The 62494-nt window shown below is 44.0% G+C and overlaps 2 protein-coding genes across 2 annotated transcripts in view; both read right to left on the reverse strand.

The window, feature by feature from the left end:
• The window catches only part of LOC115460749 (oocyte zinc finger protein XlCOF6-like), a 19686-nt gene extending 560 nt beyond the window's left edge, over positions 1 to 19126 (reverse strand). The window contains exons 1-3 of the mRNA XM_030190499.1: positions 19093 to 19126; positions 18625 to 18735; positions 4524 to 6800 (exon numbers count right to left, since the gene is read on the reverse strand). Of these exons, the coding sequence (XP_030046359.1) occupies positions 4524 to 6800; positions 18625 to 18735; positions 19093 to 19126 (2422 nt within the window). The remainder of the gene's footprint in view (positions 1 to 4523; positions 6801 to 18624; positions 18736 to 19092) is intronic.
• A 24885-nt stretch (positions 19127 to 44011) lies between these two features.
• LOC115460750 (gastrula zinc finger protein xLCGF3.1-like) lies at positions 44012 to 56902 on the reverse strand. Its single transcript, XM_030190501.1, has 4 exons — positions 56869 to 56902; positions 55346 to 55456; positions 45381 to 46193; positions 44012 to 44097 (listed from the first exon to the last, which is right to left on the reverse strand). The coding sequence occupies exons 1-4, from the start codon at positions 56900 to 56902 to the stop codon at positions 44012 to 44014; spliced, it is 1044 nt and encodes a 347-aa protein (XP_030046361.1).
• Between the last annotated feature and the right edge of the window lie 5592 nt (positions 56903 to 62494).

Consider the following 62494-nt stretch of genomic DNA (forward strand, 5'->3'; position numbering starts at 1 on the left):
ATTTAGGCTCTTAGGTAGAAAGCTCAAATCCAGATCCTCTAGGGTAGCATTTTCTGAAATGCTACCTGTTCCACGTGCAGGGCCCAAGAGACAGGCAGAGCTCCAGAGTCTCAATGCGTGGATGAGACGATGGTGCAGGGAGGAGGGTTTTAGATTTGTTAGGAACTGGGCAACATTCTGGGGAAGGGGGAGCCTATTCCGAAAGGATGGGCTCCACCTTAACCAGGGTGGGACCAGGCTGCTGGCGTCGGCATTTAAAAAGGAGATAGAGCAGCTTTTAAACTAGAAATGGGGGGAAGGCCGACAGTCGCTCAAAAGCGCATGGTTCGGGAAAAGGAATCTTGCAAAGATACCTCACAAACAGGGAAGATAGGGTTTCTGGATAGTGAGGTTGCACAACAGACCGTGGTAGGCCAGGTGCTCTTAAATACAACTAAAGATCAGACAAAAGATGTCAAATCAATAGTGTCAGGTACTAAGCATCATGCAAATAAGAACAACAAACATACTCTGAAATGTCTATATGCAAATGCTAGGAGTCTAAGAAATAAGATGGGAGAGTTGGAATATATTGCACTAAATGAAAAATTGGATATAATAGGCATTACTGAGACCTGGTGGAAGGAGGATAACCAGTGGGACACTGTCATACCAGGGTACAACGTATATCACAGTGATAGGGTGGACCGGACTGGTGGAGGAGTAGCATTGTATATTAACGAGAGCCTTGACTCAGATAGATTACAAATTCAGCAGGACACAAATCACACCTTTGAATCACTGTGGGTTGAAATTCCATGTATAAAAGGGAAAAAAATGGTGATAGGAGTGTACTACCGTCCGCCTCGCCAGGATGAGCAGGTAGACACAGAAATGATAAAAGAAATCAGAGACGCGAACAAAATGGGCAATGTGATAATAATGGGTGACTTCAATTATCCAAATATAGACTGGGTAAATGTAACATCGGGACACGCTACAGAGATACAATTCCTTGATGAAATCAAGGACAGCTTTATGGAGCAACTGGTGCAGGAGCCGACGAGAGAAGGAAAAATTCTAGACTTGGTCCTTAGTGGAGCGCATGATCTGGTGAGGGACGTTATGGTACTGGGGCCGCTTGATAACAGTGACCATAATATGATCAGTTTTGACATCGACCTTGAAGTAACTGTACACAGAAAGTCAAATACGTTAGCGTTTAACTTTAAAAAAGGAGACTATGATAAAATGAGAAGAACGGTAAAAAAAAAACTTAGGGGGGCAACTGAGAGAGTAAAAACTTTACAACAGGCGTGGACGCTGTTCAAAAATACCATCCTGGAGGCCCAGGCCATACATATTCCGCAAATTAGAAAAGAAAGACGGAAGTCCAAAAGACACCCGGCCTGGTTGAAAAGTGAGGTGAAGGAAGCTATTAGGGCTAAAAGAAACGCCTTCAGAAAATGGAAGAAGGAACCGTCTGAAAATAACAAGAAACAGCATAAGGAGTGTCAAAGCAAATGCAAGGCACAGATTAAGAAGGCCAAGAGGGAGTATGAAAAAAAGATAGCATTAGAGGCAAAAAAACATAGTAAAATTTTTTTTCGGTATATTAAAAGCAGGAAGCCGGCAAAAGAATCGGTTGGGCCACTGGATGACCGAGGGGTAAAAGGGGCGATCAAGGAAGACAAAGACGTAGCAGAGAGACTGAATGAATTCTTTGCTTCGGTCTTCACCGAGGAAGATTTGGGTGGGATACCGGTGTCGGAAATGGTATTTCAAGCGGACGAGTCGGAGAAACTTACTGACTTCACGGTAAACCTGGAGGACGTAATGGGGCAGTTCGGCAAACTGAAGAGTAGCAAATCTCCTGGACCGGATGGTATTCATCCTAGAGTACTGATAGAACTGAAAAACGAGCTTGCGGAGCAACTGCTAGTGATATGCAACTTATCCTTAAAATCGTGCTTGGTACCGGAAGATTGGAGGGTGGCCAATGTAACGCCCATTTTTTAAAAAGGCTCCAGGGGAGATCCGGGAAATTATAGACCGGTGAGTCTGACGTCGGTGCCTGGGAAAATGGTAGAGGCTATTATTAAAAACAAAATTACAGAGCATATCCGAGGACATGGATTACTGAGACCAAGTCAGCATGGCTTTTGTGTGGGGAAATCTTGCCTGACCAATTTACTTCAATTCTTTGAAGGAGTGAACAAACATGTGGACAAAGGGGAGTCGGTTGATATTGTGTATCTGGATTTTCAAAAGGCGTTTGACAAGGTACCTCATGAAAGGCTACAGAGGAAATTGGAGGGTCATGGGATAGGAGGAAATGTCCTATTGTGGATTAAAAACTGGTTGAAGGATAGGAAACAGAGAGTGGGGTTAAATGGGCAGTATTCACAATGGAGAAGGGTAGTTAGTGGGGTTCCTCAGGGGTCTGTGCTAGGACCGCTGCTTTTTAATATATTTATAAATGATTTAGAGATGGGAGTAACTAGCGAGGTAATTACATTTGCTGATGACACAAAGTTATTCAAAGTCGTTAAATCGCGACAGGATTGTGAAAAATTACAAGAGGACCTTACGAGACTGGGAGACTGGGCGGCTAAATGGCAGATGATGTTTAATGTGAGCAAGTGCAAGGTGATGCATGTGGGAAAAAAGAACCCGAATTATAGCTACGTCATGCAAGGTTCCACGTTAGGAGTTACGGACCAAGAAAGGGATCTGGGTGTCGTCGTCGATAACACACTGAAACCTTCTGCTCAGTGTGCTGCTGCGGCTAAGAAAGCAAATAGAATGTTGGGTATTATTAGGAAAGGTATGGAAAACAGGTGTGAGGATGTTATAATGCCGTTGTATCGCTCCATGGTGCGACTGCACCTTGAGTATTGTGTTCAATTCTGGTCGCCGCATCTCAAGAAAGATATAGTAGAATTGGAAAAGGTGCAGCGAAGGGCGACTAAAATGATAGCGGGGATGGGACGACTTCCCTATGAAGAAAGACTAAGGAGGCTAGGGCTATACAGCTTGGAGAAGAGACGGCTGAGGGGAGACATGATAGAGGTATATAAAATAATGAGTGGAGTGGAACAGGTGGATGTGAAGCGTCTGTTCACGCTTTCCAAAAATACTAGGACTAGGGGGCATGCGATGAAACTACAGTGTAGTAAATTTAAAACAAATCGGAGAAAATTTTTCTTCACCCAACGTGTAATTAAACTCTGGAATTCGTTGCCGGAGAAAGTGGTGAAGGCGGTTAGCTTAGCAGAGTTTAAAAAGGGGTTGGACGGTTTCCTAAAGGACAAGTCCATAAACCGCTACTAAACGGACTTGGAAAAATCCAAAATTCCAGGAATAACATGTATAGAATGTTTGTACGTTTGGGAAGCTTGCCAGGTGCCCTTGGCCTGGATTGGCCGCTGTCGTGGACAGGATGCTGGGCTCGATGGACCCTTGGTCTTTTCCCAGTATGGCATTACTTATGTACTTATAAAATTGAGCACTCTGCAGATAATCACTCGTGGCTTAACAGTGTTCATCTGGCGAACTCCCAGCCGGTGCGCGCGTTCAATTCTTAAGGGTCCAAGCTCTGCTGGAAATTCAATACTTTTGGTCAGCCATTGTTCTAGGACCCTCTCCAGTTGTCTTTCACCGAGCGCTTCAGGTAAGCCTACCAAGCGGATGTTATTCCGCCTGGAGCGGTTTTCCAGGTCTTCAATTTTAAGTTCCAGGTCCGATATTTTTTTCTGCAAAGTTTTTTGAGAGTCTTCCACTCCCGTCAATCTGTTTTCCACTTCGCTGACTGTAGTTTGGAACGCTATGCATTCCTTGGTCAAATCCTCTATTTTCGTGTTCAGCGTTTTTCCAATTTAGTATCCAACTTTTGGTCAAGTGGGTTCAGCCGATGGTCTAATAGATCTTCCATCACCCCCGTTAATTTGGAGGTGATCTCAGCCACCCACGCAGACGATACCGATGGGCTTGTTTCGGGGAAAGCCGCCGCCATTTTGTCTTCGGCCGCTTTTCCCCTCTGCCTTTCTTTTTGGGCTGATTTCGTCGCCATGGCCGATTTTTCGCTCGTTCTGCTTGACCAGATGTTTGCACTGAGTCCTGCTCTAGCGAGTATTGCAAGTTAGGGGGGTTCGACTCTCCTGCAGATATGGGGATTAACAGGCAGGCTTCGGAGAGAAGTTCACCTGCGACCTCTCTTCACCATAGCGTCACGTGACTCCTCTATGTGAAACTTTTATTGCACTCAGTGCAAGTAAAAGATTTCTTTCCACTGTGGGTCATTTGATGAATTTTTAAGCTTGATGAACGAGTAAAACTTTTATTACAGTCGGGGCATGCAAAAGGTTTTTTTCCACTGTGGATCATTTGATGAAATTTCAGGTAAGATGAACGAGAGAAACTTTTATTACATTCAGTGCATGTAAATGATTTCTTTCCACTGTGGATCATTTGATGAGTTTTCAGGTGTGATGAAGAAGTGAAACTTTTATTACACTCAGTGCATGTAAAAGGTTTCTTTCCACCGTGGATCATTTGATGACTTTTCAGGTGTGATGAACGAGTAAAACTTTTATTACAGTCGGGGCATGCAAAAGGTTTCTTTCCACTGTGGATCATTTGATGAGTTTTAAAGTATGATGAATAAGTGAAACTTTTATTGCACTCAGTGCAAGTAAAAGGTTTCTTTCCACTGTGGATCATTTGATGTTTTTTTAAGTTTGATGAATGTGTGAAACTTTTATTACACTCAGAGCACGTAAAAGGTTTCTTTCCACCGTGGATCATTTGATGACTTTTCAGGTGTGATGAATAAGTGAAACTTTTATTGCACTCAGTGCATGTAAAAGGTTTCTTTCCACCGTGGATCATTTGATGACTTTTCAGGTGTGATGAATAAGTGAAACTTTTATTGCACTCAGTGCATGTAAAAGGTTTCTTTCCACCGTGGATCATTTGATGACTTTTCAGGTAAGATGAACGAGAGAAACTTTTATTACACTCAGTGCATGTAAAAGATTTCTTTCCACTGTGGATCATTTGATGAGTTTTCAGGTGTGATGAATAAGTGAAACTTTTATTGCACTCAGTGCATGTAAAAGGTTTCTTTCCACCGTGGATCATTTGATGAATTTTCAGGTAAGATGAACGAGAGAAACTTTTATTACACTCAGTGCACGTAAAAGGTTTCTTTCCACTGTGGATCATTTGATGAATTTTTAAGCTTGATGAACGAGTAAAACTTTTTTTACAGTCGGGGCATGTAAAAGGTTTTTTTCCACTGTGGATCATTTGATGTTTTTTTAAGTTTGATGAATGCGTGAAACTTTTATTACACTCAGAGCACGTAAAAGGTTTCTTTCCACTGTGGATCATTTGATGTTTTTTTAAGTTTGATGAATGCGTGAAACTTTTATTACACTCAGAGCACGTAAAAGATTTCTTTCCACTGTGGATCATTTGATGAGTTTTCAGGTGTGATGAATAAGTGAAACTTTTATTGCACTCAGTGCATGTAAAAGGTTTCTTTCCACCGTGGATCATTTGATGAATTTTCAGGTAAGATGAACGAGAGAAACTTTTATTACACTCAGTGCATGTAAAAGATTTCTTTCCACTGTGGATCATTTGATGAGTTTTCAGGTGTGATGAATAAGTGAAACTTTTATTGCACTCAGTGCATGTAAAAGGTTTCTTTCCACCGTGGATCATTTGATGAATTTTCAGGTAAGATGAACGAGAGAAACTTTTATTACACTCAGTGCACGTAAAAGGTTTCTTTCCACTGTGCATCAATTGATGTTTTTTCAAGTATGATAAAAAAGTGAAACATTTATTACACTCAGTGCATGGAAAAGATTTCTTTCCACTGTGGATCATTTGATGAGTTTTCAGGTGTGATGAATAAGTGAAATGTTTATTACACTCAGTGCACGTAAAAGGTTTCTTTCCACTGTGCATCAATTGATGTTTTTTCAAGTATGATAAACAAGTGAAACATTTATTACACTCAGAGCATGTGAAAGGTTTCTTTCCACTGTGCATCAATTGATGTTTTTTCAAGTATGATAAACAAGTGAAACATTTATTACACTCAGAGCATGTGAAAGGTTTCTTTCCACTGCGGCTCATTTGATGAATTTTTAAGAGTGATGAATGAATTAAACTTTTATTATACTCAGTGTGTTTCTTTTTGCTGTGGATCTTCAGCTGTGAGAGCTCATTGAAACATTTACCACTCTCACTACATAGAAAAGGTTTCTGTCCACTGTGGATTACTTCGTTCCTTTTCAAATCTGAGGATAAACTAAACCTTTGGTCTAATTTCAACTTTATCTTCTGTCTGAAACTCTTTTCACAGTGCGAGCATGAGAAGGATTTCTCCCCACTGTTGGTTCTCTTATCCAGAAAGAAATGATCATTCATATTGAAGATTGTTCCACAGATGTCACACTGAAAGGATTCGTTCTCTGTCCTCTCTTCTTGGGGGAGTTTAGAAGGCTCTGGATCACTGCTACTATCTTGGAAGGGACTCTCTGTTCTCAAGTGTTTCTGGTGCTCAGGGATGTTAATGAGTTGCTTGTCACTTCTCTCACTCTCAGTAATTCCACAGGGTGTTTCTCCGGCAGGGTCTCTCTGCTCCTTCTCCAACTCCTGCTGATGATTCCTTGCGTGTCTCCTCTCCATCCCTTTGGAAATATTCTCACAGACATTTTTTGACTGTCCTGGTATTTGTTCCATTTCGACAGGAGTTTCTTTGCAATTTTGCTCTTGCTTGAGCTTCTGTAGAGCCTCATTAACTGCTGGATATGAAAAGAAGATATTAGTCGTGTATTACTTAAATGGAAAACAATTACTGATCAAGAAACAGAATTTTCTGGGCTCATAGGCAGGGCAATTCTATAACATGGTGACAAGAGCATCAGAGGATCCAAAATTGGCAAGAATGTTCAAAAGTTCACCAGGCACCATTCTGCTTAACTTCGAGACATTTCAGAGTACTTTATTTTTCAACAGGATGGAGGCGGGGATAGTGCTGGGCAGACTTATACGGTCTGTGCCCTGAAAAGGACAGGTACAAATCAAGGTAAGGTATACACAAAAAGTAGCACATATGAGTTTATCTTGTTGGGCAGACTGGATGGACCATGCAGGTCTTTTTCTGCCGTCATCTACTATGTTATATTAATAAATGAACAGCAAAGTCTCTGACCTGTTACAGCAGGGAAAAATTTGATGATAACTCTGCCATTGTACTCAAACTACAGCAGGTAACAGCTTGACTTACTGAAAAACGATTCAAGGAACAATTCTTTTAAATAGGGAAGTAAATATAGATTTGCACAACTTCACTGTGAAACAAACTGCAGTAAAGTCATCATGAAAGTGAAACGAGACTTAAGCAATCTATTTTCTTTGGTTCGGTAGAAATGCACCTATCAAAATGAATATTTTCCCAAGAGGGTTATGTTTGAATTGATGTGCACTTTTCTGAACCACTGACAGGTCGTTTATGACCTATGAACTGCATGGCTAAAAAGACTCAAAATGCCTCAGAGCTGAGAGCTGCAAGGTCGTGCTGACCCAGCAAGGAGCACTCTTCCTCCCTCCCCTGGCAGAAACTGGTGCCACTAATTCTACGTCACCAAGGACACAAGAATGAATGGAGTGGAGGAGTGGCCTAGTGGAATAGCAACATTCCATGTAGAATCTCAAATAGCAACAGTGGAGTGGCGGCCTAGTGGTTAGGGTGGTGGACTTTGGTCCTGGGGAACTGAGGAACTGAGTTGGATTCCCACTTCAGGCACAGGCAGCTCCTTGTGACTCTGGGCAAGTCACTTAACCCTCCATTGCCCCATGTAAGCCGCATTGAGCCTGCCATGAGTGGGAAAGTGTGGGGTACAAATGTAACAAAAAACAAAAAAAAATACAGTTTGACAAAGAAGAGTGTTACAAAACATTACATACATATACATCAACTTCTTTTTTTTTTTTTTAATATTTTTATTAGTAAGAGAAACGTACAAACATCCGAAAGTTCTCCATATAGCAATAACACAAAATATCGCTCAAGTAATTTACATTTGAAAATAATAGTAATATAATACATCGCAACCCAGTAATGGCACAAACAAACAGATGACATGTTCTATCTCACCGTTGTGTGCACATTCCTCTCTATTTTCAGCTTTTCTTCCCCCCCTCCCTCCCCTACAGAACCAAGACCTAAGTGCCTAAGGTACAGATCGTTCCTGTCTCCATGATTGCTTATGCCGATTGAGTTATACTGTTATACAGTTGTTTCGTTGAACCTTTATACCATTAAACATTAATCACTGGAGGCTTTCCCAGGGGGCAGCTTCTAAATAGGATTGCAGGGATCTAGCCCTTTAAGGGATGTGGGTCACCAGCTGTTTTTCATTTTGGATGTAGCATTTCAGGCGCGGGGTAGGTGGGCATGTTAAGAGTGTGAACATGACGTCAGACGCTTTCCTCTGGCGTGTGGAGAGTCCAGACACAAACCTACTCGGGGTTTAGGTGTCTGTCCGAAAACAGTTAAAAGTTTGGTATTGTAAGTAAGGTTGTTTTGAGAATGTTGATCTTCTTGAATTGGTTGCTTTGACACATTATAGCATGTGTGCGAGCTGTGTTGGATTATTGGTAAGTTTGTGTTTTAGTTTCCCTTTCTGAAGAAGATGCATGAAACTCGGCCAGAGTTAAAGGGAAGTGGAGCTGGCAAGAGTAATTTGTTGAATGGACCGATTTGGTTTTAACAGCACTTATGCGAGCACGATATATCCTCCAAGGGAAGTGGTAAAACAGATCTGTTTATTTGGGTATGATTTGTTTAGGGAGAATCTTAAGAACCGTATGTGGGTTATATATGCAATGTTATCAAGTGTACTGTACCTCTTTTTGAACACGCTAGGTAGTTATAGCATGTAGATTTGAAGGTTACATTTGTTTGAGCTCATTAGTCCAGTAGTGAGGAGACTTATGTATATTTTGAATTTAGGGCATTGTGAATATGTTCTTTTAATATATTGAATATATGCTATATACAGAAGGTTCTTTGGTTTAATCTATGCTATATGCGTAAGAGTTCAGAATCAGCCTAGATGTATGTACATACACGGTAAGGAGGTGGAACACCAAATGTGCAATGATGGTTCCATCTGTGACATCACCACATACTCCCTTTGGGGATAAAATGGTTGGAATGGGTATGGTCAGAGCACATTTAAACCCTTTATAATTGCATTATAAAAAATTAAAAAGTATATTGTTTATCCAAGGTATAGTAGGTAGCAAACTATTATCAAACCAAAACCTCAACCAATATATATATACACAGACGACGTAACGATCGACATCCCATTTAAACAAGACCTAAAGGAGATTTGCAACGACATCAACCAAAGTCTTCATATCCTGCATTCATGGGCGGATGCATTTCGGCTGAAACTTAATGCAGAAAAAACCCAATGCCTAATACTCACCTCTCAACATAATAAGAATAAATTTACCTCCATCAACACCAAATCTGAACCTTCCAATTTCGGATACCCTAAAAATTCTTGGAGTTACCATCGACCGACACCTAACACTCAAGAACCACGCGAAAAACACAACCAAGAAGATGTTCCACTCAATGTGGAAGTTAAAAAGAGTAAGACCTTTCTTCCCAAGGACTGTTTTCCGTAACCTGGTACAATCAATGGTGCTCAGTCATCTAGACTACTGCAACACACTCTACGCGGGCTGCAAAGAGCATATAATGAAGAAACTTCAAACAGCCCAGAACACTGCAGCCAGACTCATATTCGGTAAGACAAAATATGAAAGTGCTCAACCCCTACGAGAGAAACTACACTGGCTCCCACTTAAAGAACGCATCACGTTCAGAATATGCTCCCTAGTTCACAAAATCATACACGGAGATGCACCAGCCTACATGTCAGACCTGATAGACTCAGGAATGTCAAAAGATCATCCCGCACATTCCTGAACCTACACTTCCCTAACTGCAAAGGTCTAAAATACAAACTAATGCACGCGTCAACCTTTACCTACTTGAGCACACAGTTATGGAATGCATTGCCGCGCAACATAAAAACGATTCACGAACCAATGAACTTCCACAAATTACTGAAGACCCATCTCTTTAACAAGGCATACCACAAAGATCAACCAATGTGAATATACACAACTCCTCCACATATATTCAGAACTGTCTTATAATAGTTGCTTGTTATACTACTATCATGTTTTCTCACTATCATGTTACCCAAGATCCTTCTGTAACACTAAATGTCTATTTTCTAATATATTTCCACCACTCATGATGTATTGTAAGCCACATTGAGCCTGCAAAGAGGTGGGAAAATGTGGGATACAAATGCAATAAATAAATAAATAAATACTATCTCTTCTTCTCTCGATTCTATTATGTGTCTGTCACACATACATCTCATTCTCTACCACATCACCCTGTATTTGTTTCATCACCAGAGGCAGCTTACGCCTCATGGTGCTATGTAAGCCATTGAGCATCCAAATAGGTGGGAAAATGTGGGGTACAAATGCAACAAATATTGTCTAGGTTTTATGATCAGGTATGTGTGGTAATACTGAAGATGTTTTATATTCTGATTTATGTACCTACCATACATGTACCTCACTCTACCACAATATCACCTTGTATTGTTCATACCTTGTATTTGTTCAGACCGGAATCATCTAACGCCGTTAATGGTACTATGTAAGCCACATTGAGCGTGCAAAAAGGTGGGAAAATGTGGGATACAAATGTAACAAACAAAAAAAGCAATACTGGGCCAAGACTGAGACAACCAGGAGTATTTCCTCGATAATTGACCCGACACGGGCCGTGTTTCGGGTTTGGTTATAAATTGTGTAAAATGTATATGTGCCAATGCCTCTGAAAAATAGATGGAAAAAATCTTTAAAACCAAGCGTTTCTGTCGGAAAAGACAGCCGCAATGTAGGGAAGAAAACTCCTGCATTAGCCTTCTCTTTCGCAAAAGCAAATTATATCTTGGTTTTAAAGATTTTCTCCATCTATTTTTCAGAGGCATTGGACACACATACATTTTACACAATTTATAACCAAACCCTGACCCCTGAGGCAGGTGTTGCTTAACGCCGAAACACGGCCCGTGTCGAGTCATTTATCAATAAAATACTCCTGTTGTCTCTGGGCCAGATGCACTAAACTTAACAAGCCATTAACGAGCAAGTAGTAAACCCTGGCATGCATTAAAGACTTTTTTTCCGACGACGGTAGCAGCTAACGAAAACGGAATGCAGATGAGCAAATTGTGTAGAAACCCTATTGTAATGAGATGCACTAACCTTTTCCGATTGCCTTAACACTGGAAAATCTAACGAGAGGTCTGTACCTCTCGTTGAGGCTGCGCAGGATTGAAAAACTGCTACAAAAGTAAAGAAACAAAAAATCGGAGGAAAAAGGTCAAGTGCTCGTCAGTGTAATAATGAAAACGTCTATTTTGGCCATCATTCCCTCCCCCCTGCAATAATAAAAACGTCTTTTTTGGCAGTGCTTCACTCAGCTGAGAGACCTGGAAGTCTCTGAGCCAATCACAGCACGTTTAGCTCGGCTAAACACGTTGTAATTGGCTCAGGGACTTCCAGGTCTCTCAGCTGAGTGAAGCACTGCCCAAAAAGACGTTTTTATTATTGCCGGGGGGGGGGGGGGGGGGGGGGAATGACGGCCAAAGTGGACGTTTTTTTGATTGGAGGGCGGCGGGGAGGCCGGGGCTGCGGGAAGCTGTCATTTCAATGCAGGGGGGAGGGGGAAGCGGCGGCGATCTCTGATGGCATGCGCATAGTAGCCAGCATAACGCTTGGCTGCTCTGCGCATGCTCGACCGTCCGACTGGCCATTTTCAAACGCCGAGAGCCGGACTCCCACACGATGCAAGCTACCACCACCGCTAGGGGCAGGAAAGAGGGGGCTCTTTCTTTCCTGCCCCAACCGAACAGGTACCGTAAGGGGAGGGGAAGGGAGTCCTGTGCCCGCTAGCGCCCGTTTCATCGGCGCCAGAAACGGGCCACTTTTACTAGTAATAATAATATTACTATTAAAGTTGATTGGGAATCTGCTTCAATGAATTCTATCTACTTAAGTGGAATATAAATATTTAAAATAAATCATGAATTATGTCTCCCAAAGTTCCAAGATCAAAGCACGGACACTCAGAGGAGGACATGGATTTGGTAATCTGTTACTTTTCTGCATTCTTTACAATGTTTAATTCTCACTTCTGCTCTGTAATACATAAGTGCTCGCAGGCCACATTTTATTGTGGCACTCAAAACAAAAACGGGGGGGGGGGGGTAGTTACAAAGATGGAGGAGATCGCGGAAGCATTTAGGGGTCATTTTGAAGCATTGTACCAAGGAAAAGGTGGAGATAAGATGTACCTACAAGAATACCTGAGAAAGTTGGGTATGCCGAAACTTCCAGAAGAGGCAGTAGAGAGGACGAACGCACCGCTAACTGTGAAAGAAATTCAGGGAGCGATAAAGGCATTAAAAATGTGCTCGGCACCGGGGCCCGACGGGTATTCGGGAGAATTTTACAAAATTCTGGGCATTCAGCTGCTGAGTACATTGTGGGAATTTTATAACGTAGTGGTAGAGAAAGTGAACCTTCCTCCGCAGGCAAACATGGCACTGATTAGCATAATACCTAAAGAAGGGAGGGGCCTGCTGCAGCCAGGCTCATATCGACCAATATCTTTGATAAATGTTGATATCAAGATATTGTCCCGGGTGCTCGCAGATAGAATGGCACCGATGTTGCCCCAGATAATACATGAGAATCAGGTAGGTTTCGTGAGAGGACATCAGTCAGTCAGTGCTCAATGTACGTAAGCTGATAGCAGCTATAGTACAAGATTCAGGTGAGGGTCATAGAGGGATGGTAGTTAGCTTAGACCCGGAGCGCGCTTTTGATAGGGTACTCTGGCCATTTATGTTTGAAACACTACGGTGAATAGGGATACAAGGCTGGTACCTACAGGCAATCAGGGCATTATATTCATCGCCTAGAGCAATGATTGTGGTCAATGGGATCAGGACTTTGGAATAGGCCGTGGGACATGGCAGGGCTGTCCGTTATCACCGCTATTGTTCCTATTTTTGTTGGAACCCCTGCTATGCGAGGTGCGAGCATCAGAAGGAATAAAGGGGATGGAGATCCAGGGGATGGCAATTAAAATTATTGCCTATGAAGACGACCTATTATTGCTATTAGACACTCCGCGTTCCTCTTTGCAGTGCCTTCTAGAGGTATTGATGGGATATGGGGAGGTGTCAGGGTTTAAACTAAATCTCGTTAGGACTGCCACTGGGAGAGGAGGTTAGGGGAGGGTGGCAGGGACAGTTCCCCCTAGAATGGGCAGAGGGCAAATTGAGATACTTGGGGGTTATGGTCCCGACTGACTTGTCCTTGATGTATGAGATGAATGTGCTTCCGTTGCTGGCCAAAACTAGGCGTACACTGCAACTCTGGGGCACCTGTCTGATATCTTTGACAGGCCGCATAGCACTGTTTAATATGATGATAGCTCCACGGTGGCTATACTTGTTTCAAATGCTGCCAATGTTCTTGCGGCTGAAGGAGGAGCGGATATTGCATCAGCTTGTTCAACGTTTCCTTTGGAGAGGCAGGCGCCCCAGACTTCCCATAGCTATTCTGCAGAAACCCAAGGCACATGGAAGAATGGGGCTGTTAAATGTTAGGTATTTCATAATAACTCTTAGAATAAATCAAAGAGACAACTTGTGTACAGTGCTCCGGGGCAAATTTATCCTAAGAGGAAAAAGCCTCAACAAGCACCTTTTCCACTGTTTAAGCAAAGAAAGGGCTAGGACTGCTTCATCACTGGCAAAAAACCTCCTGGTGTCAAATTTCTTGTCTTTTTCAAATCGCTTGTCTTTTAGTAATAAACAACAGAACGGGGAACATAAACCTCAGACCCTATGCTATTCCTTTCAATACACTTTCAAAGAGGTACTTATCTTGTAACAAGAGTCTTCTGTCAGTGTTCCTCTGTATGTATCAGACCGTGGTTAACGGTGGCCTCCGTTTACGTCACTGCTGCATCAGAACCACTGGTCAGTTGTTTTGTTCACATCCACGGAGGTATGGGTAAGGCAGGGAAAGGGCGAACCTATGTGCCTTTAAAGTGAAGCTGCTATAGCCTCCAACACCCCTGCTAACAACTGGCAAAAGCACAGGAGCAACCTCCAGGCAGATTTTAGATGGAGCTCGAAGAAGCTGCAGCCACTCTGCTAGGGGAGATAGAGAATACTGAAGAGAGCAGTGGAGCAAGCTGGTATGAGACACTGAAAAAAGTGTGCTCTCTATCTCCCTCTGCTGGTTGATGGACACAACCCATCTGTAATGGCTGCATCTGCTTGATGACAAGGAAAGTGGGCTTTTAGCTTAGATTTGAAGACGGCCAGAGATGGAGCTTGACGTACTGGCTCAGGGAGTCTATTCCAGGCATATGGTGCAGCAAGATAAAAGGAACAGAGTCTGGAGTTAGCAGTGGAGGAGAAGGGTGCAGATAAGAGAGATTTACCCAGTGAACGGAGTTCCCGGGGAGGAATGTCTTTGCTTAACTTCTCACAATGTAATCCATAACTGATTTGTAACAAATTGTATTTCCATTATTTACAATTTATTGTAAGCCACACTGAGCCCGCAAATAGGTGGGAAAATGTGGGATACAAATGCAATAAATAAATAAATAAATGTAGGGAGTTGTATGTGTTGTATTGGGATGAGAGGATGAGACAGTGTGTTTTTTTTTGTTGAGTTTTAGTTGAAATGCGTTAGCCCATGAGTCCATGGTGTTTAGGCTGAGCTTGATTTTGTTGTTGATTTCTGTTAGGTCAAGTTTGTATGGAATGTATATTTTGACATCATCTACATATATAAAAGGGTTAAGGCCTTGGTTGGATAATGCCTTAGCTAGTGGGGTCATCATTAGGTTGAAGAGGATCGGTGATAGTGGTAATCCTTGGGGTAGTCCACAATCTGCTTCCACGGAGATGATATGTTGAAGTTTGATTTCACTTGGTATGTTCTTATGGTTAGGAAACCCTTGATCCAGCTAAGTGTATTTCCACCTATTCCGAAGTAATCTAGTAGGCTTAGCAATATATTATGGTTTACCATGTCGAAGGCACTGGACATGTCGAACTGGAGGAGAAGGATGCTTTTGCCTGTTGCTATTTCCTGCTTGAATTTGGCTAGTAGCGTAATTAGTGCTGTGGAGGGGGCGAAATCCTGATTGTGATTCATGTAGTATTGAGAATTTGTTTATATAATCATTAAGTTGTTTGGTTACCAGACTTTCCATCAGTTTGATTACCACTGAGATAGATGCGACTGGACAGTAATTAGTGATATCGTTTGGTTTTTTCTTGGTGTCTTTTGGTATTGGGGTGAGTAGGATATTACCGTTTTCCTTAGAGAAGAGAACTTCTTGAAGCAAGTAATTTAGGTGGGATGTGAGATCTGTTGTGAAGCGGTCAGGGGCTGATTTTATTAGGTTGCTTGGACAGGTAACTAGTTGACAGTGGGTGTTGGTGAACCTTCTAATTGCCTGGTTGACTGTTCCGATGGTGAGGAGAGAGAAGTTTGACCAGATTCGGTAAGCTGGGTATTCTCCGGGTGTTGGGTCCAAACCATTGAGGAAGTATTCGATATCGGTATTGTCCTGAGGCAGTGTGTTACGTAGGTTTACAATTTTTTTCGTTGAAGTACTTAGCAAGTATGTCTGCAGCTGGGAGGTCTGTGATAGTATTAGTTACTGAGGTGGTGTCTAGGAGTTTATTCACGACTTGGTATATTTTCTTCGTATATTTGTGATCTGTCCCTATTTTAGTTTTGTAGTATAATCTTTTGGTCTGTCTTATTGCGTATTTGTATTTTCTTTGTATTTGTTTCCACGTGTTGAGTGTGGGTTCATCTTTTGTTTTTCTCCATGCTCGTTCGAGTTTCCGGGATTGTGTTTGTAGCTTTTTCAGTTCGTTGTTGAACCATGGCATCTTGTTATGTCTACGTGAGGTTCGTGTTCATGAGGGTGCTATTTCGTCTAGTATAATTTTGCATCTTTTGTCCCAATCTATGAGGTATTGAGTGGAGTCTGTTTGTGCGGTCCACTACTTATTGTATATCTGTTGCCAGAATGTTTCCGTGTCTACTTAACCTCGTGTTGTAGGTTGTGGGTTCTTGTTTATGGTAAGAGCCCTTCTTCAGCCAGTTTAGGGACAGGTTTAGCTTGCAGTGATCGGTCCATGGTGTTTCTGTCCATTTGATGTCTGTTATTGTTAGGTTCTGATCTGCTGACAATTTGTGTGCGAAGAGATTGAGTGTGTGCTGTGATAACCACAGTGTCTGCCCTTACTTGAGGAGGCCACCAGAGGGCGCTCTCCCATGGAAACTGGGAGCTCCGGGGATCTAGCTGAGTATTGGCATGTATGGGCCAGTAGGGGGAGCTCCAGAGAGATAGCTGGGGAAGTGAGACGAGACTTTTAGGCCAGATCCTTCTGGAACCAGAGGGGCGAGGTCTCAAGAGGTGGGGGAGGTTTATTGGACACCTCATAAATAGCTTCCTCTCAGCAGAGGAAGGAGTTTTGCCCGAGGGAGAGGAGATGGGAGCCTGGAGGCCGGAACTGTGTGTCCCGGGGCTGAGGAGGAAGGACTGTGTGTCTGAGGAGGTAAAGCAGGCTGCAAAGCCTGGGGTTAGAAGTCCCCAAAATATTGTGGTTGGAACTGTGAAGTGTTTAAAAAGAACGCCAGGTTCCCAAAAGACTATAATCAAGCTCTAATAAACTGAATTTACATGCAACCAGCTAATTTGCATATTTTTGCAAGCAGAGGAAGCTGTGCTATCTTCCAGAGAAGGGTGACCCGGGGGCCCCACCAGAAGAACTGGTAAGGTGGGTCGGTTACCAGGAGATACAGCGGGGAGGCCGGGCCAGGACTGCAGGTTAATGAAGAGGTCACCCTGAGAGAAAGGGGAGGCCCAAACATAGAGGCTCGAGTCACCAGAGTCCTAGAGAAGTTGTGTTTCAAGATTATTCCCTGAAGCAAAGGACTGGCCAGGTACAGGCAGGAGCCACTAGAGGGCCACTGCACACCTGAGAGCACCCCTGTGGGCTTACAGTGCCCTTTGGTATGGGTTGCTTGTATATGTGGCCATTTAAGATCCCATAAGTGGAGGAATTCCTTGCACTCTTGTGCGTTGATAGAGTTTGGGTCTTCTAGGTGTAGGTTAATGTCTCCTAATACTAGTATATTGGAGTTGGTAGCACAGGTGTTTGAAATGGAGTCAATATTCCCGGCAAAGGGTCGGGGAAACCCATATTACAGAAACAAGATGGGCTCCCAGGTGCATAGCTCCCTTACCTTGTGTGCTGAGCCCCCCAAAACACACTCCCCACAACTGTACACCACTACAATAGCCCTTATGGGTGAAGGGGGGCACCTACATGTGGGTACAGTGGGTTTGTGGTGGGTTTTGGAGGGCTCACATATACCACCACAAGTGTAACAGGTAGGGGGGGGATGGGCCTGGGTCCATCTGCCTGAAGTGCACTGCACCCACTAAAACTGCTCCAGGGACCTGCATACTGCTGTCATGGAGCTGGGTATGACATTTGAGGCTGGCATAGAGACTGGAAAAAATATTTTTAAAGATGTTTTTTGAGGGTGGGAGGGGGTTAGTGACCACTGGGGGAGTAAGGGGAGGTCATCCCTGATTCCCTCCGGTGGTCATCTGGTCATTTATGGCACATTTTTGTGGCTTAGTCGTAAGAAAAAAAAAGGACCAGGTAAAGTCGTCCAAGTGTTCGTCAGAGACATCCTTCTTTTTTCCATTATCGGTCGAGGACACCACATATGTTAGGCACGCCCCAGTCCTGCCTTCACTATGCCTCTGACACGCCCCCATGAACTTTGGTCGTCCCTGCGACGGAAAGCAGTTGAAGATGCCCAAAATCGGCTTTCGATTATGCCGATTTGGGCGACCCTGTGAGGACGCCCATCTTGCGATTTGTGTCGAAAGATGGGCGCTCTTCTCTTTCGAAAATAAGCCTGATAGTATACTACTTACAATGTCAACACAATACGTAATAGAACATTTTAATCGATAGTGAAGGGTATAAGCAAAGATGGAACATAGTAAGAGGAGTTAGAAAATAAGGTGACTAATTTAAAGGAAGTTGCACATGAGGTAGAGAGATGGTTAAATATTATCTCAGCTAGGGTAGGAGTGGATAAACATGTCTTGCTGCAGTATGTCCAGCCCGTGTCACTCCTAGTGTGTGTGTGAGTGAGACTAACAAGTTAGTTAATTCTTCTATTAAAGGCCTGGTTGTTGGGGCCTGGATTGGCCACTGCCGAAGACGGAGTGCTGGGCTTGATGGACCTTTGGTTTTTTCCCAGCGTGGTGGTGCTTATGTGCTTATGTACCCTGTAATACCTCCTCTTGCTCTGTACATTCATTTTATTCATTTGTATTCTGTAATACCTGCCCTTACTCTGCACAGTATTATTACTCACCTGTGTCTGAGTGAGTAAATTCTCTCTCTCTTGACTCATGGGGATCCCAGACATATGGCTCTTCCTCTTGTTTAATCCTTGATAATGTATCAGGACTGATCCTTTCATAGCCTGCTTCCAGGAATGAAAAATAATACTAGCTGTATTTTCCTTATATTCACAAAACAATAGACAGCAGTAGTTCTCAAGGGAAAAGCATATGATGGATCTGTCATTGCTACCCATCAAAAAGCAGAGGGATCTGGGGGTTATTATACCTCACTTTAAGTACTCTGGGTAATGGAACAGGTCACAAGTTTTTTACTATAAAAATGTCTATCACTTAAGAATCGGGGGGGGGGGGGGAGCTGTGATTGTTTGACACATTCTGATCAGAATTCAAAGTGCAGAAGGTACAGAAAATGTGCCAAATTTCTATTAAATCAGACGCTGTTCCTCTTAAGAAAATTCAGACAAAGCAATTCTTACCTAGGGAGATCAGGATCTCATAATTCTCCTTCATCACCTCCCTGTAAAGTTCCTTTTGCCCTTCATCTAAATACTCCCACTCCTCCTGGGAGAAAGAGACAGCGATATCCTCAAATGTCACCCGCATCTGAAACACAAATCAGAAACACACTCAGGGAAACGTGGGGGTGCTCAGAAAGCATTAGATTTCAGCTACCTTTATTCGTCTAACATTTTGGGAATGATTTTAGAATGTAGATGCCCTGTGCAGGTGGAAGACACCCAATTGCATGTGTGTGATCTGGTGCTCACAAACGGGGATAGTGTGTCAAATGTCCGAGTGGGTGCACACCTGGGAAGCAGTGACCATCAAACGGTTTGGTTTGATATAACGGCTGAAGTGGAGGGCGGCCACTCTAAACTCAAAGTCCTGGATTTCAAGTGTGCTGACTTTAGTAAAATGGGGGAATACCTGAGGAAGGAGATGATGGGCTGGGAGGACGTACATGAAGCGGAAGGTCCAGGCTGAAAGAAGTAATAAATAGGGCCACAGACCTTTATGTAAGGAGAGTAAATAAAAGCAAGAGAAAAAGGAAACCGATATGGTTCTCCAAGCAGGTGGCTGAGAAAATAAAGGCTAAAGAGTTAGCGTTCCAGAAATATAGAAAATCTCAAGAAGAGGAACACGGGGAGGAATACCGGATGAAACTGAAAGAAGCCAAGAGAGAGGTACGTCTGGCGAAGGTGCAAGCGGAAGAACAAATGGCTAGAAATGTAAGGAGGGGCAACAAAAATTTCTTCAGGTATATTAGTGAAAGAAGAATTACTAAAAACGGAATTGTGAGACTAAAAGATACAGCGAAACGCTATGTAGAAAATGATGAAGAAAAAGCCAATTTGCTAAATAGATACTTTTGTTCTGTTTTCACTGAAGAAAATCCTGGGGAAGGACCGAGAGGGACTGGCAAAAGTACACCTGAGAATGGAATGGATATAGCACCGTTCACGGAAGAGAGTGTGTATCAACAACTTGGAAAGCTAAAGGTGGACAAAGCCATGGGACCGGACGGGATCCACCCCAGAATATTGAGGGAGCTCAGAGAGGTTCTGGCGGGTCCTCTTAAAGATTTGTTTAATAAATCCTTGGAGACGGGAGAGGTTCCGAGGGACTGGAGAACGGCGGAGGTGGTACCTCTTCACAAAAGTGGTGATAGGGAAAAAGCTGGAAACTACAGGCCGGTAAGCCTCACTTCGGTTATTGGAAAAGTAATGGAAGCCATGCTGAAGGAAAGGATAGTGAATTTCCTAGAAGCCAACAAGTTGCAAGATCCGAGACAACATGGTTTTACCAGAGGGAAATCGTGCCAAACGAATCTCATTGAATTATTTGATTGGGTAACTGGAGAATTGAATCATCGACGTGCTATAGACGTAATCTACTTAGATTTTAGCAAAGCTTTTGACACGGTTCCCCACAGGAGGCTCTTAAATAAACTAGATGGGCTGAAGATAGGTCCCGAAGTGGTGAACTGGATTAGGAACTGGTTGACGGACAGACGACAGAGGGTAGTGGTAAATGGAGTTCACTCGGAGGAGGGAAAGGTAAGTAGTGGAGTGCCTCAGGGATCGGTGCTGGGGCCGATTCTGTTCAATATATTTGTGAGTGACATTGCCGAAGGGTTAGAAGGTAAAGTTTGCCTATTTGCGGATGATACTAAGATTTGCAACAGAGTGGATACCCGGGAAGGAGTGGAAAGCATGAAAAGGGATCTGAGGAAGCTAGAAGAATGGTCTAAGGTTTGGCAATTAAAATTCAATGCAAAGAAATGCAAAGTGATGCATTTAGGGAGTAGAAACCCACGAGAGACTTATGTGTTAGGCGGGGAGAGTCTGATAGGTACTGAGGGGGAGAGGGATCTTGGGGTGATAGTATCCGAGGATCTGAAGGCGACGAAACAGTGTGACAAGGCGGTGGCCGTAGCAAGAAGGTTGCTAGGCTGTATAGAGAGAGGTGTGATCAGCAGAAGAAAGGAAGTGTTGATGCCCCTGTACAAGTCGTTGGTGAGGCCCCACCTGGAGTATTGTGTTCAGTTTTGGAGGCCGTACCTTGCGAAGGATGTTAAAAAAATGGAAGCGGTGCAAAGAAAAGCTACGAGAATGGTATGGGATTTGCATTCCAAGACGTAGGAGCAAAGACTTGCTGACCTGAACATGTATACCCTGGAGGAAAGGAGGAACAGAGGTGATATGATACAGACGTTCAAATACTTGAAAGGTATTAATCCGCAAAAAAATCTTTTCCGGAGATGGGAAGGCGGTAGAACGAGAGGACATGAAATGAGATTGAAGGGGGCAGACTCAAAAAAGATGTCAGGAAGTATTTTTTCACAGAGAGGGTGGTGGATGCTTGGAATGCCCTCCCGCGGGAGGTGGTGGAGATGAAAACGGTAACGGAATTCAAACATGCGTGGGATATGCATATAGGAATCCTATGCAATAGGAAGGGGATCCTCAGAAGCTTAGCCGAAATTGGGTGGCGGAGCAGGCAGGGGAAGAGAGGTTGGTGGTTGGGAGGCGAGGATAGTGGAGGGCAGACTTATACGGTCTGTGCCAGAGCCAGTGATGGGAGGCGGGACTGGTGGTTGGGAGGCGGGAAATACTGCTGGGCAGACTTGTACGGTCTGTGCCCTGAAAAAGGAAGGTACAAATCGAGGTAAGGTATACACATATGAGTTTATCTTGTTGGGCAGACTGGATGGACCATGCAGGTCTTTTTCTGCCGTCATCTACTATGTTACTATGTAAATCAGCAAGCAAGGATAAGCAGCCATTTTAGGAAAGGCAGCTACTTCTACATGGAAGTGGAAGCACAGGGATATTTTAGAGAGACATGTTCTGGGTGTGGCTTGGTTGATCCTTCACAGTACATGAGTACTTTATATTATACTAGTAAAAAAAAGCCCATTTCTGAAAGAAATGACACGGGCGCTAGCAAGGTTCTCCTCTAATGGCAATTATGTTTTTAAGGGAACTGTTAGGAGAGAGTATGTGTGAGAGAGAGTGAGTGAGTGAGTAAGTGTGAGAGTGAATGAGCATGTGTCAGAGAGTATGTGTGAGAGAGAGAGTGTGTGAATGAGAGACAGAATGTGTGTGTCTGTGTGAGTGAGAGAGTGTAGTGTGTGTCACGTGTGCAGCAATTCTGCTCTCTCCCCTGCATTCATCCATATGCAGCAAACGTCCTCTGTGCCCTGCCCCATCCATGTGCAGCATCTCTCCTCTGCCCCCTCCATCCATCGTGGTGCAGCAATTTTCCTCTGTCCCTTGCCCTCCCCCCAACATGTGCATCAACTCTGCATTCGCCTCTGGCCTCTCCTCCATCCACCCATATCCACGGCCCCCCTCCCTCTATCTCTCTCCCCTCTGAGTTCCAGGCCCCCTCCCTACCTCTCTCTCTCTGTGCCCTCCGAGTTCTAGGACCCCCTCCCTCCCCTCCCCTTCGAGTTCCAGGACTCCCTCCCTCCCCTCCAAGTTCCATGCCCCCCATTCTCGTTCGAGTTCCACACCCCCGCGCCTCCCTCCCTCCCTTTCGAATTCCAGGATGACCCCCCTCCCCTTCAAGTTCCAGGAAGACCCCCCTCCCCTTCGACTTGAATGACGCCCCTCCCTCCCTCCGAGGTCCACGCCTACCCTTCCCCTTTGACTTCCACATCCCCACGCCTCTCTCCCTCTCTCTCTCTGCTCTGCAAGCACGACCTGTCCTCCGGCAGCCCCTCGTCTTCCTAAGTGCTGGCTGTATTTTAAATATTCTTACCTTGGGGTGTAGCGTCCACAGTGAAGGCAAGCGGCGCTTCACACTGCCTTCGCATGTGTCTCAGCTCTGCCTCTGGTCCTGCCCTCATTTCCTGTTTCCGGAAGGGCGGGACCAGAGGCAGAGCTGAAACACATGCGAAGGAAGTGTGAAGCGCCGCTCACCTTCAAGGTAAGAATTTTTAAAATACAGCCAGCACTTAGGAAGGCGAGGGGCTGCTGGAGGACAGGTCGTGCTTGGAGGGCAGAGAGAGGGAGGGAGGGAGGCGCGGGGGCTGGCAACTAAACAGAGTTCCCTCGAGGGCGGGGCGATTACGAATCCTACGAACACTGCCATGGAGTGAGCTTCAGAACGTTGGAGATGAAAATTATTATATTAGATAATGGCAATACATGTATACTGTAGAAAATAACCACATCAGCATTTATACCTACATGTCGCCCTGAGGGTTGCTGCTCTTTTTTTGAATGTGTACTTCTGGAAAATGACTTTGTCTAATGTGTGTCCCAAAAACTACACTTTTTATTTTCACTGTGCTATATAGATCGATAGATCTGTGTATGTAAAACTGTAGTATTATTTTTTATAATGCTCAGTAAACACTCCTGGAGGCACAACTATCTAGTCAGGTTTTCAAGAGAGAACTGTCGATGGAATGAAGGCCTCTTGTTTCAAATCGCTCTCATATATATGCATTCTGGAAATCCTGAAAGCCCAACCCATCCGGAATCCCAAAGAGAAGATGCCACTCTCCAAGAGAAGCAAGCCTTCATGCAGAATCTCAAAATTATTAAGATTCTATGTAGAATCTCAAAGAAGAGAAATAATCTATGTAGAATCTCCAAGAGAAGCAAGATTCTATGTAGAGTAGCAAGATGCCATGCAGAAGCCCAAAGAATAATAAGATTGTATGTAGAATCTCCAAGGGCAGCAAGAGTTAAAGAACATGTCATGTTCAAAGTCTGCACCCTGGTTCATAAAATCATTTACGGAGAGGCCCCGGTCTACATGTCAGACCTTATAGACTTACCACCCAGGAACAAAAAAAGATCAGCACACACTTTCCTGAATCTCCATTTCCCCAGTTGCAAAGGATTAAAATACAAATTAACACATGCATCCAGCTTTTCCTACAGAAGTACGCAGTTATAGAATGCACTACCACCCGACGTGAAAAAATTGCCAGACCTAACCAACTTTCGGAAATCACTGAAGACCTACCTCTTCAACAAGGCATACCGCAAAGATCCCTCCTATGAACGTTAACATAATACCGCTTTATCTCCCATTCCGAATTTGAATCTACTATGTCCTCATCAAGACATACTCCAACGACCCATCCTATGAACTTTTAATGGAATACCATTCTATCTCTTATTCTGAACGTGAACTCTTTATACCTGATTGCTTAATCTACTACGTCATTCATGATCTTTATGTAATACCTCTTGTATTTCTTACTCGGGAATGGAGATCGCCATGACGGAACAATGTAAGCCACATTGAGCCTGCAAATGGGTGGGAAAATGTGGAATACAAATGCAGTAAATAAATAAATAAATTCTACGTAGAGTAGCAAGATGCCCAGCAGAATCTCAAAGATTAGTAAGATTCTATGTAGAATCTCCAAGAGAACTACTACTACTACTATTTAGCATTTCTATAGCGCTACAAGGCATACGCAGCGCTGTGCAAGATTCTACGCAGAGTAGCAAGATGCCCTGCAGAATCTCAAAGATTAGTAAGATTCTATGTAGAATCTCCAAGAGAAGCAAGATTCTACGCAGAGTAGCAAGATGCCATGCAGAATCTCAAAGATTAGCAAGATTCTATGTAGAATCTCCAAGAGAAGCAAGATTCTACGCAGAGTAGCAAGATGCCCTGCAGAATCTCAAAGATTAGCAAGATTCTATGTAGAATCTCCAAGAGAAGCAAGATTCTACGCAGAGTAGCAAGATGCCATGCAGAATCTCAAAGATTAGTAAGATTCTATGTGGAATCTCCAAGAGAAGCAAGATTCTACGCAGAGTAGCAAGATGCCATGCAGAATCCCAAAGAGTAGTGTGCAAAGTAAATACAATTTAAGAAATAGAATGCATAGTACTACAAGAGATCAGTAAAATCTTTCTTTTATTACAACTGCATAATATATCCTGTTAACAAAGAGGGAGGACTAAGAGAGAAATCTTTCTCTGCCTCTAAGTCCCTCTGAAGTTTGGCAATCCAAATGCTCACATTTATTGCCTCAATCATATATGAGGTAACTGATCCATCTAGACAGAATTCCATAGCATCAGCAAAGCATCTTTTTAGAATTCTGAACTTAATTTAAGTCAATATGCTAAAAGTCTAAAGTATTAGGACATAGTACAATGGAAAAAGACAATTACGTAGTATTTCTCATCTAGATTTAGAAGACTAACATTTATAACCTGTTCTCTTTAGTTAAACACAGAGTACGATTTACTTTTCCAAAAGGAGACACCTATTCTAAATACTGGTCAGTTTCAGACTTTGTTTAACCTCTCTTCTCTAAAGGCCTTTTTTTGTCAATATAGATAAAGAGGTCTGCAGTAAACAATGACTTCTATTTATTATTGACATTTATATCCCATATTAGCCTGAGTAGAACTCAGATTCAACGCGGCTTACGTAACAATTAGAAAAGCATGAACATGCTTTGGGTGGGATACAGGTGTCGGAAATGGTATTTCAAGCGGATGAGTCGGAGAAACTTACTGACTTCATGGTAAACCTGGAGGACGTAATGGGGCAGTTCAGCAAACTGAAGAGTAGGAAATCTCCTGGACTGGATGGTATTCATGACAGAACTGAAAAATGAGCTTGCGGAGCTACTGTTAGTGATATGCAATTTATCCTTAAAATCGAGCGTGGCCAATGTAACACCGATTTTTTAAAAAAGGTTCCAGGGGAGATCCGGGAAATTATAGACCGGTGAGTCTGATGTCGGTGCCGGGGAAAATGGTAGAGGCTATTATCAAAAACAAAATTACAGAGCACATCCGAGGACATGGATTACTGAGACCGAGTCAGCACGGCTTTTGTGTGGGGAAATCTTGCCTGACCAATATACTTCAATTCTTTTAAGGAGTAAACAAACATATGGACAAAGGGGAGCCAGTTGATATCGTGTATCTGGATTTTCAAAAGGCGTTTGACAAGGTACCTCATGAAAGGCTACACAGGAAATTGGAGGGTCATGGGATAGGAGGAAAAGTCCTATTGTGGATTAAAAACTGGTTGAAGGATAGAAAACAGAGAGTGGGGTTAAATGGGCAGTATTCACAATGGAGAAGGGTAGTTAGTGGGGTTCCTCAGGGGTCTGTACTAGGACCGCTGCTTTTTAATATATTTATAAATATATTTATCCGACATAGATGCATGGATGTCCAACCGCCACCTGAAACTGAACATGGCCAAGACCGAGCTTATCATCTTTCCACCTAAACCCACTTCTCCTCTTCCTCCACTCTCGATCTCAGTTGATAACACCCTCATCCTCCCCGTCTCATCCGCCCGCAACATCGGAGTCATCTTTGACTCCTCCCTCTCCTTCTCTGTGCATATCCAGCAGACAGCCAAGACCTGTCGCTTCTTCCTCTTCAACATCAGCAAAATTCGCCCTTTCCTCTCTGAGCACACCACCCGAACTCTCATCCACGCTCTCATTACCTCTCGCCTTGACTACTGCAACCTACTCCTCACTGGCCTCTCACTTAACCATCTATCCCCCCTTCAATCCATTCAGAACTCTGCTGCACGCCTTATATTCCGCCTGAACCGTTATACTCATATCACCCCCCTCCTCAGGTCACTTCACTGGCTTCCGATCAGATAACGCATACAGTTCAAGCTTCTCCTTCTTACCTACAAATGCACTCAGTCTGCAGCCCCTCATTACCTCTCTACCCTCATCTCCCCTTACGTTCCTGCCTGAAACCTCCGCTCACAGGACAAATCCCTCCTCTCAGTACCCTTCTCCACCACCGCCAACTCCAGGCTCCGCCCATTCTGCCTCGCCTCACCCTATGCTTGGAATAAACTTCCTGAGCCCTTACGCCAAGCCCCCACCCTACCCATCTTCAAATCCTTACTCAAAGCCCACCTCTTCAATGTTGCTTTCGGCACCTAACCTTTATACCTTTCAGGAAATCCTAACTGCCCCAATCTGACGACCCCTACTTGACTGTTTGTACATTTGTCCATTAGATTGTAAGCTCTTTGAGCAGGGACTGTCCTTCTATGTTAAATTGTACAGAGCTGCGTAACCCGCATAGCGCTTTAGAAATGTCAAATAGTAGAAATGTCAAATACTAGTAGTAAATGATTTAGAGATGGGAGTAACCAGCGAGGTAAATTTGCTGATGACACAAAGTTATTCAAAGTCGTTAACTCACGACAGGATTGTGAAAAATTACAGAAGGACGTTACGAGACTGGGCGGCTAAATGGCAGATGACGTTTAATGTGAGCAAGTGCAAGGTGATGCATGTGGGAAAAAAGAACAGAACCCGAATTATAGCTACGTCATGCAAGGTTCCATGTTAGGAGTTACGGACCAAGAAAGGGATCTGGGTGTCGTTGTCGATAATACACTGAAACCTTCTGCTCAGTGTGCTGCTGCGGCTAGGAAAACGAATAGAATGTTGAGTATTATTAGGAAGGGTATGGAAAACAGGAGTGAGGATGTTATAATGCCGTTGTATCGCTCCATGGTGCGACCTGCACCTTGAGTATTGTGTTCAATTCTGGTCGCTGCATCTTAAGAAAGATATAGTAGAATTGGAAAAGGTGCAGCGAAAGGTGACTAAAATGATAGTAGGGATGGGACGACTTCCCTATGAAGAAAGACTATGGAGGCTAGGGCTATACAGCTTGGAGAAGAGATGGCTGAGGGGAGACACGATAGAGGTATATAAAATAATGAGTGGAGTGGAACAGGTGGATGTGAAGCGTCTGTTCACACTTTCCAAAAATACTAGGACTAGGGGGCATGCGATGAAACTACAGTGTAGTATATTTTAAAACAAATCGGAGGCTCTGGGGGCGTTTCAAGATGGCCGCATACTGACCAGCAGAGAAGCGCTCGATATTCTCGGGAGGATTATACCTTAAACTATGCCACATACCAAGCGGAAAGGCGTGGTGAAACGGCTTCCCTCGCCTCCTACGACCTCGACGCCAACACAGCCGAGAATTGAACGCTTCTTCTCTGGCTTCTCTCGGAACAACCAGGAGAGGGATCCCCTAGAGGAGTTAACCGGAGAAGCGGAAGCTTCACGGGGAGAGGAAGTCTCCTTGTCGCCACCGTTGTTGGTACTCCCTCCGTGCCCGGCGTCGCAGATAGCCCTGGAGAAGGCGTACTCAGCCACCGGAAGTGTGGAAGAGAAAACGCTGTCTGAGGGAGCAGTGCTGTCAGAGGAGACGCCGGGAAGTGAGACAAGTTCTCAAAGAAAATCTTCGGAGGTAAACCTAGGAATGATTTGGACTCTGTTGAAGAAAATAGAAGGGGCTTTGCAGACGACATCGGGTGAGGTACAAACTTTAAATGAAAAATTTGATGAGATGAAAAATGCAGTGGATATGGCGAAACAAGAATTTGCAGCAAAAACAACTAAACTAGAGAAAGAAATAGAACATTTACAAGACTTTAAAATAACAACAATTAAAGATAATACAGACTTAAGGCGAAAAATAGAACAAATAGAAAATTATAATAGACGCCTGAACCTTCGCGTCCTGAATTTCCCTAAGCTCTTAGGAAGTTCCCCGTTGGATTTATTTAAAAGATACCTTAAAGAAATTCTAAAAATTCCTACAGACGCTATGCCTCCAATAAATAAAATTTATTACATTGAAAATTCCAGAGGGGAAGTGGGAAAGACAGGAACCGAGGGTGAAGGTCATATTGATTTAAATAATGTTTCGCTTTTATTAGAACAATCCTTGGAAAATGTAACACAAAGAGCTACTCTTCTAGTATCGTTTGTGTTTGAGCAGGATTCCAATTCGATAATGAGACTGTACTTCAGAAATGCAAAATCTCTTTTTGGAGGAGAGCGAGTGTGGATTTACCCCGATGTCACCAAACAAACTCAGCAAAAGAGAAAGGCATTCCTTGCTTTGAAAAAAGGGACATTGGAGGTTGGGGGTTCCTTTTTCTTAGCATACCCATGCAAATGTATTGTAAAGCTGGGATTAACAAAATATGTGTTTTATTCACCAGAACAGCTCAAGTCATTCATAGAGATGAGACAACTGAAATGAATAGTAGAATGAGAGATATGCAACCTTGTTTAATTATAATAATATATGATAAGTAATCTTCTCTTTTCATTAGCCCCACTGTATCATAGTTTGTGGTCTAAGGAAGCATGATAGTTTATTTTGTTGATTTTATTTATGCCTTTTGTAAAATATTTTGCTGTATTTCAATGACCTTTGTCGCTGTTTAAAAGGTTGAAATAAAGAAATATATTAATTATATAAAACAAATCGGAGAAAATATTTCTTCACCCAACGCATAATTAAACTCTGGAATTTGTTGCCGGAGATCATGGTGAAGGCGGTTAGCTTAACAGAGTTTAAAAAGGGGTTAGACGGTTTCCTAAAGAACAAGTCCATAAACCACTACTAAATGGACTTGGGAAAAATCTACAATTCCAGGAATAACATGTATAGAATGTTTGTACGTTTGGGAAGCTTGCCAGGTGTCCTTGGCCTAGATTGACCGCTGTCGTGGACAGGATGCGGGCTCGATGGGTCCTTGGTCTTTTCCCAGTGTGGCATTACTTATGTACTTTTGTTCAAAATGTATTAACAGAACGTAAAATACATCATGTAATGTTTGACCAGTAAAACATGAGTTAGAAACAGATGTCATTGAATACTTAGTGATTGGTACATTCTGCCCTTCTTTTTACAATATAAAGTGGAATCTGCTAAACTAGCATTTGTCAGTAACTCACTTAAGACAATCTTAAAATTAAAATGTTAACTCTAACTTTTCCAGTCCCAAGGTAGCAAGATTTAGTGGCTTCCCCCATGTCTATCTCAATAGCAGACACTGGACTTTTCCTCCAGGAACTTGTCTAAACCTTTCTGAAACCCCAGATATCCTAACTGCTGTTATTACTATTAGAAAGCTATATCTTGAGTACTAGAGGAAGCCAGTGCTGTGGGAATGCAGCAGTCCAAATGCACTATGCAATGGAGACCCACTCTGTCAGCTTATGGCCCAGGTGCAGCTCTTTTGGGGAGTGAGTGGGGGCTTTTCTCCTTTGCAAATATATTGGGTCTCAGAAAGTTCAAGCCAATGACACTTGTGCACAACACAAACTAGACAGAAAGAAATTCAGCTTTCCTTACGGTCTTTGAATCGCTCCAGACTCCAAAAAGCCTCGGAAACAGATACAGGAAGAGAAACAAACCAGAGCGAGGCTTGGAACACAGTGAGAAAGGCTATTGGACCATCAGAGTGAGGCTTAGAATACACCGAGGTCTATTGGTACATGAAAATGAGGCTTGGAATCGAAGTGAGCTGAAGCCCAACCAAGAAGGTTTAAGAAACAGGAGTGGAAGTGAGCCAGGAAGCCAATTAGGACAGCCTGAGTTTCCCTTTCCCAGCGCAGCCGTCATCCCCGTTTATTGGCTAGGCAGTGCCTTAAAAGGTGGAAGACAAAAGGTTTTGTTTATTTAAAGTTTTTTTCACTCATTGGACAGCTTTTAGTTTATTTGAAAGCTTCCCATATGTAAATACCATTAAATAACAATTAAATATTCGTAAAACAGCTTTACAATTATTATAGCTGCTAGAAACAGCAATTTTAAACTCTGTATTTGTTCTCATTTTTCTTCACTAAAATCTAAATAAATAAATAGACTGTATACAATACAGATTGCAAGATTTTAATGAGGATATCCTGCTTCTTGATGGGTTCATCTTAACTGTTGTTGTAATCTGCCTTGGGAAGCCGCCTGGTGTTATAAAGGAATACATGGAAGTAGAATTAAGCTTTCCTTTCATTGGGGCACATGGAATCACATCTTCATCTGTTTTGTAGAAGCTGACATTTTAGATACACAAATGGATTATTCTGTTTTGAACATGTTGCAGGGGCAAGTGGTTTTATACGTCCAAATAAAAATATTTTGTTTCATTCAGATCTCTTTTGTATAAACTTAAACGGGCTATAAGCCCCTAATGCAGCCCATTGGTTTTCTTACATTTTGTTCTTGTGATCACTTATACTCTGCCAAAACTGAAAACTCTTATCTCTTCTGGTCAGTAATAAAAGGAGCTCATTGTGAACACTGTCCACCCTAAAAGGTTGTTTTGTGGCTGTACATGAAGAATTGTGATATTAAATAAATAAGTGTATGTTTGCGTCCCTAGTCATGCATCCTACGTTTATATAATCCTTTCAACAAATCCAGTTAATCTTTGAACTTATTAGTGGAGCATAACCACAGAGGCACAGTATGGTCGCATTTTCAATATAGTAATACTAGGGCCCAGCTAAGGAGCAGGTTATTTTGAGTTAGTCTGCCCTGGACCAAACTTGCTTTCCTTGTGCCATCACTATCCAGCAGGTAGGCAGTGCCTTAAAAGGTGGAGGACAAAAGATTTTGTTTATTTAAGGGTTTTGTTTTCACTTATTGGACAGCTTTTAATTTATTTGAAAGCTTCCCATATGTAAATACCATGGAATAACAATTAAATATTACTAAAACAACTTTACAATTATTATAGCTGCTAGAAACAGCAATTTTAAACTCTGTATTTGTTCTCATTTTTCTTCACTAAAATCTAAATAACTAAATAGACTGTATACAATACAGATTGCAAGATTTTAATGAGGATATCCTGCTTCCTGATGGGTTCATCTTAACTGTTGTTGTAATCTGCCAAGTTGGGAAGCCTGGTGTTATACAGATGAAGGAATATATTGAAATTAAATGGAAGTAGAATTAAGCTTTCCTTTCATTGGGGCACATGGAATCACATCTTCATCTGTTTTGTAGAAGCTGACATTTTAGATACACAAATGGATTATTCTGTTTTGAACATGTTGCAGGGGCAAGTGGTTTTATACGTCCAAATAAAAATATTTTGTTTCATTCAGATCTCTTTTGTATAAACTTAAACGGGCTATAAGCCCCTAATGCAGCCCATTGGTTTTCTTACATTTTGTTCTTGTGATCACTTATACTCTGCCAAAACTGAAAATTATCTCTTCTGGTCAGTAATAAAAGGAGCTCATTGTGAACACTGTCCACCCTAAAAGGTTGTTTTGTGGCTGTACATGAAGAATTGTGATATTAAATAAATAAGTGTATGTTTGCGTCCCTAGTCATGCATCCTACGTTTATATAATCCTTTCAACAAATCCAGTTAATCTTTGAACTTATTAGTGGAGCATAACCACAGAGGCACAGTATGGTCGCATTTTCAATATAGTAATACTAGGGCCCAGCTAAGGAGCAGGTTATTTTGAGTTAGTCTGCCCTGGACCAAACTTGCTTTCCTTGTGCCATCACTATCCAGCAGGTAGGCAGTGCCTTAAAAGGTGGAGGACAAAAGATTTTGTTTATTTAAGGGTTTTGTTTTCACTTATTGGACAGCTTTTAATTTATTTGAAAGCTTCCCATATGTAAATACCATGGAATAACAATTAAACATTACTAAAACAACTTTACAATTATTATAGCTGCTAGAAACAGCAATTTTAAACTCTGTATTTGTTCTCATTTTTCTTCACTAAAATTTAAATAAATAAATAGACTGTATACAATACAGATGGCCAAAGTTTTGTGAGGATATCCTGCTTCCTGATACAATATATTGAAATTAAATGGAAGTAGAATTAAGCTTTCCTTTCATTGGGGCACATGGAATCACATCTTCATCTGTTTTGTAGAAACTGACATTTTAGATACACAAATGGATTATTCTGTTTTGAACATGTTGTGGGGACAAGTGGTTTCATTCAGATCTCTTTTGTATAAACATAAATGGGCTATAAGCCCCTAATGCAGCCCACTGGTTTTCTTATATTTTGTTCCTGTGATCATTTATACTGTGCCAAAACTGAAAACTCTTATCTCTATCTGGTCAATAATAAAAGCTCATTCTGAACACTATGGTCTGGAGTGAGATACCACCTGCATAATACCTTCACTGCGTTCTCTTTGAGCGAGACGTGTGTTGAAACACCCACCACCCTTCTTTCTATAATATGTAAGCCGCATTGAGCCTGCCATGAGTGGGAAAGCGTGGGGTACAAATTTAACAAAAATAAAATAAGTAAAAAATATCCACCCTAAAAGGTTGTTTTGTGGCTGTACATGAAGAATTGTGATATTGAATAAATAAGTATGTTTATGTCCCTAGTCATGCAACCTACGTTTATATAATCTAGATTGTTCTCTTGTCTTTTAGATTGTAAGCTCTTTGAGCAGGGACTGTCTTTCTATGTTTAAATTGTACAGCGCTGCGTAACCCTAGTAGCGCTTTAGAAATGTTAGTTAGTAGTAATAGTAGTATATAATCCTTTCAAGAAATACAGTTAATCTTTTAACTTATTAGTGGAACATACACCACAGAGGCATGGGGGGGGCATAATTGAATGAGGGCGTCCATTTCTAAGGACGTCCAGGCGAAGGGACAGGGAAACCCGTATTAGCGAAACAAGATGGGCGTCCATCTTTTGTTTCGATAATACGGTTGGGGACGCCCAAATCTCAACATTTAGGTCGACTTTAGAGATGGTCGTCCCCGGTTTTCGGCCATAATGGAAACCGAGGACGCCCATCTCAAAAACGACCAAATCTCACATGCCAGGACACCAACCGGGCACCCTAGGGGGCACTGCAGTGGACTTCACACATTGCCCCCAGGTGCATAGCTCCCTTACCTTCGCTGCTGAGCCCCCAAAACCCACTCCCCACAACTGTACACCACTACCATACACCTAAGGGATGAAGGGGGGCACCTACATGTGGGTACAGTGGGTTTCGGGTGGGTTTGGAAAGGCTCACATTTACCAGCACAAGCGTAACAGGTGGGGGGGATGGGCCTGGGTCCATCTGCCTGAAGTGCACTGCACTCACTAAAACTACTCCAGGGACCTGCATACTGCTGTCATGGAGCTGGGTATGACATTTGAGACTGGAAAAATGCTTTCCAATTTTTTTATTTAGAGTGGGAGGGGGTTGTTGACCACTGGGGGTGTAAGGGGGGGGGTCATCCCCGATTCCCTCCGGTGGTTATCTGGTCAGTTTAGGCACCTTTTTGAGGCGTAGTTGTGAAAAACAAAATAGACCAAGTAAAGTCAACCAAATGCTCGTCAGGGACGCCCTTTTTTTCCATTATCAGCCGAGGACGCCCATCTCTTAAGCATGCCCCAGTCCCGCTATGACTCCAACACGCCCCCGTGAACTTTAGTCATCCCCGCGATGGACTACAGTTGAGGGTGCCCAAAATCAGCTTTCGATTATGCCAAGTTGGGCGACCCTGAGAGGATGCCCATCTCCCGATTTGTGTCGGAAGATGGGCGCCCTTCTCTTTCGACAATGCCCCTGATAGTATGGTCGCATTTTCAATATGGTAATATACTTGGGCCCAGCTAAGAAACAGGTTATTTTGAGTTAGTCTGCACTGGACCAAACTTGCTTTCCTTGTGCGATCACTATCCAGCAGGTAGGCGGTGTCTTAAAAGGTGCTAGTGTAAGGCACAAGCAGCAGGTGCAGGCGGACCTGAGCTGTACTGGGTATAGACCTAAAAGTGGCTGCGGTGTAGACCCAGGCAGATAGCTTGGCATTTCGTGACAGATGGTATTAATCTTTTAGATTAATTCCAGTTCACCAATTTCACCCTGCAATGTTCCTATGTGAGGGGTCCAGTTATGATACTCCCCCTCTGAGAATATGCGATATAAATAATGGCATTAAATCTAGAGGAAAACATGGCTAAATACATAGTAGATGATGGCAGAGAAAGACCTGCACGGTCCATCCAGTCTGCCCAACAAGATAAACTCATATGTGCTCCTTTATATGTATACCTGACCCGGACCTGTATCTGGCATTTCTAGGGCACAGACCGTAGAAGTCTGCCCAGCACTAGCCCCACCTCCCAACCACTGGTGCTGCCATCCAATCTCTGCTAAGCTTCTGAGGAACCATTCCTTCTGAATAGGATTCCTTTACATTTACCTTGCCTGCTGTATGATTATGTAGATTGTTGTAAGCCACATTGGGCCTACCCTTGGGTGGGAAATTGTGGGATATAAGTGCTGTAAATAAATAAATACATAAATTTATCCCACGCATTTTGGAATTTTGTTACCGTTTTCATCTCCACCACTCTCTCCGTGAAAAAATACTTCCTGATATTTTTCTTGAGTCTGCCCCCCTTCAACCTCAATTCATGTCCTCTAGTTCTACTGCCTTCCCATCTCTGGAAAAGGTTTGTTTGTGGATTAATACCTTTCAAATATTTGAACGTCTGTATCGTATCACCCCTGTTTCTCCTTTCCTCCAGGGTATACATGTTCAGGTCAGCAAGTCTCTCCTATGTCTTGTAACACAAATCCCATACCACTTTTGTAGCTTTTCTTTGCACCGCTTCAATTCTTTTTACATCCTTAGCAAGATACGGCCTCCAAAACGGAACACAATACTCCAAGTGGGGCCTCACCAATGACTTGTAGAGGGGCATCAACACCTCCTTTCTTCTGCTAGTCACACTTCTCTCTATATAGCCTAGCAACCTACTGCCTACGGCCACCGCCTTGTCACACTGTTTCATCGCTTTCAGATCCCCAGATACTATCACCCCAAGATCCCTCTCCCTGTCTATACATATCAGACTCTCACCGCTTAACACATACATCTCCTGTGGATTTCTACTCCCTAAGTGCATCACTTTGCATTGAATTTTAATTGCCAAACATTAGACCATTCTTCTAGCTTCTGCAGATCTTTTTTCATGTTTTCCACTCCCTCCAGCGTGTCCACTCTGTTACAAATCTTGGTATCATCCTGTTCTAGGCTGCGCAATTTCGTTTGCTCTTTGCTAAAGCACTTACGAATTCTATCAAATATTATAGAAAAAAGTGTACAGGAATTAAAGAGAATTAAAAGTCTTTTTAATTACTCACCCACCAGCACAGCATCAAATTATAAGTAATGATGCTCCAACCTATACGTTAGACCTTATTGACCTACCACCCAGGAATGCTAAAAGATCGGCACGCACATTCCTAAATCTTCACTTCCCCAGTTGTAAGGGTCTAAAATATAAATTAATACATGCATCCAGCTTTTCATACTTGAGTTCACAAATGTGGAATGCTCTACCATTGGACCTGAAAATAATCCACAACCTAATTAATTTCTCTATAACATGGCATACCATAATAACTTATAATTGAACTGTGTTTCACCATCATTTACTTAACAGTAGATTTACTCTCTTCCTACACTGTATTGTTTAATTTTAATATGCAATTTACGTTCAATATGTGATACCATTTGTATTTTTTATACCATTTGTATATTTTTTTCCTTTTCATTCGACTGTTATTTAGCATTCATGTTCTATATATATTACCAATTGTATATGTATTCTGAAATGACATAAGTCATGACGGATAAATTGTAAGCCACATTGAGCCTGCAAATAGGTGGGAAAATGTGGGATACAAACGTAACAAATAAATAAATTACATAAAGAAGAGAGAAAGGAGGAAGAAAGTTTGTTCCTCATACAAAGGTCACAGAACAGAGAGAAAGTAGAGAAAGAAAGAATAAATGAAAGAAAGATTCATAGCTATAGAGAATTAGATTCTACCAGGTACGAAGTGGGGGAAGCAGACCCCTTCGGGAAAAGCATAGGCCATTGGACGGATCTGAAACTCTCTCTCCAAACCTAGTTTTTCAGAGTTCCTTTCTCTGCAGCATGGTTTTATAGGCTACTGTGAGCATCCACCTCGCCTCTACCCTGGACCAATCATAGGTGCTGCATATGTGCTGGAAGCTTGCAATTGGTCCTTGCCATTCCTCTTCTCAGTAACTTATTTTCTTAACAGGATATACCAGGTCTCTGAGTTGTCTTAGCAACATGAGACCCCATCAGAGCATGTGACCAGCCAGAAACTCCTTCATGTAGCCAATAGGAAATGAGAGATGGGGGATGGGAAATAGTGCAGTATACCTGAAATAAAACTATATAGCTTATAGATAAAAATTATAGACAATCTGCAAAAAGGCAAACTTTACCTTCTAACCCTTTGGCAATGTCATTCACAAATCTATTGAACAGAATTGGTCACAGCACCGATCCCTGCGGCAATGCACTTCTCACCTTTCCCTCAACCGAGTGAATTCCATTAACCACCACCCTTTGGCGTCTGTCCGTCAACCAGTACCTAATCCAGTTCACCACGCTGGGTCCTATCTTCAGCCTGTCAAGTTTATTCAAGAGCCTCCTGTCGGGAACCGTGTCAAAAGCTTTGCTGAAATCTAAGTAGATTACATCTATAGCGCATCCTTGATTCAATTCTCTGGTCACCCAGTCAAAGAATTCAATGAGATTCGTTTGGCACGATTTACCTTTGGTAAAACCATGTTGTCTCGAATCTTGTAACTTATTGGCTTCCAGGAAATTCCCTATCCTTTCCTTCAGCATTGCTACCATTAATTTTCCAATAACCGAAGTGAGGCTTACCAGCCTGTAGTTTCCAGCTTCTTCCCTATCACCACTTTTGTGATGAGGGACCACATCCGCTCTTCTCCAATCCCACAGAACCTCTCCCGTCTCCAAAGATTTATTAAACAAATCTTTAAGAGGACCTGCCGGGGGGGGGGGGGGGGGGTCATGTGATGCCACTGGACTAAGCGGACGCCTGATAGCTCAGCTCTCCTCCCCTCGCTTTTATTTTTTTACTTAAACTAATGTAAATGGCGTAACAACACTTATTATATGGCTCTATGAACCTCACGAGAGCGAGTGGCTGTTGCTGGTGCGATTTCGAAGGGCACGAGGAATCGTAATGCCGGTGAAAACGCTGAGGTTGGGGAAGGAGAAAAGCAGTGTAGTGAAAAACAAGATGGCGTTGCCTTCCTCACCCCAACAGCGATCTGAATCTGTGCCGCTACATGAAGACACGGTACAGGTGTCCATGAGGCACATGTCTCAGCTCCTGGACGACAAGTTACCTAAGTTGCTTGCAGGCATAGACAAAATAAAAGACTGTGAGGGGCATAATCGAACGCGAACGCCCATTTGTAAAAACGTCCATCTCCGAGAACGGGTCCGTGAAGGGGCGGGCCGAACTGTATTTTCGAAAAAAATGGACGTCCATCTTTTTTTTCGAAAATACATTGGATTAGGGCGTTTTTTGAGCTGGGCATTTTTGTTTTTTTAGCGATAATCGAAACCGAAGCGTCCCAGCTCAAAAACGACCAAATCCAAGGCATTTGGTCATGGGAGGGGCCAGCATTCATAGTGCACTGGTCCCCCTGAGATGCCTCTATGCCAGCCTCAAATATCATACCTAGCTCCATGACAGTAGTATGCAGGTCCCCAGAGCAATTTTACTTTAGTTGGTGCTGCGCGGGACCCATGCAGAGAGGAAAAATCGGAAGAAAAAAAAAAACAAGCAAGCAAGTGCAGTCAGGGACGTCCAAATTAAAAGATAGTAAAAGGGGGAATTGAACCAGCAACCTTTTGATTACAAGCTCAGTGCTCTAGCCATTGCACCACTGATTAGAGATCCTTCCTTTTCCATTAAGTCTCTCCAAGTTTCTGTCAGCCAATCACAGCTCATTTAGCTGACATCTGTCAGCTAAACAGCGGTGATTGGCTGACAGAAACTTGGAGGGACTTAATGGAAAGGGAAGGACATCTAAGCACCTGAATAATGTGGCTCACAGACTAGAACACTGAGCTTGTAATCAGAAGGTTGCTGGTTCGATTCCCCCTTTTACTATCCTGGTAATTTAGACGTCCCTGACTGCACTTGCTTGTTTTTTTTTTTTCTTCCGATTTTTCCGCTCTGCATGGGTCCCGCACAGCACTAACTAAACTAAAATTACTTCGAGGACCTGCATACTGCTGTCATGGAGCTGGGGATGACATTTGAGGCTGGCTTACAAGTTGGGAAAAAAGTGTTTAACATTCGTTTTTTTTTGGTGGGAGGGGGTTAGTGACCACTGGAGGAGTCAGGGGAGGCCATCCCCGGTTCCCTCCGGTGGTCATCTGGTCATTTAGGGCACTTTTTTGGGACCTGTTCGTGAAAAAAACGGGTCCAACAAAAGTGACCTAAATTCTCTCTGAAAACGCCTTTCTTTTTTCCATTATCGGCCGAGCACGCACATCTCTGCTCAGCCGATAACCACGCCTCAGTCCCGCCTTCACCACGCCTCCGACACGCCCCCGTCAACTTTATGTGTTCCCGCGACGGAGTGCAGTTGGAAACGCCCAAAATCGGCTTTCGATTATACCGATTTGGGCACCCACAAGAGAAAGACGTCCATCTCCCGATTTAGGTCGGAATTTGGGCGTTTTTCTCTTTCGAAAATAAGCCTCTGTACTGCCAGCCATGCTACCAGAATACAGCACCCGGAGGAGCGGCTCTCCGCCCAAAAGGATCACTTGGCGTCGGCGGAGGGTCGTATCGGGGAACTAGAATTGCGGATCTGATCGCTACTAGACAGAGTAGAAGACCAGGAGAATCGGGGAGATGGAACAACATTAGGATCATTGGTGTCCCTGAAACTGTTCCTGACGCGGAGCTGAGGTCTGGCTCCCTGGACAACTGGGCCTCAACTCGGAGGTAGAATGAGTTCAGGTGGAACGGATGCACCGAATTGGACCGAGAAGGGAAGATCCTGGGAGACCGAGGCCAGTGATTGCAAGGAGGCTAGGGCTATACAGCTTGGAGAAGAGACGGCTGAGGGGACACATGATAGAGGTATATAAAATAATGAGTGGAGTGGAACAGGTGGATGTGAAGCGTCTGTTCACGCTTTCCAAAAATACTAGGACTAGGGGGCATGCGATGAAACTACAGTGTAGTAAATTTAAAACAAATCGGAGAAAATTTTTCTTCACCCAACGTGTAATTAAACTCTGGAATTCGTTGCCGGAGAAAGTGGTGAAGGCGGTTAGCTTAGCAGAGTTTAAAAAGGGGTTGGACGGTTTCCTAAAGGACAAGTCCATAAACCGCTACTAAACGGACTTGGAAAAATCCAAAATTCCAGGAATAACATGTATAGAATGTTTGTACGTTTGGGAAGCTTGACAGGTGCCCTTGGCCTGGATTGGCCGCTGTCGTGGACAGGATGCTGGGCTCGATGGACCCTTGGTCTTTTCCCAGTATGGCATTACTTATGTACTTATGTACTTGAATTATGCTGTTAAAGGTAAAATACTTGAGCTATACAAGAAGTAGCATATGGTGGAATACAAGGGACATCGGCTGATGCTATTCCAGGACTTCTCTGTTAGAGTAATGGAGCAGGGGAAGTTAGTGGTGCCATATTGTTCCAAGTTGTTTGAGAAGGGAATTAAATTTGCTTTTCAGTATTTGGCAAGGGTAAAGATACCTCAGAGACATGGTCAGGACCATCCCTCGGGCTGACCTCAGAGGCTTAGCTGGAGGCTTCACTCGAACAGGCTTCAAAGGCTCCACTTGAAACTCTCCTCGGACTGGACTCAGCGCTGGTGGACTAGAATCCCGAAGAGGAGCTAACCCACCATGGTACCGCCAGCTGCTCGGCTGAGGCGGCTGAAGAGACCAGAGCGGAGGAAGTCCCCGGCGTCTTCTTTCGGCCTCAGCTTCCGGAGTATCCCGCAGAGCTGGCTCTTCCAGGAGTCTGAGGCGATACTCACAGAGCGAGATAGCAGGATTCATATCAGAAACTGGGCTATGGCGGACCATACGCCACCAGAGACGCTTTCTTTCAGCTGCTGCTTCAGGAGTATCTTTCAAGGCTGGATCAGACAGAAGTTCGTCTCTGTACTCCCGAAGCGTCATAAAAGGATCCAAAAAAGGAACTGGACTAGCATAAGAGTCTAGGTCAAAATCAGAAACTGCACCCGGATTGTCCATAGGGAACGAACTCATGGGCAGGCAGTCCACCGGGAGCGCTGATCTTGCCGGATTGTCCATAGGGAACCAAGTCATGGGCCGGAAGCCCACCTGGACGGCTGATCTTGCCGGACTCATGGCCTTCGCATTCTGTCGCGTTCTCGAGGGCCTTGGCATGCTGTCAGGTCCTCAAAGCAGCACTGGGAATTGTGAGCCCTTGGGCCCCTGCCGCGGAGCGGCAGAGGCAGGCAAGACCGTCTTGGAACTGGACGTCCGGAAGGACCGGACCGGAACTCTGGACTGGAAGTAGGCAACTGAACCGGCAGAACAGGAACCGCTTCACCTGTACTTAGCCACCTTTCCGCTAGAGTTGAGCACTAGCGTGCGGGTGGCCGACAGGACTTGTAGGGCAAGGCCGGAACTGAAGATCCAGAGGACCCACCTTGGGTCTAAGAAACACAGGGGAACAATACTAGACTGCACTAAGCGCTGCACGCAGCCGCTAAGCCAGACACACCAGACAGACTAGACAGACAGAAGCTTATCAGGAGCAGGGATTAGGGCAGACATGCAAGCAAGGAAGAAGGGGAGACAGGGAATACCCACAGGGCAAACCCACTAGCTAGGTCGAGGCAGTTAACAGGGTAAATCCCCCAGAAGATACACGCTAGCTAGACAGATACAGGAATCAGGATACATAAGCAGGGATCCGGATAAGCACACCGGATATACAAGCAAGGTACAAGGTAGACACACGGGACAGAAGGTAGCTAGGCAGAGCGGGAAACCGGATAACACTAGCTAGCCAAAACCAGGACTCAGGACGAACAAGCAAGGACCAGGATGTGCACACAGGATATACAAGGATCAGGTTGTGCACACAGGGAAGATGGCAGCTAGGCAGAGCGGAAAGCCGGATAACACTAGCTAGCCAAAACCAGGACTCAGGACGAACAAGCAAGGACCAGGATGTGCACACAGGATATACAAGGATCAGGATGTGCACACAGGGAAGATGGCAGCAAGGCAGAGCGGAAAGCCGGATAACACTAGCCAAAACCAGGACTCAGGACGAACAAGCAGGGACCAGGATGTGCACACAGGATATACAAGGATCAGGATGTGCACACAGGGAAGATGGCAGCTAGGCAGAGCGGAAAGCCGGATAACACTAGCCAAAACCAGGAATCAGGACGAACAAGCAGGGACCAGGATGTGCACACAGGATATACAAGGATCAGGATGTGCACACAGGGAAGATGGCAGCTAGGCAGAGCGGAAAGCCGGATAACACTAGCTAGCCAAAACCAGGACTCAGGACGAACAAGCAAGGACCAGGATGTGCACACAGGATATACAAGGATCAGGATGTGCACACAGGGAAGATGGCAGCAAGGCAGAGCGGAAAGCCGGATAACACTAGCCAAAACCAGGACTCAGGACGAACAAGCAGGGACCAGGATGTGCACACAGGATATACAAGGATCAGGATGTGCACACAGGGAAGATGGCAGCTAGGCAGAGCGGAAAGCCGGATAACACTAGCCAAAACCAGGAATCAGGACGAACAAGCAGGGACCAGGATGTGCACACAGAATATACAAGCAGGGAGTAGGGCAGGCTGCAAACACAGACGGGGAAACCAGGGCTGAACAGCAGGCTCTAAACACAGACTAAAGGCAGAAGGCTAGCAGCCCACGCAGAAGGGCAAGCAGCCCACAGGTACTGGGAACCGAAGGGCACTAGCACACACAGAAGGGCAAGCAGCCCACAGGTACTAGACAGAAGGGCAAGCCCACACAGAAGGGCAAGAAGCCCACACAGAAGACAGGCTTAGAAGCAGCGCATCAACACAATAACTAACCTGTCGGCCTCTGGGCATGACACCAGACAATGACACCATGCGAAGGCCCTGACTGCAAGCACAGGCCTTCCTTATAAAGGAACTCACTGATGAGTCACCACCAGCAGGATAGAAGCAGGAAGTTCCTTGCCTCCAAACAGAGGCTTGACACACAGAGGAAGTGAGCCCACAGGAAGGACAAGCAGGAGCCATCTTGGATACTGGCATAGAGGAGGCGGCAGCCATCTTGGAAGAGGCATAGCCCACACAGGTGAGGTCCAGTAAGGCAATCAGCACACAGAGCCAGAGAGAAACTAAGACAGAGACAGACACAGAGACAAGCAGAAGCCAGCACAGCCACTGACTCCCAGAAACAGGGTAAGTCTGAGGGTGGTCACGGCCACAGACGTGACGATATATAGGTTTTATTCCTGGCTTTAATGGCTAATCTATGGGTACCTGAAATTTTATATATATATCACAGTATAAATATCCTCCAGCAGCAGAAAGGTGTGTGGCTCCTGTAATACAAGGATTACCTGAAGCAGGAGTTATTAAGGAAAAGGTATCCCCTTTTAATTTTCTTATATTTCCCATAATCAAGGTTGATGGTATAAATTTTAGGCTACCCATAAATTTTAGAAAGATAAACGGGGCGCTCCATTTGTAATGATAACACTGGATATATTTTCTGTATTTACTTTCATAGATATTTCACTTTTTTATATTTTTTGCAATTAAAATTTCTGAGCAAACCAAAGAGACTACAGCATTCTCTCAGTCTGTTTTTACACATCTCCTTCAACCTCTGAAACTGGATGTCATCGGGTAATGGAAACAACTCTAGGGGGACTGGACAGTGAGAAGACCCGCGTCCTCCACTATGATGATGACATTATGATTGCAGGATCCACAGAGAAGGAGGTCATTTTCAGCAATGATGTAAAAGGCATCTTTCTGCTTTGGTTTATTTGGTGGATTTTCAGATATGTTGAGTGACAAAGTTTTATTATACTCAGTGCATGTAAAAGATTTCTTTAAACTGATGCCTCTTCAGTTGTGATGGCTCTCTCAAACATTTACCACAGTCTATACATGGAAAAGTTTTCATGACATTGTGGAGTGTTTGTTGACTTTCCCACTGTGCAGGTTTTGATGCATTTTAAGACTTCATAACAAAGTGAACCTTTTATTACACTCAGAGCATGTAAAAGGATTCTTTTTACTGTGGATCATTTGATGAATTTTTAAGTTTGCTGAACAAGTAAAACGTTTATTAAACTCAGAACATGTAAAAGATTTCTTTCCATTACTACTACTACTACTATTTAGCATTTCTATAGCGCTACAAGGCGTACGCAGCGCTGCACAAACATAGAAGAAAGACAGTCCCTGCTCAAAAAGCTTACAATCTAATAGACAAAAAATAAATAAAGTAAGCAAATCAAATCAATTAATGTGAACGGGAAGGAAGAGAGGAGGGTAGGTGGAGGCGAGTGGTTACAAGTGGTTATGAGTCAAAAGCAATGTTAAAGAGGTGGGCTTTCAGTCTAGAGTTAAAAGTGGCCAAGGATGGGGCAAGATGTACGGGCTCAGGAAGTTTATTCCAGGCGTAGGGTGCAGCGAGACAGAAGGCGCGAAGTCTGGAGTTGGCAGTAGTGGAGAAGGGAACAGATAAGAAGGATTTATCCATGGAGCGGAGTGCATGGGAAGGGGTGTAGGGAAGGACGAGTGTGGAGAGATACTGATTACTGATCATTAGATGAGTATTCAGGTATGATTCACAAATAAAACTTTTATTATACAGTGCATGTAAAAGGTTTCTTTCCACTGTGGATCATTTGATGAGTTTTAAAGTTTGATGAAGAAGAGAAACTTTTATTACACTCAGTGCATGTAAAGGGTTTCTTTCCACTGTGGATCATTTGATGTTGTTTCAAGTTTGATGAACACGTGAAACTTTTATTACACTCAGAGCATGTAAAAGGTTTCTTTCCACTGTGGATCATTTGATGAGTTTTAAAGTATGATGAAGAAGTGAAACTTTTATTGCACTCAGTGCATGTAAAAGGTTTCTTTCCACTGTGGATCATTTGATGAGTTTTAAAGTATGATGAATAAATGAAACTTTTATTGCACTCAGTGCATGTAAAAGGTTTCTTTCCACTGTGGATCATTTGATGAATTTTCAGGTTAGATGAACGCATGAAACTTTTATTACACTCAGTGCATGTAAAAGGTTTCTTTCCACTGTGGATCATTTGATGAGTTTTCAGGAGTGATGAACGCATGAAACTTTTATTACACTCAGTGCACGTAAAAGGTATCTTTCCACTGTGGATTATTTGATGTTCTTTCAAGCTTGATGAATAAGTGAAACTTTTATTACAATCAGTGCATGTAAAAGGTTTCTTTCCACTGTGGATCATTTGATGAGTTTTCAAGCATGATGAACGAGAGAAACTTTTATTACACTCAGTGCACGTAAAAGGTTTCTTTCCACTGTGGATCATTTGATGAGTTTTCAAGCATGATGAACGAGAGAAACTTTTATTACACTCAGTGCACGTAAAAGGTTTCTTTCCACTGTGGATCATTTGATGAATTTTTAAGTATGATGAACGAGAGAAACTTTTATTACACTCAGTGCACGTAAAAGGTTTCTTTCCACTGTGGCTCATTTGATGAATTTTTAAGCGTGATGAACAAATTAAACTTTTATTATACTCAGTGCATTTCTTTTTGCTGTGGATCTTCAGCTGTGACAGCTCATTGAAACTTTTACCACTCTCACTACATAGAAAAGGTTTCTGTCCACTGTGGATTACTTCATTCCTTTTCAGAATTGAAGATAAACCAAAACTTTGGTCTAATTTCAAGTTTATCTTCTGTCTGAAACTCTTTTCACAGTGCGAGCATGAGAAGGATTTCTCCCTACTGTTGGTTCTCTTATCCAGTAAGAAATGATCATTCATATTGAAGATTGTTCCACAGATGTCACACTGTAAGGATTCGTTCTCTGTCCTCTCTTCTTGAGGGAGTTTAGAAGGTTTTGGATCACTGTTACTATCTTGGAAGGGACTCTCTGTTCTCAAGTGTCTCTGGTGGTCAGGGATGTTTATGAGTTCCCTGTCACTTCCCTCACTCTCAGTAATTCCACAAGGTGTTTCTCCGGCAGGGTCTCTCTGCTCCTTCTCCAACTCCTGCTGATGATTCCTTGCGTGTGTCCTCTCCATCCCTTGGGAAATATTCTCACAGACATTTTTTGACTGTCCTGGTATTTGTTCCATTTCGACAGGAGTTTCTTCGCGATTTTGCTCTTGCTTGAGCTTCTGTAGAGCCTCATTAACTGCTGGATATGAAAAGAAGATATTAGTCGTGTATTACTTAAATGGAAAACAATTATTGATCAAGAAACAGAATTTTCTGGGTTCATAGGCAGGGAAATTTTATAACATGGTGGCAAGAGCATCAGAGGATCCAAAATTGGCAAGAATGTGTAAAAGTTCACCAGGCACCATTCTGCCTGAACTTCGAGACATTTCAGAGTACTTTATTTTTCAACAGGATGGCGCTCCGGCGCATCAACAATGCAAAACAGTTGAGCTTTTAATGAATGAAACCACAGAATTCATTAAGCCAACAGCTCAGTGGCGTTCAAGGTTGAAGGACGGCACTTTGAACACAAATTATGAATTATCTAATGCATTTTCAAAGGTCATACTAAGTGTTTAAACAATTGCAAAATATTTTGAAACTATGTACGGGGTCCCTTTTTTCCGGACATCGTGTAACTTGGCACCCCTAACTGGAGGAGCCAAATTATACATAGAACTGCCCCTCATAGCAACACACAAAGTGCCACATAAGACATTTCAAAACACTGAGTAGGTCATTGGCAGATGTGTCGAGAGAGAAAAAACACCTCAATGGCCCTGTCTACATTCATTTCAGGAAGATCAAGCAGCTGTTGAGAAGCATTTGGGAAAGTGCCTGCATGAACCTTAGGAACGGTGTAACACAAAGGAATGAAAGGTAATTTGGTGGTGGGGGGGGGGGGGGGAAATAAACACTATTTCTGGTTCTCCAGAAGTCAGAGAACTCTTTTTGTAGTACCTGGTGTTATTCTAGTAAAAACAATGAGCGGGAGTACGGCTGGATTCACCAACAGGTTTCTTCCATCATACAAACTTCCTTTGTAAATCTACAATTACTTCATGCTTATTTATTTATTTGCTGCATTTGTATCCCACATTTTCCCACCTATTTGCAGGCTCAATGTGGCTCACACTGCCCAGAAAATGAAAAAACCATCGGCTGAACTAGGGAGGGATCCTGGATTCATCTGCTGCGTTAAAGGAAAGAAAATTATCAGGTAAGACATAATTTTACTTCCTTGTCACTTGCAGCAGATGAATCCAGGAACTAGTGGGATGTACCAAAGCATTCCTTAAGTAGGGTGGGAAGTCGACTCTCCCCGCACCAACACTCCCGCCCCAAAACTCGCATCCTCCTGAGCAGACACGGCTAGCCTGTAATGCTTCGCAAAAGTATGACGGGATGCCCCAGTAGCTGCCCGACAAATCTCTTCCAGAGATAAGGCCGACGCCGACGCCCAAGAAGCCACCTGTGCCCAAGTAGAATGCGCCTTCAGGGCCACTGGAGATGCCCACCCTTGTAGCAGATACGCCGCTCCAATGGCTTCCCTAATCCAGCGAGCAATGGAAGCCTTAGAAGCCGCCTCACCTCTTTTCGATCCTGACAAGAGCACAAAAAGACGATCCCAGTGTCGAAACTCGTTAGACATGCAAGTACCGAAACAAGGCTCTCTGCACATCCAGGAAACGTAGAGAGTCAAACTTCCCCCCAGATAATCCTCTCTTCGAAAAGATGGAAGATAAACCGCCTGATTGACACGGAAAGCCAAAACCACTTTGGGTAGAAACGACAGCACCGTCCGGATCGACACCCCTGCTTCAGAAAACTGCAAAAAAGGATCTCTGGAAGACAAAGCCTGAATTTCAGAAATCCTCCTAGCCAAAGCAATGGCCACCAAAAACACTGTCTTAAGTGGGGCCTGGAGGGCTCGCAGTACCAAATTCAAATGCCACGCCGGGCACGGCTGCTGCAGAGGCCGAAGCCGAAGAGCTCCACATAGGAAACGGACCAAATCAGAGTGAGCTGCTAAAGAGGAACAGTCCAGTTTGCCCCTAAAACAAGCTAGCGTGGCCACATGCACTTGAAGGGAATTATATGCCAATCCCTTTTGAAGACCATCCTGAAGGAACTCCAGAATAACCGGAATGTCCGCCTGAAAAGGCGATTCAGCACGCAAAGCACACCACGCCAAGAAAGCTTTCCACAATCGCGCGTACACTGCTGAAGTACACTGCTTCCCTGCCCCCAAAAGAGTGGCAATGACTGGTCCTGAAAATCCCTTCTTCCGCAGCTGCTGCCTCTCAATAGCCAGGCCGTAAGACCAAAGTGGGAGGGATTTTCCATTAGAACTGGCCCTTGATGCAGCAGATCGGGAGTCACCGGAAGTCGCAATGGTGGCTCTGAGAGTGGTCGAACGAGATCCGCATACCACGGCCGTCGTGGCCAGTATGGGGCCACTAGAACGACCGGCCCCTGATGCCGCCCTATGTGGCAAAAAACTCTCCCTATCAGAGGCCACGGAGGAAAAACCTACAGTAACTGTTGTTCCGGCCATGGCTGGAGAAGAGCGTCCAATCCTGCGGATCCTGGCTGCCGTTTGCGGCTGAAGAGCTGGGGAACTTTGGCATTGTAAGCCATGGCCATGAGATCCATTATCTGGTCTTCCCCAATGTTGACAGATCAGCCGAAAAGCCGAGCCCGACAGCGTCCATTCCACTGCGTACAAAAGAGTCCGGCTGAGAAAATCCGCTTGAACATTGTCTTGACCCGCAATGTGCGCTGCCGACTGAACTACTACTACTTGACATTTCTAAAGCGCTACTAGGGTTACGCAGCGCTGTACAATTTCAACATAGAAGGACAGTCCCTGCTCAAAGGAGCTACAATCTAAAGGACAAATGTACAGTCAGTCAAATAGGGGCAGTCTAGATTTCCTGAAAGGTATAAAGGTTAGGTGCCGAAAGCAACATTGAAGAGGTGGGCTTTGAGCAAGGATTTGAAGATGGGTAGGGAGGGGGCTTGGCGTAAGGGCTCAGGAAGTTTATTCCAAGCATAGGGTGAGGCGAGGCAGAATGAGCGGAGCCTGGAGTTGGCGGTGGTGGAGAAGGGTACTGAGAGGAGGGATTTGTCCTGTGAGTGGAGGTTACGGGCAGGAACGTAAGGGGAAATGAGGGTAGAGAGGTAATGAGGGGCTGCAGACCGAGTGCATTTGTAGGTAAGAAGGAGAAGACTGAACATGCGCTTCCGCCCATACTAGAAGACGAGACGCTTCCACTGCCAAAGGAAGACTGCGAGTGCCCCCCTGCCGATTGATGTAGGCCACCGTAGTGGTGCTGTCCGAGAATACACGAACTGCCTGCCCCTGCAGAAGGTCCGTAAAACTCCACAGCGCATTCACGACTGCTCGCAACTCCAGACGATTTATTGGCCAAGTCACTTTGAGAGGGGTCCACAATCCCTGGGCTACTCGATGAAGACAATGGGCTCCCCGGCCCGCAAGGCTGGCATCCGTCACGACTACACCCTTCTGCGAATTGGCTGACTGGAGCCACCATGCGAGACTGTCCCTGGCCCGGCTCGACCAAGGAAGGCGGCGCTGATAATCCAGTTATGTCGGCGACCATCAGCTCAATAAGAAATTCTGAAGAGGCCGCATGTGAGTCCTTGCCCATGGAATGACCTCCAAGGTCGCCGTCATGGAACAAACTGAACATAGTCCCACACTCTGGGAGCGTGACGACTCAATAAGGTCCGTACCTGAGAAAGCAATTTGATCCTTCGCCCCTCGGGGAGAAACACCTTCCCCCGCTTCGTATCGAATTGCACTCCAAGATACTCCAGACTCTGTGTAGGAACCAGATGACTTTTGTCCATATTGACCACCCAACCTAAGGATTGCAACACCTCACGGCGGAAGAGTCCTCCGGTTGGACAGCGAGGACACCGTCCTCCACCCCCGTCTGCTCCGAGAGAGCCACCACGGAGGAAGCTGCAGGCAACCGTATGCAGGACCCCTCCTCAGACCCCAAAGAAAGCCTAGGCTTTTTAAGGGAGGAGAAATCCTTGGGGAAAAACCCCAAATTTCTTGGTTACTCCCAGACCCCCTGAGAGAATCAAAGGCCAAAGCTGTCGCAGCCGTGTGGGGGGGAGGGGGGGCAAGGCCCTTTTCAACAAAAACGACTGGAGTAGCAAAATAAACTCTGGTGAAAACCCCTCCCCCACAATGGAGGAGGTCGCAGCCATGGCACCTGAGCCACCGCCCACAGTGCCTGACGCCCCCCCCCCCCCCCCGACTCCACTACCAGCGGAGAAGAAGCTTTGCCCAAAACCGCTACCGGAGCCGGCTCAGCGACCGATCGCAAAATGGCGCAAGAATCACCAGGCTCTGGGCGGGAAAACACGCTCTTGGGGGGGGGGGGGGGCACCGCTCTGTCAAGTCCCACCAAATCAGAGCACCCCACGCTCCAAAGGCCCGCCGCCGAATGCCGTTTCCCACATCGGGAACAGCGTTTTACCACCTCCGCTGCCATCGCCTGTCCCCAAACAGGAAGCCAGCAGGACTTACCCCGGACCGGGAAAGCGCGGGAACTGACAGCTGAGCCGAAGAAAAAAAACTCTCCAACTCCACTTCGAGGCAGGCTCAGACAAGCAGGCAACAGAAAACAGGACTCGGACAGCAGTAACACAAACCTGCTCTCTGCAAAAACACACTTCCCTGTGCTTCTGTGTTTCTCTTTTAAATAAATTCTATGGTTCTCTTTTTTTTTTTTTTTTTTTAGTGAGGAGGCAGAAACAAACAGGGAAGGAAAGGAACAGCAAAGGCCTGTTCAGAGGGAATTTGAGGTGCAGCAGGGACCCAGCAACTGCGTATGCTGCTAAAGGGGACACCACCAGTCGGCCACTCCCGGCTCAAACTTGCCACCGGTGCAGGGGCACCCTCAGAGGCCTTGGGCCCAAGAGCTGGAGAAAAACCCGTCCACCACCTGCTGAGATAGAGACATACTAACTGAGGAAGGAGCTGGCCGTCTGGCATCACTTCTTTAGTTTGTTTATCTCTATCTTCACCTGCTGGTAGGCGGACTTAACCCACTAGTTCCTGGATTCATCTGCTGCAAGTGACAAGGAAATGAGAGTTAAGCAATCTATTTTCTTTGGTTTGGTAGAAATGCACCTATCAAAATGAATATTTTTCAAAGACGGCTATATTTGTTTCAAATGCTTCCTATTCATATAACAAGATTTTATTCTCTCTTCAGAACACTGGCTTTACATTTTTAGGGTAAAGTGACCCATCGCATGTTTTCTGGTCAGCTGGCTCAGATAGTTAGAGTTCAGGCCACTGCCTTCTCCTTTGCCGACTTTCAGCTTTCGAAACACTTCACTGCCTTCAGGCAGCAGCTTGTGACGTTTTTCTATGAACATGCAGAGGTGAAAAAATGTCCTATTTTCTAGGTTTTATGATCAGGTATGTTTGTGTAGTAATACTGAAGATGTTTTTTATTCTGATTTTTGTGTATTACTGTATAGTTTATCTAATATTATTAAGATTGATTGGGAATCTGCTTCAATGAATTCTATCTACTTAAGTGGAATATAAATATTTAAAATAAATCATGAATTATGTCTCCCAAAGGTACAAGATCAAAGCACAGACACTCAGAGGAGGACACGGGTTTGGTAATCTGTTACTATTCTGTATTCTTTACAATGTTTAATTCTCACTTGTGCTCTGTAATATCTCCTCTTACTCTCTACAGTATTATTACTCGACTGCACTGTGTAATAAATCCTCAAGCTTGGCTTTGCTCCATAATACCTCCTTTTATTCAGTAGAATATTACGTATCAGTGGTCTGTAATTTATTATTTAAGCTAGTAAAAAAGGCCCGTTTCTCACACAAATGAAACGGGCGCTAGCAAGGTTATCATGTAATGGCGATTACCTCCTGTCTTCCCTCCCCCTCCATCCTTGTGCATCTCCTTCCTGACTTCCTTCCCCTCCATCCATCCATGTCCAGCAACTCTCCATTTTCCCCTGCCCTCTCCTCCATCCACCCATATCCAGCAAATTTCCTGTCTCCCCTGCCCTCTCCTCCATCCACCTATAGAGAGAGTGTGTGTCCATCTGTCCATGTGCTGTATCAGTGTGTGTGTGTGAGAGAGAGAGTTTGTTTTAGACAGATTGAGCGCTGGTTCGGCTTCGTCTCTATTGACGGGAAATCGCTTTGTAAAACTCCCATTATAGTCTAACTCCTGTACTGTGCCTATGACATTTTCTGATGCCCTATAAAACTCTGCGTTTCTACTATAAAGACCCCCCGCCTTCCTTTCACCCTTTTGAGGCTCTCACCTCTGTGCTTCCGGCACACTCAGATGTCCTGCCCCCGAAGCAACCAATCATAGTCTCGGCTCCGGCACTTCCGCTCTGTCCGTGTCCCGGTGCTGCTGCATTGAAGCTGCATTCCTGAGGCTCCGGTGCCTGGGCTGGAGACAAAGAGCTAGAGAAAGAGGCGGCTGCGGCCGGGCCGAAGCCGATTCGTAACTCACCTCCGTAGAGCCAGAGGCCTGGAGGCTGCGCTCTGTTTCTCTCCACTTACCGCCGCGAGCTGAGATCTGGCACCGGGACAATGTCTCAGGGGGGGGGATCCGTGCAAGTAGGGACATAGTAACATAGTAGATGACGGCAGAAAAAAGACCTGCAAGGTCCATCCAATCTGCCCAACAAGACAACTCATGTGTGCTACTTTTTGTGTATACCCTACTTTGATTTGTACCTGTGCTCTTCAGGGCACAGACCATGTAAGTCTGCCCAGCACTATCCCCGCCTCCCAACCACCAGCCCTGCCTCCCAACCACCGGCTCTGGCACAGACCGTATAAGTCTGCCCAGCACTATCCCTGCCTCCCACCACCGGCTCTGGCACAGACCATATAAGTCTGCCCAGCACTGTCCCTGCCTCCCACCACCGGCTCTGGCACAGACCGTATAAGTCTACCCAGCACTATCCCCGCCTCCCAACCACCAGCCCCGCCTCCCACCACCGGCTCTGGCACAGACCGTATAAGTCTGCCCAGCACTATCCCCGCCTCCCAACCTCCAGCCCCGCCTCCCACCACCGGCTCTGCTATCCAATCTCGGTTAAGCTCCTGAGGATCCATTCCTTCTGAACAGGATTCCTTTATGTTTATCCCACGCATGTTTGAATTCCGTTACCGTTTTCATCTCCACCACCTCCTGCGGGAGGGCATTCCAAGCATCCACCACTCTCACCGTGAAAAAACAGTTCCTGACATTTTTCTTGAGTCTGCCCCCCTTCAATCTCATTTCATGGGTGACGTGTCAGAAGCATAGAATTCCAGGAACAGGAGGGTTGAGATTGCGATCAGCCTAGCTAAACTTACAAAGAATACTTTCAATTTTGGCAGCCGAAGCTCCGCGGACCCCCGCAGCATCCCAAATTCTGTGGTAAGGGGTGGACTCGAGGAGATAGAAGAGGGAGGGCCTTCTTTCCAGCGTGCCTTGCTGTGCCTCCTTTTGCTGCTGCTCCCTCCCGCTCACTTGCAGCAGCACACACGCATCTTCTTTATGTTTTCTTTTTAGTTCTCTTTAGGGTTCTAAATAGAATTACAAAACACGTCGCGGTTTCCCAGGCAACACGTTTACTCGCAATGCTGTGCTGTGATTGGGCACAGTCGTTGGTGATGCATCATGTTAGGAGATGGATACAGAAGCACGAATGCTTCAATGCTTTTGTCCATGCTGCCAGCTTCAGAACGTTGGAGGTGCTTTTTATTATATAGGATATTAGGATTTATTTACTACGTTTTTGAAGGAATTCACTCAAGGCTGTGTACAATAAGAATAGATCAAACATGAGCAATAGACAATTACAGCAGTAACAATATTCAAATAACAATACAAAGTATGGAGTAGTATACTACTTACAATGTCAACACAATACGTAATAGAACATTTTAATCGATAGTGAAGGGTATAAGCAAAGATGGAACATATAGATGACATTTGAGGCTGGTATAGAAACTGGAAAAAATATTTTTTGAGGGTGGGAGGGGGTTAGTGACCACTGGGGGAGTAAGGGGAGGTCATCCCTGATTCCCTCCGGTGGTCATCTGGTCATTTATGGCACATTTTTATGGCTTGGTTGTAAGAAAAAAAGGACCAGGTAAAGTCGTCCAAGTGTTCGTCAGGGACACCTGTCTTTTTTCCATTATTGGTCGAGGACGCCCATATGTTAGGCACGCCCCAGTCCCGCCTTCGCTATGCCTCCGACACGCCCCCGTGAACTTTAGTCGTCCCTGCGACGGAAAGCATTTGAGCACGCCCAAAGTCGTCTTTCGATTATGCCGATTTGGGCGACCCTGTGAGAAGAACACCCATCTTGCGATTTGTGTCGAAAGATGGGCGCTCTTCTCTTTCGAAGATAAGCCTGATAGTATACTACTTACAATGTCAACACAATACGTAATAGAACATTTTAATTGATAGTGAAGGGTATAAGCAAAGATGGAACATATAGATGACATTTGAGGCTGGTATAGAAACTGGAAAAAATATTTTTTGAGGGTGGGAGGGGGTTAGTGACCACTGGGGGAGTAAGGGGAGGTCATCCCTGATTCCCTCCGCTGGTCATCTGGTCATTTATGGCACATTTTTGTGGCTTGGTCGTAAGAAAAAAAGGACCAGGTAAAGTCATCCAAGTGTTCGTCAGGGACACCTATCTTTTTTCCATTATCGGTCGAGGACGCCCATATGTTAGGCACGCCCCAGTCCCGCCTTCGCTATGCCTCCGACACGCCCCCATGAACTTTAGTCGTCCCTGCGACGGAAAGCATTTGAGGACGCCCAAAGTCGTCTTTCGATTATGCCAATTTGGGCGACCCTGTGAGAAGAACACCCATCTTGCGATTTGTGTCGAAAGATGGGCGCTCTTCTCTTTCGAAGATAAGCCTGATAGTATACTACTTACAATGTCAACACAATACGTAATAGAACATTTTAATCGATAGTGAAGGGTATAAGCAAAGATGGAACATGGTAAGAGGAGTTAGAAAATAAGGTGACTAATTTAAAGGAAGTTGCACATGAGGTAGAGATATGGTTAAATATTATCTCAGCTAGGGTAGGAGTGGATAAACATGTCTTGCTGCAGTATGTCCAGCCTGTGTCACTCCTTGTGTGTGAGTGAGTGAGACTAACAAGTTAGTTAATTCTTCCATTAAAGGCCTGGTTGTAATTCCCTGTAATACCTCCTCTTGCTCTGTACATTCATTTTATTCATTTGTATTCTGTAATACCTGCTCTTACTCTGTATAGTATTATTACTCACCTGTGTCTGAGTGAGTAACTTCTCTCTCTCTTGACTCATGGGGATCCCAGACATATGGCTCTTCCTCTTGTTTAATCCTTGATAATGTATCAGGACTGATCCTTTCATAGCCTGCTTCCAGGAATAAAAATAATACTAGCTGTATTTTCCTTATATTCACAAAACAATAGACAGCAGTAGTTCTCAAGGGAAAAGCATATGATGGATCTGTCATTGCTACCCATCAAAAAGCAGAGGGATCTGGGGGTTATTATACCTCGCTTTAAGTACTCTGGTAATGGAACAGGTCACAAGTTTTTTACTATAGAATGTCTATCACTTAATAATCGGGGGGGCTGTGATTGTTTGAAATTGGCACATTATATTAAGGGATTTTATAAAGAATTGTTTTGGGAGACCCTAGTGAGTTGCCTTAAAAGGTGACTGCTTAGCACTTCAGCTCCCTCTCCCCTCAAATTCAAATCAACATTTTTACACTCCCGTCCCTGCTGTCACAGTATAAAATTATACGAGAACTGAAGAGGAGAAACACCTGTTGATGAAAGGAGAGGTTTAGTGCGGGAAAGGCTCATATCTCACTTCCCCCACGGACACTCCTGATGCCGGGTAAGACACGGATATCAATTCTGTAATTATGCGCCTACGGTTACATGCCGCTGGCACACATAAATAGATAATTTGCACTTACTCACATAGGCACCCTAAGCACGCTTCTATAAATGTGCGTATAAATATTATACGTGTAATTTCAAGGGGGCATTACACATGGTCAGAGCATGGGCGGGGCTCCCAGCAATGTGTGTAACTCACAGTTGCAGTCATATTTAGACACCTGCCAGGTCTATGGCTGGTCTAACTGTAACTGCCTATACATTAAGGCATGATGATATAAAGTTACGCTAGTATTTCCATAACGACACTTGGGTGCCCTCCAAACAGCTGCTGGTGTGGAGGATAACAACTCACTGGCAATCGTAGATGTTTCATACCCAATACTGTGGAAGACCCGCTCTATGAATGTTGAAAAGAGCAGGAACAAAGACTGATCCTTGTCATGATCTGGTACACTCCTCTCTAGTTAACACATGAAATCAGCAATTAATGATGATTTCTTGTATTACTCTTATCATGTGTTGATCCTGGAGACAATTCTGCAGCTTCACAGTGTCAAAAGCTGAGGCAATGATCAATGAACACAGCACCACACTTTTGACTGGTCTCAGCAGCTACTTTAACACACTCTGTTACATCCAAGTACTGAGTATTTGTGATGCTCTGGACCTTTTTTCAATCTTGATACAAGAACTAGAGGAAAATCTCTCTCTGACTGGAAGAGAAGGAAACTTGTAGGACACACAGGAAGGTCTTAAGATAACAGTGTGAGGTTCGGGACTGAGGCACCCTAAGATAATCAACAGAGCCGAGATCAGACTTCAAAGTGCAGAAGGTACAGAAAATGTGCCAAATTTCTATTAAATCAGACGCTGTTCCTCTTAAGAAAATGCAGACAAAGCAATTCTTACCTAGGGAGATCAGGATCTCATAATTCTCCTTCATCACCTCCCTGTAAAGTTCCTTCTGCCCTTCATCTAAATACTCCCACTCCTCCTGGGAGAAAGAGACAGCGATATCCTCAAATGTCACCCGCATCTGAAACACAAATCAGAAACACAGGGAAACGTGGGGGTGCTCAGAAAGCATTAGATTTCAGCTATTTATTTATTTATTTATTTATTGCATTTGTATCCCACATTATCCCACCTCTTTGCAGGCTCAATGTGGCTTACAATTCATCATGGAAATTGGAAATTGAAGAGAATATACATTTGGTTTACAGAGGGTATTGGTTACATGGTGTTGAAATACATAACAGTTTTAAAGTAAAAGACATTATAAGACATTTCTGGATATATTAAAGAATATATAGTTACACGTGCTGGTCTTTGTAATATATATTGTCGAAGAGATAGGTTTTCAATAGTTTACGGAAATTGGTCAATTCATAGACCGTCTTCAGGTTGCATGGTAACGCGTTCCAGAGCTGTGTGCTCATATAGGAAAAGGTAGATGCGTGCATTGATTTGTATTTCAGACCTTTGCACTTGGGAGGATGAAGATTAAGGAATGTGCGAGAAGATTTTTTTGCGTTCTATTAGGTCTGACATGTAGGCTGGGGCATCACCATGGATGATTTTATGGACTAGGGTACAGAGTTTGAACGTGATGCGTTCTTTAAGTGGGAGCCAGTGTAGTTTCTCTCGTAGAGGTTTCGCGCTTTCATATTTTGGTTTGCCGAATATTAATCTGGCTGCCGTGTTCTGGGCTGTCTGGAGTTTTTTTGAGTATTTGCTCTTTGCAGCCAGCGTAGAGTGAGTTACAATAGTCCAGATGACTGTGTACCAATGATTGTACCAGATGGCAGAAGACAGTCCTTGGAAAAAATGGTCTGATTCTTTTTAGTTTCTACATTGAATGAAACATCTTCTTAGTTATGTTTTTCGCATGACTCTCAAGTGTTAGGTGTCGATCAATGGTGACTCCAAGAATTTTTAGGGTGTCCGAGACTGGTAAATTTAGTTTAGGAGTGTTGATGGTGGTAAATTTATTCTTATTGTGTGGCGAGGTGAGTACTAGGCATTGGGATTTTTCTGCATTAAGTTTCAGCTGAAATGCATCTGCCCAGGAGTTCATGATATGTAGGCTTTGCTTGATTTCGTTGGAGATGTCCCTTAGATCTTTTTGAATGGGATGAAGATCGTTACATCATCAGCATATATATGTGGGTTTAGGTTCATATTCAATAGTAGTTTGGCCACGGGTATCATCATTAGGTTGAATATGGTCGGTGAGAGTGGTGATCCTTGCGGGACTCCGCATTCAGGTGTCCATGTAGCTGATGTAGTCGAGTTTGATGTCACTTGATATGAGCGTGTAGTTAAAAACCCCTTGAACCAGTTGAGAACGTTGCCTCCAATTCCGAAGTATTCCAGGATGTGTAATAAAATTCTATGGTCAACCATGTCAAATGCACTTGACATGTCGAATTGTAACAGTAGTATGTTATTGCCGTTTGCTATCAATTGTTTGAGTTGGGTCATGAGCGTAACTAGTACGGTTTCGGTACTGTGATTGGAGTGAAATCCTGACTGGGAATCATGTAATATTGAGAACTTGTTTAGATATTCTGTGAGTTGTTTAGTCACGATTCCTTCTGTTATTTTGGTGATTAAGGGAATGGATGCTACTGGTCTGTAGTTTGTTAGTTCATTAACATTTTTCTTTGCATCCTTAGGTATAGGTGTGAGTAAAGCTACCTTTATTCGTCTAACATTTTGGGAATGATTTTAGAATGTAGATGCCCTGTGCAGGTGTAAGACACTCAATTGCATATGTAAATCAGCAAACAAGGATAAGCAGCCATTTTAGGAAAGGCAGTTACTTCTACATGGAAGTGGAAGCTTAGGGATATTTTAGAGAGACATGTTCTGGGTGTGGCTTGGTTGATCCTTCACAGTACATGAGTATTTTTTTGTTAAATACTTTTTTAATTGTAATAGAACAAACAATGCAATTTTTTGAATTTTATGAACTGCTTAAGTGTGGCATTTTGTTAATCGTTTGTTTTTTCCCCCAGTTTTTATGTTTCAACACTTTTATTAAGATCAAACTAACATAGTGCAAACAATTACACCATTTGCAAGAAACACACACATGAGTTCAAAATTAGTTCACACCCTCCAATACAAATCAACAACTCAAAGAGTTTTTTTGTAAATTATTCCCCTCCCCCCCTAATTCTCCCCCCCCCCAACCTAAGCGTTGCAACTTATCTCCATATTAAGGCACATTCGCATCCATAGTTGAACATTCCCGTGCAAAAAAAAAAAAAAAAAGGTTATAAACCATTTAACACTGAACTGCGCGGGCGTGGAGACAAAGACTGAATGTAAGGACCCCAGATCTCCAAAAAATGTGTCCTTGTCTTCTGAGAGGGTCCCACCTCCCGGCGCTCATGCAATAGGAGATCATGAAATCTCCAAAAATCAAGTGCAGCCACATTCACCCACCCATTCATAATCACTTTTTTCCATATTAAGCAGGTCTTACGGATCAACTGTCGCGAGCCACTCTGCTGGAAGGCAAAAAGCTCATATTTATCAAATATTATCCCCAAAGGAGTATAGCTAATTCGAGACTTTACTAATCCTTCCAAATACTCTATTATCTTATGCCAATATTTTTGGTAGCAGTGTAAGGGGTAGCTTTTACTGTAGCTTTTATTGAACCTGGAGATTCAGGACCTTTTGCTATAAACTACACTGTATTGTGCTTGGATAAAGGAAATTTTAACTTGTAACTGAACTGAGCTACAGCTCCTTGCGAACATGATGCTATGGCAACCAGATAAGATAACGGCCCTAATTTGCTGAGTTTCATTTCTGCCTAAGACCCTTTGTCTGTGTAATGAGATGAACTATGTGTAGAGATAAGTTTCGATTTCCTGAGGTCTGCGTAATGCTTTATGAGCTAAATGCGCATGACTGCTGATAAAAGTGTATAAGTATCTGTGGCAAATGATACACGTCACGCAGGCTTCCTGAGGCTACTCAGAGCTGCGTCTTGGCTGCCAAAATAAAGTTTGCTTGGTTTGGATCCATTTGCCTCCAGACTCGTGACTGATTGCTATTTACCCTGTTTCAGCAGTGCACCCCCAGAGACAGTGATATAGTGTGCCTTCTTGTTGCTGACACTTGGAGCAGAGTGGGTCAGGCACCCCTCCCATCTTAAACACCTGCGGTTTGGTCATATAAGCCCTGTGCAAAATTCGAAATTGACATTCCCGCAGACTCGCATTCACAGAGATCCCAGGTATTCGAGACACCAACTTTGTATAATCTAAAGTCAAACTGGGTCTCTGCATGTCACGTACCCAATGGGCAGTGATTGCTGCAGTATGTTTCTGCAGATCTAATACCTAAAGTAGCTTATGCAGATTCGATATTGAGGTCCGCTGTCCAGGAAGCGCCTTAAAGAACTCTCTGACTTTCCTCCCATGCCCACTATTCAACTGTTCCATGTTGAGAGACCAAATATAATGAGCTAGTTGCTAATATGCGTACATGAGTATTTTATATTACAATGGCAATACATGTATACTGTAGACATTTCCCACATCAGCATTTATGCCTACATGTCGCCCTGAGGGATACTGCTCTTTTTTTGAATGTGTACTTTTGGAAAATGACTTTGTACAAATGAGATTGAAGTGGATAGAGCACCGTTCATGGAAGAGAGTGTGTATGAACAGCTTGAAAAGCTAAAGGTGGACAAAGCCGTGGGACCGGACAGGATCCACCCCAAGATATTGAGGGAGCTCAGAGAGGTTCTGGCGGGTCCTCTTAAAGATTTGTTTAATATATCCTTGCAGACGGGAGAGGTTCCGAGGGATTGGAGAACGGTGGAGGTGGTCCCTCTTCACAAGAGTGGTGATAGGGAAGAAGCTGGAAACTACAGGCCGGTAAGCCTCACTTCGATTATTGTAATGGAAGCGATGCTAAAGAAAAGAATAGCGAATTTCCTGGAAGCCAATAAGTTGCAAGATCCGAGACAACATGGTTTTACCAAAGGGAAATCGTGCCAAACGAATCTCATTGAATTCTTTGATTGGGTGAAAGGAGAATTGAATCAGGGACGAGCTATAGACATAATCTACTTAGATTTCAGCAAAGCTTTTGACACGGTTCCCCACAGGAGGCTCTTAAATAAACTGGATGGGCTGAAGATAGGACCCGAAGTGGTGAACTGGATTAGGAACTGGTTGACGGACAGAAGCCAGAGGGTAGTGGTGAATGGAATTCGCTCGGAGGAGGGGAAGGTGAGTAGTGGTGTGCCTCAAGGATCGGTGCTGGGACCGATTCTGTTCAATATATTTGTGAGTGACATTGCCGAAGGGTTAGAAGGTAAAGTTTGCCTATTTGCGGATCACACTAAGATCTGTAACAGAGTGGACACCCAGGAGGAAGTGGAAAACATAAAAAAGGATCCGAGGAAGCTAGAAGAATGGTCTAAGGTTTGGCAATTAAAATTCAATGCGAAGAAATGCAAAGTGATGCATTTAGGGAATAGAAATCCTCGGGAGACGTATGTGTTAGGCGGGGAGAGGGATCTTGGGGTGATAGTATATGAGGATCTGAAGGCGACGAAACAGTGTGACAAGGCGGTGGCCGTAGCTAGAAGGTTGTTAGGCTGTATAGAGAGAGGTGTGACCAGCAGAAGAAAGGGGGTGTTGATGCCCCTGTATAAGTCGTTGGTGAGGCCCCACCTTGCGAAGGATGTAAAAAGAATTGAAGCGGTGCAAAGAAAAGCTACGAGAATGGTAAGGGATTTGCGTTACAAGACGTTTGAGGAGAGATTTGATGACCTGAACATGTATACTCTGGAAGAAAGGAGAAACAGGGGTGATATGATACAGATGTTCAAATATTTGAAAAGTATTAATCCGCAAACGAACCTTTTCCGGAGATGCGGAGGTAGAACGAGAAGACATGAAATGAGATTGAAGGGGGGCAGACTCAAGAAAAATGTCAGGAAGTATTTTTTCACGGCGAGAGTAGTGGATGCTTGGAATGCCCTCCCGCGGGAGGTGGTGGAAGTGAAAACGGTAACAGAATTCAAACACGCATGGGACAAACATAAAGGAATCCTGTTCAGAAGGAATGGATCCTAAGGAGCTTAGCCGAGATTGGGTGGCAGAGCCGGTGGCGGGAGGCGGGGATAGTGCTAGGCAGACTTATACGGTCTGTGCCAGAGCCGGTGGTGGGAGGAGGGGCAGGTGGTTGGGAGGCGGGGATAGTGCTGGGCAGACTTACACGGTCTGTGCCCTGAAAAGGACAGGTATAAATCAAGGTAAGGTATACACAAAAAGTAGCACATATGAGTTTATCTTGTTGGGCAGACTGGATGGACCATGCAGGTCTTTTTCTGCCGTCATCAAACATATAAATGGCAAGAGGCATACTCACTCGCAAATGCGCAGTAGAGACCCTCTCTGATCCGCCCCCGCGTCAATACGTGATGACGGGGGCGTGACAGAGAGGGAACCTGCGCACCTGCAAGTGAGGGAACCGCCGTCGCCACCGCTCCCCCCAC

The sequence above is a fragment of the Microcaecilia unicolor genome, chromosome 1 (assembly GCF_901765095.1).
Source record: "Microcaecilia unicolor chromosome 1, aMicUni1.1, whole genome shotgun sequence".
NCBI classification, from domain to species: Eukaryota; Metazoa; Chordata; class Amphibia; order Gymnophiona; family Siphonopidae; genus Microcaecilia; species Microcaecilia unicolor.

What these genes read in the sequence shown, in the direction of transcription:
- LOC115460750 (XM_030190501.1), bottom strand. Translation starts at nt 56,902, where the DNA reads ATGAAGGAGAATTATGAGATCCTGATCTCCCTAG. An exon ending in AGTTACTCACTCAGACACAG is followed by an intron (nt 46,194 to 55,345) that starts GTGAGTAATAAT and finishes TTTCATATCCAG; the next exon opens with CAGTTAATGAGGCTCTACAG. An exon ending in GTGTAATAAAAGTTTCTCTC is followed by an intron (nt 44,098 to 45,380) that starts GTTCATCATGCT and finishes TTACTTGTTCAG; the next exon opens with CAAACTTAAAAATTCATCAA.